General features: G+C 34.2%; 2 protein-coding genes and 1 long non-coding RNA gene across 3 annotated transcripts; 2 read left to right on the top strand and 1 right to left on the bottom strand.

Annotated features, from left to right (window-relative positions):
- Positions 1-3365: 3365 nt before the first annotated feature.
- Positions 3366-8967, bottom strand: LOC143247168 (peptidyl-prolyl cis-trans isomerase B-like). The gene is made up of 4 exons (XM_076494807.1): positions 8810-8967; positions 6290-6494; positions 4222-4353; positions 3366-3750 (listed from the first exon to the last, which is right to left on the bottom strand). The coding sequence occupies exons 1-4, from the start codon at positions 8861-8863 to the stop codon at positions 3536-3538; spliced, it is 606 nt and encodes a 201-aa protein (XP_076350922.1). The 5' UTR covers positions 8864-8967; the 3' UTR covers positions 3366-3535.
- A 908-nt stretch (positions 8968-9875) lies between these two features.
- Positions 9876-29319, top strand: LOC143247169 (uncharacterized). The gene is made up of 2 exons (XR_013026418.1): positions 9876-10253; positions 29172-29319. It is a non-coding gene; the product is annotated as an uncharacterized LOC143247169 (long non-coding RNA).
- An 844-nt stretch (positions 29320-30163) lies between these two features.
- LOC143247166 (PRELI domain containing protein 3A-like) lies at positions 30164-46806 on the top strand. Its single transcript, XM_076494805.1, has 6 exons — positions 30164-30366; positions 35953-36118; positions 39536-39622; positions 43028-43098; positions 44328-44430; positions 45045-46806. Exons 1-6 carry the CDS (start codon positions 30335-30337, stop codon positions 45213-45215), a joined length of 630 nt encoding a protein of 209 aa, XP_076350920.1. The 5' UTR covers positions 30164-30334; the 3' UTR covers positions 45216-46806.
- The last annotated feature ends 16604 nt before the right edge of the window (positions 46807-63410 follow it).

Below are 63410 nucleotides of genomic sequence, written 5' to 3'. Positions count from 1 at the left end.
GATAAAATGGTGTCTTGTCCCTGAAGGAGTTCTTCCCAGATAGGTAGTTGCAGAGATGCCAACCATTACAATTTGAGCACAATCATTACGATTTTGGTGTGTACATTACTATTATACGCTCATACAGACAAATATTATGACTTGTTGCAACTCCCAAATTATTTTATATTATTTATATTATATAGGTCTATACAATAAAGTGATAAATTGTTCCCCCAGGGCTTGAAAGGGGTGAAAAGAAAATTTCTAGTGAGATACAAATAAATTTTGATAATAGATAAAAGACAGTCCAAATGGCTACTTGCGATAATCCTGTTTGTGCTTGATATGATAAAAAATATTTGTATCTCCAACATCTACCAATAGTTTGAGTGCGGTGCTTCTCCATACTGGGTATGTGGGGGAATCCATAGTTACGTCATCAGTGCTTGTCAGCCAATCAGTGCTCACGTAGATGAGTATTTCTCGTTTTCTAAGCGGCATAGAAACACCAATGCGATCGTTCACAGGATGGAAAAAAAGAGGCCTCATACACCAGATTGTCTTGTTTCTGGCAAATCTAAAAGGACTAAAACTGTGAATCAAAAATTTAGGAAAGAGTATACTGCAAAATATCTGGTCATTGCATCAAAAGTCAGTGACAGTCATGTGTTTTGTACAGTTTGTCACATCAATTTTTTTGTGGTGCATGGCAGGATAAACGATTGTTCCAGACATACAAAAGGCTGAGGCGAAGACAAAAATGATGCAGATAACGACATTTATAAGTAAGAATTCAGAATATGAAAAATAATTTCAAAGGAATATTTTTAAATTTATTTATTAAATACACAAAACACAATTATAAATGAGCAATCTATAGCAGTAATAAATAATAATAGTTATAATAATAAACAGCTTAGAGACATTGGTCAGGCCTAGTAACCGCAAATGATAAAGGGCTCTGTCTAAAATTATTACGCTCAGTCATTTGAAATAGTTGGCATCTCTGTAGTTGAATGAATTCATTGGCAGCTCCAACCTCTAGTAGTAATTTCAACAAGAATTCTGAGCTCCTCCACAGGTTAAAGTTCTACTGACAAATTCTCTGAAGCCACCCAGTTGGCTGTTCTCCCACTGTCATATTTCCAAAGACGTCATAGTGGATGATTTTTGTTTTGTATCATCTGTAAAATACATGTCCTACTGAACACCTGTTTATCTTTGAAGTTTGTACTTTCTTGTGGTGGGAAGTATTCAGCCATAAAATTTCATTCTCATGAAATTTGGTTTTATGACAATTAACATAATAGTAACTTTGAATTTTGTCACAAACTAATTTAAGTCTTTCCTGAGTGAAGTCATGCATGACATCTTTATTCTTTAAAACTGCTAAAGTTCTAACCACCAGTCTCTCTAGTCATGCTGGACTGTCTGGTTTCTCTACACTAATAACTGATGAAATGAGTATTTAACTTTTTGGTGGTACACTGACAACCCTATCTGTTGTTACTGAGTTCATTTTATAGTGTAGCAATTACCTTATTTCATAAGGATTTCCTGTTCATAGAGTGAGATATTGTCTAAAGCTAGCCTAGCGTTGTATCAATTTTCATGAAATCTGCTCTCAGTATGCATTCTACCTTGGTATCAGTTTCCTTCATATTACGAGATGTAAGTAACTTCCAAGCTTCTTTTTGTTGGAACTTGTATGTCCACACATCAACCTCTTCTTTCTTCACTTCTGGAGGAAGCTTTCCATTTTTCATTGATAAATTGGGTCAAACACTTGTAGCTAGCAAACCAGTAGATCAGCATACAAGGTTGATCAGTGGATTCATGTAGGATTTTCTTAAATAATTAACTTATCTCATTTGGAGTAAGTGGAAAATGCCTAGTTGACTTTGCCCCATAAATCTACCTAGTTACTGTCTTTTTGAAGTGTGGTTAGTCTTGTATTTTCAACCTATTTGTACTCTGAGATTCTTCCTTAGTTTAGTGTCTCCTGGGCTTGATAACAGCTGTTGATTCTTTGGCCTTACTTCTCACTATTGTGTTTTCTTTTTCTGGTAATCTTTGGGAGGAGCTCTATATATTTTGTACAGGCTTTAACCTACAGTTACTCTTTTTGGTGGACTTCTCCATTCCATGTAACTAGCTCTCTGATTTTTTTTTTACTCTGCTTAGACTATTGTTAGAAGAAGTTGACATCTGAGTACTACATAATTTGATGATCTCATTTGGTAGTTATTTGCAACCATGCTTTGACTAATCTAAAAAACAAGATACTGTGATAAAAAGGTACCATGAGAAACATAGTGTTGAATTGACCAACCAAATTATCAATTTGTATTTCGTAGTCTCATGATTGGATTATCTAAGGAAGGTGCTGACATCGCAGATTGTACAGCATCAGTGGTAAAATGTGGAGACCAAATAAGTTTTCCAATTATATATTTTGTAGAAGATAGCATTTTAGGTTGGAACCCTTAAGCTGATGCAGAAAGAAGTGTATCTTGTTTGTTTTCCAGTATCTTATTCTGTCACTAAAATTTTTTTCTATCTCACTGATGTATTCTCTATTTTGTTTATTCAATGTTATTCTGCATTTATTCAAAGTTACTGTTGTAATCCACTGGTCTTTTCTTCAGTGAAATTTTTTTTGCTTTTTAAATATGTCTTTCCTTTAACATCTCTAATTTCCTGTCTCTTGTTATCATTCAATTTTCTATAAATTTCATCTCAGTCCTCAATGTTCTGTCTTATCCTTTTTGTCCCTCTTAATAAGTTCACCTCCAATAACTATTTGATCTTGCTTCTAGATAAGTTGCCATGTCAATTTGTTGAAATTGAACCAAGTTATATTTTGTTAACTTCATTTACCCTCTAGTTAACATAAGACTGTAAAACAATAAAAATAGAGCTTGCATAGTAAAAATAACTGTTGGGAACTCAGCCTACACTCTTTATAAATGAACATGGTATACTTATTAGAGTGTGAAAGTGACAAAAAATAATTGAAGATCCAGCTTACAATCTGAATCAGGAAGTCTGATAAACATGTCACTTCAGAAATAATTTGATATTGAAAAGGGATGTTCCAATTACTGTAACTCTAATGTATGCGAGTGATGGGATTTCAGCTTGCATTTCTTTCATGCTTTATAAATGATATCAATAAACAGGTATAGACAACTTTACAACGTACTGTATTAACTTCACTTAATTCATGGTTTAAAACTCCTTAGTGACTGATAAACAATGTATTGTCTGCAGTGTAACCTATTCTGAATTTTAGTTCAATATTACATGCTATGGGTTACAAGCAAATATACTTTACAATCTTTCCATACTGAAACAAAGTGTAATAATATTTAACACACAAATGTGTAAAAATCGCACTTTATTATAACTTTGCTCCAGGCTGAACTTTCTAAGTCTTACATTCAAACATAACGTATATTAATACAATTTTAGCTGCAAATTAAAATGAATGCATAGATCAATAAAATGTTTCAATTTTAATGAAAATATGTAAAATAATTTCAGACAAAATTTACAAAACCACATTAAGGTATAGTCCTTCTTCAACTGTTGATTTTGTTATGACAACATCGTGCAGTGGTTGATCTTCTTTGTTAGTCTTCAAGTTTTCTATTTTACGGAAAACGTCTAGCCCTTCAATAATCTTTCCAAAAACAACATGGTGACCATCTAGCCAGGGGGTGGGCACAGCAGTAATGAAGAACTGACATCCATTTGTGTTTTTGCCTAAACCATCAGAAAGGTATGTTACATATTTTAAAATAATGCAACAGTTACCAATTTATTCTTTAATAACAAACTTCAATTTGCTTATCCAGGCTGAAACAATGTTGAAGTATTTTTTTGTGTCTTATTACTGAACACTATTAACATGGATTAGTGGCCCATGCTCATCTTATTTAGTAAATTGTTTGTTAGTTAACACTAACGTTTAACTGCTATTTTGCTACAATCTTTTGGTATGTATCACTGAGAGGGATTATTAGTGAAGTATGTCATAGAAGTGATTTAGAGTAGAAACTAAAACGTACACCATTCGTACAGTTAATAAGAATTAAAAATTTAGTATAAAAAAAATAAACAGACATTCTATGAGTTTATTCAACTTGTATATATGGTGTGTGTGTGGCAAGATGCTTTGGAAAAAAAACATTACTCATAATATCGAAGAGCATTTACTGCTACAAGTCAGCTCACCTGCATTAGCCATACTTATTATTCCTGCTCCAGTGTGTTTAAGCTTGAAGCTCTCATCTGGAAAGTACTTTCCTCCATGCTCATTGTAAATGGAAATTGATCCAGAACCATTTGTGCTGACTATATCTCCTCCTAGAAGGTAGAGTAATGAACTTATATTACAATGATAGCAAAGGTATTTTAACATTACTTCAACTCTTACAAATTAAGTAAATGACAAATATCTTACTGGTCACTAACATTTAAAATGAAAGATGACTGGCATCAGACTCATAATGTTCCATTCTAAACTTTAGTTTAGACATTTTACTGCATTGTCATCCATGAAATGAGTCATAATATATTGATATAAAAGTTTATATTGATGGGTGAGTGTCCTAAAATCATTATACAATAGAGTCATATTTAAAGTTATTATAACAAAATGTTTTATTTCTTGGACTTCAACAAGTTAACTAACACTCACTGCACAAGTCACTGATAGTTTGCAGGAGAAGCTAATATAATAGTTTCCTTGTTTAACTGAAGTTTGAAAGTGGATTTAAGGGATAGTGAAAGAAACTATTACAAATGTACTTTGCAACAAGCTTATCATAAGGTACAAGCAGTTTACACAAACACAATAGGACAGATGATTAGAGAGTGCTAAACAGCTTAGTACAGGTATCTTTTAAAACCCTAGGTTTTTGATTTAGTGTAGGTTTGTCTTATTCTATGTTTAAAACGATGGTTTTTTGCATAAGTTTACTGTGTTGTTTTGTTACAAAGGTAGTAAATTGTAGGAGGGTTTTATCTTTTTTTATTATGTTCCATGAATCTGTTTTCCAATTTTCTTTTGGTTTCTCCAACATAAAATTCTGGTCAGATAAAATACATCGTTTACTAAACGATGGTATTGTGTTATTCTATGTAAATTTTATTTAGTAATGGCTTTAGGGCTAGGTTTTGGAGTGAATTTGAAGTCAACAGGAATCTTGTATTTAATGGCAAGTTTTCTCCAAGTATTGATTATTTTTAAGTTGATGACAGGGGCAAATAGAAAACTGTCGTGTGAGTGTGCTGTAGTCGAGTTTGAGGTTTTTATTGTGGTTGTTGTGTGAAAAACTTTTGATAATTGTGGAAAAATCATGGTGTGAATAAAGTATTGCTTTATAAACTTTTTTCACCTGCATAATCAGTCAAACAAGTTCCTGAAACTGTATTTATAATGTTTCTTAGTATATCAGTTTTTGTTGAAATTCATGGCCAGAATTACAGGAGACATACAGGCCTGAGGGATTGATGTTTTTGGTGAATTTTGGTTTTGAACTGGATTGAACCTAACAGTGTTGAGATGAAAAGACATCTACTTATTACTTGGCTGAATGGAGTTTAAGTTCAAAGAAAGTATGTGCTTGGGTGAAGTGAAATCAGAAGTGTCAATGGCATATATGTACCAGTGTAGAGAGAATAAAGTGTGGACTGTCTGTCAGTCTGGGTCATAAATATGTGGTACATTTACAAGTTTCCTTCACTGCATCCAAACCTTCTCTTCTAAAAAAAAAAAGTGGGTTCTCCATAATTAAATTTACCTGCTAATAGTCTAATACACAGAACTAGTACATCTAGCTTAATATAAACACAACTGAACTAATTCTTATTAACTGAATAATCAGCCCAGATTCAATAACAAATAGAACTTAGCTCAGTGGTTTTACATGTCTGCAATGCTGGTTTAGTGTAGAGAGCTGTTTTGTATTTTATTGGTAAAAGTGTTAATACATACAAGCTGTCCTGAGATACATTTTTACTTTAATTGGGCTTCTCGTCATCATGAATATTTTACAATTTAAATTAAAAGTACTCTAAAAAGTTATTGTAAGAAGCACTACAGCATGTAGATTAGTGAAACTGTGTTATTTACTGGCTTCTAGTAGACCAATAACTCACAAATTCTGACATACAATGGAACAAACAATTTACAAAACTATCGAACAAATTTATTCCAAACGTTAAGTTTAACGTTCAAAATATTTAACCTAGACAAAAAAAATACACGTTACATTGTAATAAGCCTCAAAAATTATACCTTGTATCATGAAGTCTTTGATAACTCTATGAAACTTAGAGCCTTCATATTTGTATCCTTTGTAGCCACTTCCAGCAAAAGTCTTAAAGTTTGCCACAGTTTTGGGTACAGTTTTTCCAAACAAGCCAATGACAATAGTACCAGCTGGGTTACCATCAATGGAAATTTCAAAGGAGACTTTATCAGTAATAATTTCTTCCTCTCCCTGCAAGTAAAAAAATATTTCGTCATTCTCTGGAAATAAGCTGCTCCGTCAGTTATCAACATGTACAACCAGTAATTTATTAAACCTAACGACAAGCCTGATGCCTTAAAATGTTTCGTACTAAAGCTTCGCTTAGCAATTTAGTTATTACCAAATTACTGGGTTTCACTTTGAGACTTCAAATTTTTGAATTATAAACCAAGCCTCGTTGAAATGTTTAATTTTGTGTTTACAAATTAGTTACTGTAAATTACTAAGAAGTTAAGCATATTTAATTTGAACTCTAGTACTTTTGTTAATCATAAATCACGAACACTGGAAATTACTCACCTGTACTTGTTTGATATATCGTACAACTATGTGATGTTCAAAAACTTCAGTTTTTAAATAATTTTATCCTGTAAACGATTTTTAATTTTAGAGTTTTTTTTTCGTTAAAATGGAGACTGTCAGTTAGTATCGGTTAGAAATATATATAAATATTATAAAACAACTGAATACCGGAAGTAAAACTCGCCCTCTGTGAATTGCTTTCTTCCGCCCAGCAATCGTGATACAGTACTAATTCTGGCCTCCGGAGCATTTAACTCAACCTGTATGAAAAATCAAACTATTGATTTATAAACAGATCTAAAGCATAACACCAATTCCCATCACCAGAAGATATGAAGATAATTTTCAAATAGATGTCCAACCTCTTTTCACAAATATTTTTTAGCCATTGTAATGCAAAAGTTTTTACCGTATATTTTATCATCCTTATTTTTTTATGTAATGTTGAATTGTTTCGTTGGAGTTTGTTTTTCTGTAAAGCAACTCTCATGTTCACCAACCCAAAAGTCAAAAACGAAAGCGGAGAATAAAAGGAAAATTGAGAAAAAAATAAAAGACTATATGCATTTGATGCACATATACAATTTATGAATAAACAACATTATATATACTTGCTCCAACACATGCAATATTATAAACAAGTTAAACCTTCATACACATGTGTAAACTTAGTTTTAACCGTTAAATTGACCTCTACATAAATGTTTTTCATTTTGTGTTTCTGTTCCCAAATTAAGGTCAACAACATACATTTGTTTGCTTGATTGTGCCGGTTAAAAGTTCACTTTAATTCTACAATTTGTTGGTAAAAAGGAGTACTTGAATAAATGACGGCGGGTGGTGTTCACTAATTTCCTTCCATCTAAACTATCACTTCAAAATTAGGTGGTCCTCCAGTAATTAAGCGCGAAATGCAACAAACAAACAAACCACAACGAATAAAATTTCGAATTATAAAGCATATAAAACCAAACCAACACACAGTACTGCGTCATTAAACCACTCAAACCAATCGCAAAAAATTTTTTTATTTCTACCATTAATTAGCTGGTGAATAGTTAATATAACTGTCCAAATTTTCAAACATTTTTTTCCTGTTTCAGCGTATAAAAAAAAGGTGGAGAGAGAAATGTCATATCAAGTTTGTTCATTGCTAACATCTGAAAATGAACAAAGTCAAATGAACCAATGTCGCTCTTTGATAAAATTGTTGTGGTTACGTCATAATGAGATTGAGGAATATGAGCCAGGAAAATGTAATCCATGAACTGCAAGCGTTTCATAACTGTGGAAAAGTTCCACTGTCTCTTTTGTTGCAGATGTAATGAGGTTGACGCATCTTTCGTTACTTGTATTCACGTGTTCTTAAAACTAGCCCCACTCACTCCCACACGAAATTTAACGGAGCCATTCTGCTATATCTGTATCTAGCTAAGCATCGAAAAGTCTAGACAATTCTGATATACGAAACTTGAGAATGCGCAGACGCCTGTACGGTACACCAACTTCACAAACATATCTACCCTTGTTTTTTGTCTACTAAAGGAGCTTCTTTTATAATTATTTTACACTATATTTACAACTTTCAAAAGATCGGGATGTATCGAATACATTAACTTCACTACTTTCAATAAAATAAAATATTTAACATTTTATATTAATAATAAAGTTGTTAACGCAGTAACAATTTACGATCTATACCAACAGTCTTCCTCAAATTTATTCGTATGTGATAACGACAAAATGTTATAGCTTAGGGTAATGCTTTTTTCCTCCCCAGCTGAGTTGTTAACTTTTCTTTGATACATACTTTAGAAATTTAAAGTGTGTAACTTTGACGCAGTAAAGATAAAGGAAATGTTCAAGGGAAAGAAAAAAAAAGAGTATTACCTTTTGTATTAGGCTAATAAAATAAACGATTAAGTCTTAAACTTTATCTGATGAATTAGAAAACGGTGTCTAGAAGATGTTTTAATACTTACAAAAACAAGTTGAACACAGCAACACACCACTAAACTTAGCACTATTCCCTTCATCTTTCGAGTTTCCTCCACGTCAGAGTAAGATTCGTGTAAGCTCGTGTTACGACCGTTAGATCGGAAGAGCCCATTTCAACTGAAGGGTCATTCACCAAATGTACTTGGATGCTTCAAACATCTTTTATCTTCGTTATCATGAAAAACGTACTTTTAGTCTGATAAGCGAACACAACAAAATTGCTTTGTAGATTAACAAAGCTGCTGGGATTTAGTTTACAAGTTCGATATACTTTAATAACTGTTTTGGTTTTTTTTAGAAATTATTTAATAAGGACTTAATATTCACACAATTATGTGAAAGTTAAATCCTTGAATCTGGCCTAGGACAATATAATGTTTAGTGTTACCGTTCTCTAACAGAAATATGCAAGTTACAGGTTTGTTAGGAACAACTCTTTATAAAAACAGGCTGATGTATTATTCTTTAAAGTAGTGGTATATCAGGGACGATTATTGAAAAGCAACCCGTCTTAAACAAATTTTAGAGAAACAATGAAACAGCATATAAACCAAAAAGAGTGCACCTTAAAAGAAAGTAACGCGTTAAAGGCGTGGAGAAATGTACCTTTTAAATAGGAAAAGTGCATGTAAAAATCGCTAATGAACAAGGCATCTGAATAAAAAGTACACATAAAACGCTAACGAACACACATTAAGCAAGAACAGAAGTGTAAAATGTGAACAAACATATATATTTAACATAACAAAACTGTATGTGTAACCACCAGTATGAAGAAGTCGCCATCAAAATGTTATGATCTTGAAGTTATAAAATCACAAAAACGGATAAATCAGATTTAAATAAAAACAAAAAGACAGAATAAGTGGATCCAAACAAAAGTGACTGTTTCTAGTTTTCCTTGTTCGCTACAATTTGAAGTAAGTCTAAAAAGAAAAAAAAAAGTTCTTAAAGAAACTTCCACATGTAAAGTGCATTGCACGTACATTATTAACCTATTTAAATTATCTGTATTTTGTTCCCTAATGTAAATAAAGGTCTTAACAGAAATTTCTTGGCACTGTTCCATATGAAAGTTTTTTTTGTTTGTTTTTTAAGTCTAGGATCTACTGTTTTACATTCTTCATTATTGTGTGAAAATGTCTTGGTTTTCAATGTTTATAAATAATATTCTACCATTGGTTAAACTTTTCGTAATATAAATCTCTTAGGAAGATTTTCGTCTACTCAATCAACGTTTATGAAGTGACAATAGGACTTTTCTCACGTGATAGTGAGAATCTTATTTTGTAACAAATACAGAATTTATCACACTTTATTTTATTTCAGTAATTCTTGTCATATGATAACTCAGAGGCGGGTCCATGAACGCCCAAAGAAATATTTTCAAGGGAGAGTGGGAGATGGAGGGAATGAGAGGCAAAACACGTAAGTAGGATATCTGCTTTAACACTGTAAGTCAACACACTAAAATAATATTGTGTATTTATACTCATAGATTTACAGTTTTTTTTTAATATTTATTTTAATTACGATATTAAGTTTCCATCATAATATGTGCAATTATTGTCAAATGTATGGGTGAGAATATATCCCCTCTTCCTGTGTGCGCCCGACAGCTCAGAGTTAAGTGTGAAAATTATAATGCTAAAACATCAGGTTTCGATACCCACTATGCACACAGCACATATAACCTATTTATGTATCTTTGCGCTTTACGTAAAACACAAAACAATTACATAATTGATTCACTTCGCGTTATTGTCCATTTAAACGCTAAACTTTTTATTCGACGTATATATATATATATATATCAAAAATCTCTCCAAAAACAAGTATTAAAGCAGCTAGATATTTAAATAACTTAGAACCTAAGAACATAAAATGTTGAAGATAGGAGCCTTCATTGTTTTTATGAAAGCAAAACCTGTATAGCAGAGTATTTAGTACAGCGTCAATTCTGAAAAGAGTCAGTTTTAGACAATGTTCTCATCCGCAAAGTGAAGGATGTAGTTATGAAAGAGGGTCTTCCGATCCAAAAGACTAGTGTGACAAAGTTTGACAGATACATTTGACAATATAATAAACAAGGATTTGCAGTTTCCAAAAGTTTTCAAAACCAAGATTCGTAAGCTCATGTCTCGAATACAACGGATGTTTTGTATACCTGCCAAGTCTCCCGATGCAAATCCAATGGACTTTAGTCGAAGACCAAGACTCTGAAAGTTTCGTCAAGATTTGTGGTTTAAGATTACCTTTACACTTTGTGATAAATGGTAATGATGTACTACAACGACCGTCAAACGAGTAACAACAAAGAAAGTAGTTACGGAGACGAGTTGTAGGGACCATATTTTTAATACAGCGCGAATAACCTCACTACAAACTTTCTTCCATAAATCTTCTATACAACCAGTTCCTGGAGAACATTTCTAAAGAAATTATTATCTCCAAGTAAATGTTTGTTCCCACAGTTTATTCATACAGCTTTACACGATCTTACATACTAGGCGATTGCCCAGGGCCATAAACATGGAATTTCCCCCCCTCCCCATGCTATGCCTTTTAAGCTACTGAGTTTTCCCATGATTATGTGCCCCATTGACTGATTTTTACCCGAGGCTTCAGATTGACTGAGCTAAGATCGCCCCTGACTACAGCTATTGTTACATTGCTCCTAAGAAACGGTCATAAGAAAACGTTTTCTTAAATACTCACGTGCGTACGAACTGTGAGATGACGAATCTATCAAATTTCATGTGCAATATCAGTACGAATACAAAGTTTGGTCAAATCCTTTCAGTATATTTCACCTAGATATGCTATGAAATTTCTCGTTGGTATAAGATACACCCTTATTGCGTAATATGGGTGGAATTTTAAGTACAGTCTATAACTGATTTAGCGTGATACATTTAGTTTAGTACCTACGTTTGTTTTCGTATACTTTTGTTTTTTGCATGTGACATTTATTGTTGACTATGTATTGCACAAGTCCCGGCTGTTCTTGACACTTGTAGAGAATTCGTGAGTAAGGATCAACAATGTATTATGTGTGTATATAATACTAGTGGTTGACAGTATTGTTGAAAGCGAACCTTGATGAAGGTACTAGAGTCTCGCATGGTTTTATAAAAAGCGGCCAGCCAAGAGACAGTGGAGGAGAATATTATTGGACAGCTACAGTCACTGTGCTATTTTGCTAGAAAGCTACAGTTGTGATTAACGTCTATTAATAGGAACACTATAGATTTTGACCAGGCACGTTATAGATTTCGAACATTACAAACCGTTCAACTTCAGACGTTATTATTTCAACGAGAACATTAAATATCTTTGCTGGAAGGAGTCAGCTTTAACCGGTATGAGGTTAACCGAACTAGCTAGCCAAACCGTTAAACTAAAGCCGTCATCAATTGACGCTGGTACCTACATTATTCCCGCTGTTTAAAGGTTAAGCGAAGTACAATATCAATTCAGAATTAATTTGCCCGTCGTGAAGTTGGATCGTTGATAAAATATTCAGTCCTAAACCGGATGTACGACTTAGTGTCGTCTGTAAACTTCCGGAACTGTTGTACATAAACCATCATTTGTAACAACTATTAGTAATAACCGTTACTGTAAATTGTATTATTTTTATGTATGTATATTAAAATGTATTTGTGTTAAAAAAGGAAATTGTGCGTGTCAATCTTGTTAGCAAGTAATATAAATTTAATATATATATTAACATTTAATTAACTATTATACTAAAATTCAAATTTTCGATTGTTTAAGATAATACGAATTGTACATAACGTAATAAATCGTGGAATTGTCCGAAATAAAAATTATACAACGTAACAAGCCTTTTAGAATTAGTACTTAATAAGCCAATATGCTTGTTCACTGAATATTGTTGTTTATTATTTACTTTTATTCCAAAATTTATGTAATGTTGTTGGCCAGAGGATTATTCGAAGTCATGATGAGTACGAGGCTTAACTTATGGAATTATATTAAAAGTTTTTAGAATAAAATGTACAATATGAAAGACGACAGGCTTAATATTATTACTGAGTTCAGTTAGTAAGTTAACAATGGGCTATCTGTAAAGTGTCCACTACTAGCATCGAAACACGGTTTTTAGCAGTGTTGAGCTCTTAATGTCTCTCTGAAGCCACTGTGCGGCTCAGTTTTATAAATTCTGAGTTCGTGTTTGCGACGAACTGAAAAAAATCTGAGAAAGTGCGATAGAGCATTATTAGCAAGTAAAGGAAATTGTTCTGTTAGCGACTCCCGAGTATTTCGATATATCGGTTGATCCTTACTTAAGTTAATTTTTAGAATTTGTTGTCAAATAATTAAAGAATGCTTGTTTTCTTTAACTGGACTGAACTTTGCATTATTATTTTATTTCGAAAAGTCACGAGAACTAGCTCAACAATAGAGGCTCTTACAACAGTATATACAAATAATTAAAGTTTAACGTTATATAAATGTAACTTTCCTAAAAGTAAGTTTGTTTAAGATTCACGTCTTTCAGGAAATATTGGTTTCTTTTTAATTTCGCGCAAAGCTGCAAGAGGGCTGTCTGCGCTACCCGTCCTTAATTTAGCAGTACAAAACTAGAGAGAAGGGAGCTAGTAATCACCCACCAACAGCTCTTGGATGCTCTTTTACCAAACGAATAGTGGGATTGTCTGTGACATTTTAATGCCCCCACGACTGAATGGGCGAGTATGTTTGGTATGACGGAGATTCGAACCCGCGACCCTCGGATTAGAGGAGTCGAGCGCCTTAACCATACAACCATGCCCGGTCTTATAGGAAATACAGTACACATCTTCTCGAAATCTCAACGTGTCATTTTATAGCTATTCTTGTCATTATAAGTCTTGCACTAACTCGATGCACTTCCCAAACAAGTGAGGAGAGTCAGTAGGGGGAGCACAACTATAACTATAATAGCATACAAGTTATATATTAAAATACAAATTTAAACGGCAAATAACACTACACTTCTGCCCAGCATAATGCCCGGAAAAACACAACCAAGATACTGCACTAATTGTCAGAGCTCCCACGCTGCCAGTTATAGAGTTTGCCCCAAGTGTAAAAGTTTTATTACCCATACCAGCTGTCCTGACATACATTTTTACTTCATGTGGGTTTCTCGTCACCACGAGATAACGAGTTCTATTCAGAACTAACAGCACACAACATACACAGTTTCCGCCCCCCGCTAGTACGGAGGTAAGTCTATGGATTTATAACGCTAAAATCAGGGGTTAGATTCCCCTCAGTAGGCTTAGCAAATAGCCCGATGTGGCTTTGCTATAAGAAAACACACACATACACAGTTTCTACCTCTATGCTAAGAATAATGCCTGTCATTTCTTGAAACACAAACGTGGAACATATTTCCACGGCCTGGCATGGCCAAGCGCGTAAGGCGTGCGACTCGTAATCTTAGGGTCGCGGGTTCGCGCCCGCGTCGCGCTAAACATGCTCGCCCTCCCAAACGTGGGGGTGTATAATGTGACGGTCAATCCCACTATTCGTTGGTAAAAGAGTAGCCCAAGAGTTGGCGGTGGGTGGTGATGACTAGCTGCCTTCCCTCTAGTCTTACACTACTAAATTAGGGACGGCTAGCACAGATAGCCCTCGAGTAGCTTTGTGCGAAATTCCAAAACAAACACTAAACACATCCACAGCAAAACAACTAAAGCCATATCAACACGCCCAGCTCTACAAAATATGCTGTCTTCACGGTTAACCTTCTGTCAGCGTTGGTAGAACTCATAGACTTTTCAACACGGTTAACTAAACTAAACTAACGTGGCAGGGGTTCAGTTTAGAGAGAGAAATCGGAAGAGTTCTCTCTCCAACTGGGGTGTTCAGGAACTTTATAGTTCCTCTTCGTCCCCTTACGTGAAAATGTTTTAAAATATCCATGGAGTTTTACTTTATTTTTAACATTTCAAAATATTTGTGAGTGAGAGGAAGGACGGGAGAACTGGACGAAAGCAGCGAAAGTGAAGTGAGCCAGACTTTAGCTCGAGGATGGAGAACCCTGGCGGCTGGCGAATGGTTTTAAAATTTACTGTAATTGATTAGATACCCTTGACTGGGTAAACGGCCCTTTTCAGAATGAGGCTGGGACCTACAGGTCCGATGCCATAGTTTTGCTGTGGAAACAGTGTTTAGTGAAGAAACTCACTTTCACGGCCTGGGCGCCGAATAGTCTACCCAGACCGTGCCCGGAAGTAGCTGGGAAAGAAAAAGAAAAAACAAAAAAAACACAAAATTAATAAAAAAACAAACAAAAAAACTGATGAACTACGTTGATGGTGTACGTGAAAACTGTTAGCTGCAGTCTTGTAGATCGGGTGGCAACTTCATCATGAACTTGTTTCCACACTTGAAGCCCATTGGTGCAACTGAGAAACGTGGCCTTGGTGGTGGAACTACTGGCTGTTCTTCCGTGAGTTGTTCTTCGCTGGTCTGTGATGCTTTGTTTCTTCTCGAGATTTTGGTTTGAGTTTTCTGCGTGGAGGTAGATTGTTTTTCAGTTTGTGCTGTCGCGTCGATGGTTATCTTCGTAATGGTTTGAGTCTGGCTGGTTGTTGAGTTCTGTGGAACTGGGATTGAAGTCTGGCAGGAACTGTCCTTTTCTTTCTTGAACTACTGCAACTTGGCGTGTTGCCAACAATGGGTGTTGTCTTCTTCTGAGTCGGGTTGTCTGAATCCGTCTTCGTGTTTCTTCTAATACGGTCTGGAATCGGCGGTATTTTGGTATTTTCCTGTTGGAAGATTTCCGTTGGTTGTTTACGATATCTGGGTGCTTGGTTTGAACCATTCTTGAGTGGTCGTCGATGTGGGCGTTCGGCTCTAAAATGAAATATATGATAATAGCAGCCATCTCGTAAAATACAGTCGGCACTGTACTTCGATGTTGTCACTATCTTCATGAAGTGTGTGGGATGATTACTGTTCTTAGAATAAATTCGATGAACTGCGTATACCTTGGCTTGTATTTGGGGTTCTATGGTTTGTCTAATATCTTCAGGTTGAATTGATGGGTCGACGCCCTGAGGAATACAGAATAAAGATTGACTGGACTTTTCGTTGGGGAACAACTTACTTTAAATTCAGTGTTCCATGGCTGGCACAGATAGGTTTGGTCTGCAATAGTGGCTGGTTGGATGAGGATTCCTCCCCGGCGTAAAATACGGGTCCTGGACGGTTCGATGGTTGCCCCAGGCTTGGCTCGGGCGATCAACGTGGCGACTTGGTACGGCGTGAGGTTCGGCGGTAAGCCGTCGACGATTACAGGCGGCACTAACGGCCTGACTGGCGAGGATGAACGTTTCGTTTTGAATAGCATATTGGCACGTCTGACTTGCTCGGTGGCTAGCTCAGGTCTCCCCAACTGCTCTGTCTCGTGCGGCTAAACGCCGCTTGTCCCTCTAAGAAGATCGACCGACACGTGTGATCAGTCGTCTATTTAATAGGCTAGAGTCTCGTTCGTTATCGGAATTAACCAGACAAATCGCTCCACCAACTACTCGTTCAAGGGGAAGGGGAATAATTACAAGCCCCTATCCCTATCACGAAGGAGGTTCAACGGGTTACCCAGTCCTACCGGACAGGGGCAATCACACGCTGATTCCTTCAGTGTAGCGGTTTGAGTGTAGCGCCATCTATTATTTCTCTTTAAAATAAATATTCCTGAAATTGATTTGTTGTTGTTTTTTAAATAATGTCGCTGATAAAGGATTCAAGACTTTGTTTGAAGTTAAGCACCAAACCACATAATGAGTTCTGCCCACTAAAAGTATCGAAACCCGGTTTCTAGCGTTGTAAGTCAACAAAGATACCATTGTATCTCTAGTGGATGGATTTAAAAGTGATATTGTTGATCGAATTTCTAATAATTTCTGAAACAAAAAAATTGTACAGTGTGCCAAACTACGGGTTGTTAAGGTTGGTAGTAAGAGCGTTTATCTGTTCAAAAGTATTCTCCCATAATTGGTAACGTGTTTCAAAAATATATTAACTGTTATGTAACGTTTTACATCAGATTTAACTCAATCATTTTATGACTAGTCTTAAAGTTCAAAATTAATTTAATAGAGAGGTGTGGCATTTACAAAATACCTAGTATAAAATTAATTATGGTAGTAATAAATATGAACTAAATACGACACGATAATTAGAAATCTTTAAGAATTTGATTTAACTTTAATATAGATATTGGTTTAGAGATTTTATTAGTTTATTTCTGGAAATCCTTTTTAACGAGAGATGCTATAATAAATAACAAAAAATCCTACTTTTCACACAATTTATCAATAACATAATACATTATTGCAGTATTCATTATTACTTCGCCAAAATTTTAGTATAAGCTTTAAGAACTCAATATGTATATACTTAACACATGGTATACACTCTCTCTGTATGGATATTTGGGTATTGATGTTTTTTTTTTTTTACCCAGGAGGGCCAGGTTTCGTTAACTTCTTCCTCCTTCCCTTGAAAGTTTGGTTTTACAGCTGTCAAGTGTATTTATATATGGTACAAGAAGGCTAGAGTAACCCGCACTTACTTAGGCCACTTTCAGAGCAATGTCCATGCACTATCTACACATACACTTGGTGCAAATAAACCATTTATCTAATAGTTCCATAAATTATTTGCACTTTTATCAGTTAGGTATTAACTATGAAACATTTACATAAAAAACCCTTTCAATATTTAATAATTAATCCCTAAACTAATGTGGAGTCTAGTTTATAAGTGGCTTTTTATTTATTTAGAAAATATATATTCACTGGGGAAAGGTGCTGAGGTCTTTCATCATCATGTAAACAATGCCTGTCAAGTTCGCTCACTAGTTCGTTTTTTCTCCAATTTTTGTTAAAATAGTTTTTGTACTATGTAGGAGTCTATCTGTTATTGTTTCTATGTGTGCGTATTTATGCATAAATTCAGATGATGTTGTTCTGGGTACTTTATAAGCTGTTGTGAGTAACGTATTTTGTATTGTTTGTGGTTTTGTTTGAAGTAGTTTTTTGCTTACATATATCCATGCAGGGGCTGCATAGTCAATGACTGGTCTATTGTATGTTTTATATATTTTTATGATGTTGTCTGCCGTAGCTCCACTGGTTTTGCCAGTTAGACTCCTAGTATAGTTTGTTCTTCGCCAAATTTTTGTTCTAATATTATTTATGTGGTTTACCCATGTTAGTTGTGAGTCGAATGTTAGTCCTAAACATTTTGCAGATGTAGCATTCTGAAGTAGTTCTCCATTCATATGGATCTGTGGTTGTGCTTTTTTATGTTTAGTTAACTTAGTGAATACTACTAGTTGTGTTTATTTTGATTCTATGTTTTTGACAATATTCACTTATTCCATTTAATTGTGGTTGTATGTTTGTGGCTGCTATTGCTGGTGTTGGTGCACTTTTCCAGATCGCTACATCGTCTGCGAAGTGTGAGTATCCATTATTTGAATTTTTTAGAGGCATATTTTTCGCGTGCATGATGAATAGGATAGGGCTGACCATCCCTCCTTGAGGAACACCAGCTTCTGAAGTGAAACTTTCAGAGAATGTTCCTTCAACGTTTACTCTGCATGATCTGTTCCCAAAAAGTTTGACAGCCAGCGAATAGTTCCTCGCGGTTACCCATTTCTAGCATTCGGAACCGAAGACCGTTATGCCATACAGTGTCAAATGCCTTCTCAATATCGAGAAAGCAAGCGACAGCGCACTCTCGTTTATTAAAACTATCAACAATTGCTTCGGTTAATCTGACGAAGTGGTCTGTTGTTTGTCTCAATTTTCTGAAACCATTTTGTTCTTCTGGTAATTTTGATGTTGTCTCCAGGAATGTGGAGAGTCTGTTACTGATTATTCTCTCAAGAATTTTGCCCACACAGTTGGTCAGGCTAATTGGTCGGTAGTTATATGGGTTATTGGCTGGCTTTTCTTTTTTGTGGAACATTAATACATTTGCATGCTTCCAAGAAACTGGGATATAACCAGAATATAATGATAAATTAAAAATTGCTGTAAAATGTTCAAATAATTTCGGAGTGCCTTTTTAAAGAAGAATGGCTTGTATACCATTTTCTCCTGGTGATTTATTTTTGGTGTTTTGTTATTGCCTCTATGAGTTATTATGCTGAAATTGTGTTTGTAAGCATTTTGTTTGTGTCGTTGATTTGACAGTTATTTAAGGCTACTGGGAAGAATGGTTTGAATAGTTCACTGTTGTTCATTATAAAGTTATTTGCTTTGTAATAGAAGTATGTGTTCATGTCTGGGTCGTTGTGTGTTTTAAATGTGCTTTGAATATTTCGGCTTTTTCTTTATATGTATATGCTGTGGTATTATTGTGTTCTAGTGGTGGGTATTTTCTTGTTGTTATGTCTCCATTTGTGAGTCTTTCTAGGTGTGTACAAAATTGTTTCGGATCTGTTTCTTCATTAAGTTTGGTGCAGAAATCATCCCATTTTTCTTGTTTTAATAATTTAACTTCTGCTCTGATTTGGTCTCTTATTTTATTTATTTGTGTTTTTAATTCACTGTCTCTTGTCTCCGTGTATTCTCTTTGTAATTGACGTCTGTGCTTGATTAGTGTTAACAGTTGTTTGTGTGGTTTCCATGTATTATTATTTATAGTTTTATGTTGTTGTTTTAATATTGTCTGATTTGCTGCAGTTTTTAGGCATTTCGTGATTAGTTGACAGTCGTTATCAATATCTATTTTATTTTTAGCTGTTATAATTTTGTTTGGCAGTCGATGGTTAATTGTTTTTGGTATTCTTTCCAATTTGCTTTTTTGCAATGATTTTTTCTTTTCTATATATAGTATTTTGATCGGGGGTGAGATCGAAGACACACTATATAGGTAGATGGTCGCTGTCTACATCTTTTCCCACATGAAATTTTATTAGTTTTTGGCTCATGTTATACGATCTTAGTATACGTTTAGTATGTCACCGGTATTAGTAGCATACGTGGTATGCGTAGGTGTATCGTCATTCAGGAAGGCTATGTTGTTTACATCTACGAATTGTAGGAGAAGTCTTGCATTAGCATTTGTTGAATTACATCCATAGTTAATATGTTTACTGTTTATATCTCCTATTAAAATGGTATTGTGATCGTGAGAAAAGATGTTGTTTATTAAGTTTAAATCTATTTGTTTTGTGGGTGAACAATAAATTCCTGCAATTGTGACTATTGAACGATTATTTAATAGGATATCGATAATTATATTTACGTTATGGCTGCTGATTTGTTCTGTATAGCAGAAGCATTCCTCTGATTTTATCCTGTTTATTTAATCTGTCTTTTCTAATAGTGGTATAATATGGTACTTTAAATCTGTTGGTTTTGTATAATAGGGTTTCGCTTAATATTACAATTTTTGGGTTAGTTTGTTAAATTATGTCTTCGGTCTCATGTTTCTTGGAAGCCAGTGCACCTTAGATGTTGATATATACAACAGTAAATTTAAGTTGAAAGCAGGTATTCCGTTAATATTGTTAATAATTGTGAGATGTAAGGTATGATGTGGTTTTTTGCTATGTTTATGAATAGATCAAAGCAATTTATTGTTTGTGTTGGTTTTGTGTATTCGGCTAAAAAGTTTGTTGTGAAATTTGTAATAATTTTTACAAATAAGTTTATTTTGTTATTAGTGTTTGTTTCCTTGGTAGAGTTATTATTATCTTGTGGTTTTGGAGTATGGGTCTTGTTTTGTTTTATCTCAGTGTTGTTGTTTATCGCTTCTGTTGGTTTTTGCTGTTTGTTTAGTTTTGGTATTTGTGTGATAGCTTTTTTAAGTGTTTGTGCGTATGTTATTTTGTCTTGTGTCAGTGTTGGTTTTGTTTGTTGTGTATTAGTATTTGTTGTTTCGTTGTTATTTGATGGTGTGTTTTTTATTTCGTACATTCGTTGTTTTATTTGTTTATACTTTTCGCAGTCTTTATAATTTGACATATCTTCTTGTCCACAGTTATTTCGGTTTCTCTTATTCTTTTTTGCATTGCAATATGTGATGTTCACCGCCACATCCACAACACTTCGGTGTTGCTTGACATACTTCTGAAACATGTCCATATCTCTGACAGTTGTAGCATTGTGTTACTACAATTGCTGGAGTTTTGATTTTCTCTACTTGGTATTTTTGATACCAAAGTATAATTCCATTATTGATTAAATTCAGTGTGTTGTAAGTGCGTTCAGTGTCAACTCGTACAAGGTTTGTTGATTTTTGCGTTACTTTAGATATCATGAATTTACCACCGAACTCTTAATGACTTTGCACAGTGTTTTACGTGATCAATTAATAGGCGGTCATTGGCTGTCTGAGTGTCTTACAGGTCGAAACTGAAAGATCACGTCTCAAAATAGGAAGTTTGTGTAACTCAAAACACGCCACTTCATATCAGCCTCATGATGGCTGTTGGAGTAGAAACTTCAACTGAGTTTATGTATTACTGCAATAGTAGCAGCTGTTTTTTTGTTACATTCTTCCATAGAAAGTGCTAGCATACTCTCTGAGATATATAAGACGTCTGTGTTCCATAGACCACACTGTTGTGTTACAGATAATGAGTAAGGATTTTGTTTCATTGTGAAGACGTAAAGCCATCCATGAATGTAATTAATTTTAATTTACGTTGAAAATAATAACAGCAAATTTGGGGTGAACACTTATCATCCCATAAAGTTTGGTTGAGATTGACCCAGAGACCTAGAAGTAGTTAGATAACAGACAGATTTTTGCGCTTTGTATATATAAAGATGGTCAAAGAACACGCAACTTCATTCTTAAGAGCACTTACACATCACATTTCATTATATTTTCAAAGCGAAACCCAAAACTCGAAAGCTTTCGAATAGTTGACTATTCTTCTTCAGGAAAATAATGAGTTATGTTTAATGAGTGTGGTGAAGTATATAATATAGGCTCAGATGTCGTGTCACGTAAACTTGATGCTCAGTATGAGTTGGCCATGAAAACTAGCCAATCATAACCTAGAGTTGTTTGTGTCAAAGGGTTGCGTAAAGTACATAATAGTTATAACAATTGTTAACTAATTTCTATAAAGATAAAATCAAAATAAACAATAGCCAGTGGAAAATAGGGAAAATAATAATGTAGCTCAGTATATAGGAAATCAAACCAATGTATATATATAGATTTTTTTAATAAAGAATAATACTAATAATGTAAAGTTTAATCATGAATTTAGTTTTGGAAATATTTTCAGAGACTTTGCGAAGGTCAACAACCACGGGATAGAGATTCACACCTTTTGGTGTTACAGTATTTAACAGTGCTATTCAATAAGTCTCTGTATTTCATCACAGTAATTTAAAAAACCCTTTATTCTCCTGAAGTAGAATTGTCAACTATTCGAAAACGCTCGAGTTTTGGGTCTCATTTTGAAAATATTACAACTTTTGTAGGTGATGCTGTGTTCTAACTATTTAACCTGAATTAAGAGTTAATTAATTATACAAGTTACGATACAAGATAAATCTCATTCATAATGATCTACTTGAAAGTAGAATAAAATTGCATTAATCTTTTAATATTGTTAAACTTAATCACACTATTAAAACCCACATTATTAATATATATCTTAATTACACCTTGATAATACGAAATAATATATCACACGCTGATAAAATACTATAACTTCAAGCTTTAAATGTTGTAGTAACATAAAATAAGAAATGTTCTTTATACTAAATAAACACTGCACAAGTATACACATACAACCACAAAGATTTAAACCAAAGAAAATAAATAAATAAATAAAGTGCAGGGATACCCTGTCCATGTTAAGAGTGGATAGTCTAACACAAAGAAACCTAATCACTAACGTAAAATGAAAAAAAATATAATCTCTTTACCAATGGTTACATATTAATTTTTACTTTAGATAAGATTCAGAGTTGCCTCCCCTTCTCGATGTAGGAACAGTTTAAATCGAATCAAACAGATACAAAAGAAAAAAGAAAATTCTTGAACAGCCCTAATCCTTGTGAGTTAATAGTAATGGTACAGCACGACTCCTTACACTTGTACCTGCTCATAAAAGTATCATTGGATACATACTTCCATGTTATGCTACTCCACCAGTGGTAGTCGGGCTTAACCTTTATTGGTGGCACATAATATCTATACTAGGTCATGGTTTATTAGGTCTTCATTCAATAACTTCTGCAGCATTAATTTTGGCATCCATTTTCCAAAGGAATCATTTACTTTGTGGGTAACTTTAGCTGTGGCTTAAACAGCCATAGTGCCTACTCCCACACAGTGTCCAGGGTCAGGACATTCCACAAACAGACAAATTCTCACTGTGCAACGAGATAGTCTGTCTGTATTTTCATGTTGTGACCCAAAACAGGGAACTACGAAGTACCATTTTCTTGCAATGTGCTTCATCCCTTCTAGATTTTTAAAGTATACTAACCACTTCAGCAAAGCACGATATATTCATATGGTGAACATCCTATCATAATAATAGTGATGACAGTATTTATTGAAGACAAGTGCTGTGAGTAGTTCTTTCTTCATTTTACAGTTTCTGTATTTGGAAACTATAATGTGATAACACTGCTACAACCCCATTATTTTAGTGTTAATGTCCAGATAAACTCATCTTGGTGTATACAAGCCAGCAGTGAAGCATATAGTAAAGCAAGTTTATGGATTGGAATAATTGATCAAATTTCTCGCTACATCTAAAGGGAGCCTCCATTTTTTAAGGACTGGTATTGGTGCTGCTCTCTTAAGAAGTTGCCAACAAACAGTCGGCAGTATGATGTGAAACCAAACCAACTGTGGTATTCTTGATTAATTACGGGATAAGGCTATTCTCTCACCACATCTCGTTTAGTTGGGTCTATCAAGGCTTCTTTGCCCACGTGGTGACCAAGAAGCTCAATTTATAATCACATGTGTGAAACATTCCTAGTTTTATTTCAAGCTCACCTTTCATATGTACTGAATCCCCACAGCGGTATGTCAGTGGACTTACAATACTATAAATCGGGTTTCGATATCCGTGGTAGGCATAACACAGATATCCTATTGCGTAGTTTTGTGCTTAACTTAAAACAAACAAACATATGTAGTGCAATACTACCTTCAAGTTTTCAGATGCAAATTCCCCAAACACCAAAACACTGATATAGATCAGGTAATTCTGTCATTACAGTCCTTTGAGTATAAGCTATATCAGATATTTGAAAGTAGCTGGTATGTGACTGTGACATGGAGCAAATAGCATAATTCACATGGTTTAAATTCATGCACAATCGTCAACCAATGATTATTTGTTGGTAGTTTCATTTTTGCTTTTGGCCATGGTGTAACAGAAGTAACCTCAGCATTAACTACTTCTACTTTGCTCATCATGCTTACAACCATGACAGATTAATGCTTGAACTAATACTACTTTTTCTCGAAAGGAAACATTTTATTTCGTGCATAGCCTTTCTGTCAGGGGTGGGCAACTTATTTTTCATAGTGGCCACTGCTGTGGCTAATGAAAACAACGTTGGCCACACTGTTAAAAAAATTGATGGTTTTCATCAACGAGTTTCGTGAAATTTGGCTTAATATCTACGCTCAATGAGTATCTTAGCTCTGCCTCTAAATTTATGTCAGTAAGACGAGATCTGTATCTAGACTTAAGAAATTCCAGCGTAGAAAATGTTGACTCGCACACCCATGTGGGTCCAAACATGGTAAATAATTTTGAAATTGCTATCTTTATATTTGAAAGACTCTCATTTATCAGAATAGTGAGCTATATCTCTCTGACAGGACATTTTTGTTTACCTTTTATGTGTTCTACACTTTGCAGGGTAAGCACCTCGTCTTCAAATCCACACTTATCCAAAGACAAAAAAATATATAACTTCCTTACTGAAATTTCCTAAGTCAGATTGAAATGGATGCAAAAATTCAAATATCAATTTCAAATTTTTAAATTCGGAGAAACGTGATTCAAATTTTTGAGATAGATTTTTGATACAGTTTACATAGAGATCATCTTTAGCATCAGAGAAATCATAGTCCGTAGTATTTTCTAGAAAAATATTCAACTTTGCAAAATGTGTCAAATCATTATTTTGTAATTGTTCCGCAAGAAAGTTTAGCTTTAATTGAAATTGATGAATAGACTGTGATTACTTGCTTATTACTTTACCTCTTCCCTGAACTTCGTATTCAAATTATTCAAATGAGCCATCATGTTACACAGGAAGTGCAAATCACACTGCAATGACAAAATTTCAATTTCAGGGAACTTTTCAATCTCACCTTTTTTCAACAAGATTCTAATTTATTTGAGGAAATAAGGAAGTAAATCGTTCCAAAGCTTTTCCTCTACTTAACTATCTTAATTTGCAGGACATTACCAAAGGTACAATCATTTCTTTTCTTCAAAGACTCAACAAAATGTCGATGGATGAGAGAGCTTCCATTTCTAATATAATTCACAATTCTTACAACAATATCTATCAATTTTTTCAATTCATCACTTTTAGACATCTGAGTACATAAATACTTTTGATGCAAAATGCGATGGAAAGATGGCAGCATGGACTTCACATTATTTTCAATTAAATGCTGCTTCAAAAGAGAAACAAATCCTAATTTCGCCTCAGTCATGGCGGGAGCGCCGTCTGTTGTGAGAAAAACCAGTTTTTAAAATCAACATTGATTTTTTTTGTCATGTCAAGAAATTTTTCAAAGATGCTTTTACCACATGTTCGATCTCGTAATCCACAAGGGCCAAACATTTCTTCCTTCACTTGAAAATCTAAAATTGCATATCGAACCTAAAATAACAACCGTACAGTGTCACTAACATCTGTTGACTCATTTAATGCTAAAGAAAAATACAAACAGTCTTTTAGTTGTTCAAGAAACTGATTTTATATGTCTTTCGCTAACTCTAGCATTCTGTGGACAATTGTTCTTCGACTTAATTGCAAATTATTTACCTTTTGAAGAATATCATCTTTTATTTATTAATCATAATTCTCCAACAGACTTTCAATTACCACAATCAATATTTCTTTTACTAGTTCAGCATCAGAAAATGATTTCTTTTTTTGAGCTCGAGTCAAAACTACTTTATAGCTAGCTAATGTAACTAGTTCTATCAATGATAAAAATCTTTTTTAGGCTTCCATTTTGTTCATAAAGTTATGCTTTCAGAAGGTTAATTTTATTCATAGGATTTTCGCTATCAACTGGAAATTTTACATTACATTCATTGTGAAAATTGTTAAAGTGTTGCTTAAGGTTGTATACTTTATTGTTTCTAAAACCTTTGTTATACAAAAGACACATTGGCTTATTATTTACTTCAATCACTGCAAATTTGAACTCCCAACTTTTATTAAATTCTCGTTTCACGTTTATCCAGTCACGCGCCATTCTCTGTTCGTCAGTAATGCCAGAATCAATTAAACTGTCTTTATTTTCTGAGTGTTTACCATCTGGATTCTTTCGTTTTTGAATTATCCACTTATCCATATTATGGTATTAAAAACAAAATATGTATAAACACTTGAAAGTTGCACAATAAAAATATGTTTGCAAGCGCATGCAAAACAATGCACACTCGATAATAAACATCTAAACCAGACTAACGTAACAAAATGGGCGGAATCTGTGGCAGTGATGAAGCGCGCGACATTAGCGATGACGTGAGGCAGTACAGTTGTTGATGAACAAATTTGCGATAAAAAATAAATTATGGAAAAATTGATTCCTAAATTCGAGCTGGCCACAATTGTGCTATCCATTGGCCACGTGTGGCCAGTGGCCATGGAGTTCCCAACCCCTGTTTTATGACCACAATAAGTATCAGCAATGCATTAGGCCTTGTCCAGATTAAGCCATGGAACACTACTTATGTACATGGAGGTACTTTCATTTCCCTTGCGATATAGACTTGTGTCTCTAAACAAAAAAGTGGTAAGTTTACATATTTACAATGTTAAAATCTGGGGTTCGATTCCTCACAGTGTACAAAGCTGACAGGCCATTGTTGTCTTGCTCTAAAAACAAACAAACAAAACATACACATATGCAGCCCTCTGTTTCTGGATGCAACCTGAGTGACATTGAATGACTTTGAATGGAACATAAGCTCACGAAATGCACAGGAAAATTGGTAAACTCTGCAATGTGTACATTCTAAGAGTGGTGATTCTTGATCCTAGATTGGAAATGACTTCTTTCATTCTGTAGAGGCCCGGCATGGCCAAGCGTGTTAAGGCGTGCGACTCGTAATCTGAGTGTCGCGGGTTCGCATTCCCGTCGCGCCAAACATGCTCGTCCTTTCAGCCGTGGGGGCATTACAATGTTAGGTCAATCCCACTATTCGTTGGTAAAAGAGTAGCCCAAGAGTTGGCGGTGGGTGGTGATAACTAGCTGCATTTCCTCTAGTCTTACACTTCTAAATTAGAGACGACTAGCACAGATAGCCCTCGAGTAGCTTTGTGCGAAATTCAAAAAACAAACAAACAAACATTCTGTAGATGACACATTTTAAACTGAGTCAGGGATCTACTTCTCCTCTAATATTTAGTCTATAATAATGTGCCTCAATGAATTTGATGTTTACTAACCACAATAGTGGTTTTACAAAGAGAACGTGGAATTTCGTGATTTCCCGCTGTGGTTCTTGCTACTCTTGTTAATATATATATATATACAAGTTTCTTGTAAAGTAGAAAGTGTTAACACCGAAATAGCACAGATTTTCTAAGTGCTTTTGTTGATTATTTATCGATACAGCATAAATGTTATTTTGAATATTGTATATATTTACACAAGTCAGGTAATAAAGTACATGTACAGTTGAATTATCTGTATCGTTTATTGTCATAAATTATAAGATATATACTTGTGTATATATCTACACAAGTTAGCTAATAAAGTACATGTACTGTTGAATTATCTGTAGCGTTTATCGTCATAAATTGTAAGATAATCAGTTGATAAACATTCCATATAATTAAAAATTTGATGAAACAGCACTATACATACTTTCGATGTTCAGATATTTTTATATTGCATACAACTTCAATATTGACTTAGAAATATTTTTCTTGCATTTTCACCTACATCTTTTGCAAATTGTCACTTAACACTCCTACGAAAAGTGGGGCCTAATAGGCCTGAAAGGTTATTAATATTAGGCTAATAATTTTGTATTTAAATGAAATTGCCATTTAAATCCATTAATGAATGGATTAACGAGATTCCCACTGTCCCTATCTACTATCTAGCGAAACCACAGCCAGGGGAACGGGCTTGGAGAAATCAGGACTAGAAACGTCTTTTCGTAGAAGTGTTAACATGGTAATGCACTCGTATGTTTACATAACACAAGTGAACGTTTTATCAAACTGTGAATGTTGTTTACCAAACCACCTCTATTCTTATTTATCGTACAATTGAAAAGTTGCTAGAATTTCGTCTTTCAAGGCTTCCATTCTAAACGACGTGTACAATATATTTTAAGCCATTTTGGCTACACAAGTAGTCGCGTATTCTGCGACGGCTTTTCTTATAAGGAGAAAGAGATGTACAGTTTTGTGTATCTTCACAACCACAGTCATTCTGTATAGGATCATACAGCTCTTGATAATACCTGCGTATAACAAACACCCATATCTAACACATCTGTAGTACCACTAGGAAGTTCCATGTGATCTTTCGTCATAAGTATAAATGATATTTTGTTCCTGATACTACACTCTCCTGCTAGTTTTATTTCATGCATCCGTAATCTCCCGAACAATAAGGATTTTAATACAAACACAAGAAGAGGTAATAGCAGGAAAAAAGAAAAACCAAACAATCCTGGCTTAATCGTTTGTTAAAATATACTTGTGTAAACCCTTGTGCCCATGAGTGCTTTAATACAACTTTAATACTTTAGTACTACCTTCGACAAATAGATGAATGTTCTGGAGCAACATTAAACATTCGTCTTACAAAAGTTTAGGTTCTGGTAGAATAAAACTATAGCGTCAGAATAGAAAACCGTAAAACGGATAATACGCTTTGTAAGTTGTTTTACTTGTAATGTTCTTTTAAGGATTGCTAAATGGGTATCAGAAAATACGTTGCTCAATGTATGAGAATCATTGGTGGATGTTAATTATTTCCTTTTCATAATTTACATGCATGTATAACAGTTGATTCGAACACAGTTTTTTTGTTGTGAAAAACTTTAATTTCTTTTTTCCTGGTTATGTTAAATTGGTAAACTCTTTTGTCCATTTCTAGGATTGTCACTCACATGACGGTTGTGATCCAGAAGCAGGTAATCTTTGACATTCCTCTTTACATATCATGTATAGAGTTAACTGGATCTGGAGCAACATTGTCAAGTGTGCTTGGATTGATGTAGTTTTGTACTAGTGTTGTCTTGTTTGGCAAACTGCAAATAAACGAAACATTTAAGTTAATCATTTGCATTTTAGTAAATATTTCTTCACATGGATTAAATGTTTTATCGCTTCACTATTGTAATTATTATCACATTTCTTTTAACTTCCACGGAAGTACTATAGTGTTACTCAAGAAGGAAATTTTACTCTGTATAGCTATACATACTAACATGCACCATTGTTTTGGTTTACCTACGGAAATTAATCTTAAAAATAGTAATGGTATCATAAATGCTTAGGAAATTTCAAATACATTATTATTTGTTTTATAGAGACGTTATGTTATTAATCAGATTCAGAAAGATTTACTATGAATGTTTGATTTCAAGTATACTAAATATATTGCGCTAATTAATTTATTAAATGCACTAATGCTGGATGTCTGTTGTGATATTAGTTTATTTCGTTTCCTTCGTTTCGTTTTAAACGTTTTAATTGATATAATGTTAAAAAACTAAAATTTGATCATAACGAATTGATTGGTTTGGTTTTTGGAAATTCGCACAAAGCTACTCGAGGGCTATCTGTGCTAGTCGTCTCTAATTTAGAAGTGTAAGACTAGAGGAAATGCAGCTAGGGTGGTGATGACTAGCTGCTTTCCCTCTATTCTTACACTGCTAAATTAGGGACGGCTAGCGCAGATAGCCCTCGAGTAGCTTTGCGCAAAATTCAAAACAAACAAGCTGTTAACTAAGTGGATAAAGATAAGTTAGTTAAAACGTGTGTGAAAAGTAAAATCGGCTCCAGAAATGAAGTAAATTCCACCGCCAATCAAATTGGTCAATTTGTATGACGTCAAAATACGTCATGCATGAGGCAAGTCAGTCATTTTGTCATTGAGAATTGACGCAATCTTTTCGTAAGTTCGTGGTTTGGAAAGTTGGTTAAAGGAGGAGGGCTCCAGTTCGTTAAGATCTAACGTTAGAAACACCAATACAATATTTAAAAAAAAAACTTATACATTTAAGCTCTTTTTTTCATAATTTAACGTTTTCTAATATGAAGATTTGGACTTCAGAACACATATACAGGTAAGCCTGTGCTAAAGTAATTCACGATAGCCTTGAAAGTTGAATTAAAGTGATATGAATTCAACGCGAAATTTTAGTGCGACTGAGGTTTTTAACTTTTAAAGTATTAGCCTAATGTGATTTTAGTCTTAAGTGGAAACATTTCTAATACATTACTATTGAAGTAAAAATTAAGTTTCCATTTTTTTTATCACAAAAACAGAGAAGAAGAAACTATAATTGAGTGATGTTTACTATACAATAATATTTCTGGTACTTAGATAAGTAATACTAATAAGTGAAAACTTCGAGCTCAGCCACGCTCGATAAAAGTAAAACCAAAAGCGAGTAAAAAGTTCAGAAACGTAATTAGGCGAAAAATGAATCAGATCCTATAATTATATTTATAATCGTTAATCCATGTAGATTTTAAGGTCTGATTGGACTGACTTATCTGATTGTTCTCACTGATGCACAATCTCTGACCAGTACTTTGAATTTGATTAATTCAAAAAGTAGTAGATTGCCATTGAGTTGTGCCTAAAACCAGTAATAGTAACACAATAGCACAGCAACTTTATGTATTAGTGAGTATTACTACTAGTACTACCGTAATAGTACTATTAGTATTGGTAGTACTGTTAAATGTATATAAAAGAAGTTGCATTTTGTCCTTTAGTTTAAGGCACACCCATCTATGAAAAAGTAAAAATTAGACCCATTTTCTGCCTTTTTCTTTGGGAAGTTACTGATTCCCATTTTATTAAGTTCTTGTGTAGTTCCAGTGTTTGCCATTGATAGTTCATTCCATTAGCCAGTCACCCTGTTAGAAAAATAGAATTGTCTTAACTGAAACCTTAAACTTGTATCTTCTCATATTTGTTTTAAGAATATAGCACAATAAAATAAGGTGCTTATATATATGCAAAAACGGCTCAAATATTTTCTCAACCCAAACGAGCCGTTTTTGCATGTATATTTCTCAACAAGTGGGTTTCTCGACATCACTGAAAATAAGGTGCTGTTATCATATCAGTTACCCAGATAATCTTGTAATAAGGTCACCCCATGTCCCTTTTTTCTAATGATAGAATAAATGCACTGACAAGATAATACACTTCCATCCCATAACCTTATCAGCATTCTCTTAATTCTCTACAGTATTCTTTAAGTAAGGAGACCACAACTGTGCAAAGTAGTCCAAATGTGGCTTAAGTAGTATTCTGCTCCAATTTTACTGGACTTCAGTTTTTAATAAATTTTTCTTTCATCTTTTAACTCCCCCCCCCTTTAGAAATATGGTTTTCATAGTTAATCTTTGTTGTTGCTTGTCATTAGTAGGTTTCTCAAAATCTAAATATTAGTAACATCTAGGCAATGGAAAGGGCATGGGTTAGGGGACAAAAAGAGGCCTATTTGTCTATCATAGCTGCTCATTCTCTTAACTATTATAAATTAAAAAAAACAAATATAAAGCCAGCCATTCTAATTTCATAGTTATGAAGCTTTCTCTTAATGTCATTTAAATTTTCTACTTCTACAACAACTGAAGTTAACGCATTTAAGAGGCCAGTGTCCCTTCTGGAAAAATAAAATTGTCTTACCTGAAAATGACTCCTACCATTACAAAACTTATATTATAGTCTCCTAGTCCTGCTATTCTTGCTGTTAAGTATGCAAAACTTAATGCATCAACACTGTCAATTTCCTTTACTATCTCGAATACCTAAGTCATATCCTGTCTAACTTCTTTCTCAACAGAAAACAATTTCAGAGATCTTAATCTTTTCTTGTATGACAACCTCTGCATCCCAGGCATCATTCTGGTAACATTTGTATGAGTCCATTCTGATAATCCCTTTATGTGGATTCCTGTACTCAGTGAGGGGACTTCCCAGAGAAGGTTCTGTACTTTTAGTTTACCTCCTCTGGGATCTAAATATTCACCTGTGTGTTTGCTGTGGGTGGTGACCTGTGGAGGGGAGGAGAGGATCCTGGTGGTTGAGGGGTCCAACTCCAACACACCACTTTGGCCTTGAATTCCTGTAGATGGGCAGTCTTGGGGTGGCCCCCTCCAAGATCAATCGGCTCTTGTCCAGTTTTTTTTTTTAATACCAGGTCATGTTGGTATTCGTGGGAATGAGCTACCCGACAGAGTGGCAAAGTCCATCTGCTCTGGCTCTATCACCACTGTACCTGTTCCATACATGGACTATGGTCCAGTTATCAAAACCCAACTGTACACCAGTTGGCAGTCGACCTGGAATGAGCAAAGCAATAATCTTTTTCAAATCAAGCCTTATTTAGCTCTTTACAGATATCTTGTTTCTGTAAAGAATGAAGGATGTTGTTTTGGCTAGGCTATGCATTGGTCACAGTTTTTTAATTCACCACTTCCTTTTATTTGTTACTGATGCACCAATGTGTGGTCTGTGTGGCATTCAGGTCACAATTATACATATTTTATTATGTCATTGTTACAACCAAGAACTACAATACCATTTTAAACATATTTTTAAGGTAGGCTTTCCCTTGACATTAGCCAATGTCATAGGTGATACTTAGATTTTTAAGAGCCATTGGTCTTTTTAACTTGAGAGTTTTATTGGACTATTTTGTGTTTTAGCATGATTTTTTTTACACATTTTTATTTTGACCTGAACCCAGGACTGGAAAAGCTAACTTCAGGTGACTGACAGCAAGTTTGAACTTAATGCTTCAGTCTTCCTGGCGGGTCTTAATTTTACGTATTTTACATATTTTTACCTTAGTTTCCATATACCATTATAGTATACTACATCTTGTTTGGCACTGATAGCCTTAGTAGCTTTGTGCCAGTAAACATGAAGTACCTATCTACCCACCATTCCAATAATTCAGTGTCCTTCCTAAGGTAAGAAGCCCAAGAAGGAACACAATACTTAATATTACTGCTAGAAATAAGCAACCTCACAATGGCAAAATGCTGTGTGACATTTAAAAGATTTTGGTGTTATAAGGTCAGTTATTTCTGGCATCAATGTTTTCTATATACCAATATGCACTACAGAAAGCAGAAAGTAAATAAGTTCAAATGTGGCCTACCAAGTGGACCTATAAATTGAAATTATAACCTCTTTAGACTTATTCAGTATTTCTGTATGTACACCTAAAATCATGTTTGCTTTACCACCAGCAATAGCAAATTGCGTGGATGGTTTAAGACTGACCAGCCATTGCACCAAAATCCCTTTATTTTTGATACCATTAAGGTTATTCCCATCAGTATTATACTTATTTCAAATTGTGATAACCCAGCTGCCAACTCACTAAATAATCTAAATTTAGCACCTCTTCACAGCAAACATCTAAGACCTTAATTTAAGTAATTTTGACCTTTACTTCATCTGTGTCACTGATGTAAATCAAAGAACAAACATCCTAATACTGAGCTCTGAAGTGCCCCACTTGTGTCATTAATTTACTTTGAGTTCAGTTTGTAACAGTCCCCTGCTTTCTTTCATCCAGCTATTCTTATACCCATTTTCTTAGCCTATCCTACACACCTATAGAATTTTTTTATTTTTTTTTTTACAAGCCTTTAATGTGTTGCCTTTTCTAGTATTTTCTGAAAATCCAGATACAACAAATCCTACACCCATATCCTCATCTACATAAGTACTGACCTTTTCAAATAATATCAAAATATTTGTAATGCAATATTTTTCTGTAGTAAACCAATGTTAACTATTTAATAAAACCTCAAGCTTTGTTAAATGACTTTGAAAAATATCTTTTATTACACTCTCCAAAACTTTTCCCACAACTAATGTAAGGCTAATAGGCCTATAATTACTGGAGTAATTTTGATTGCCTCTGCTGAAAAAAGGAGTTACATTAGCTAACTTTCAATCTTTTAGCACCTGCCTGCTATTCAAGTTCTTACAATAAATAATAGCATGTGGTTTACATATCCAGTCCTTAACCTCCTTCAAAATCTTTGGAGAAATATCTGGCCCAAGAGTCATATACTTTAAATTTCCAATACTTTTTTTCTTAAGTTTATAATTAAATTAGTCATTTTGTTTGACCTTGTTTCCATTTACCAACTATTCAAGGTGAGAAATACTGCTGAATGCCTGTTGGCTGTCATTTATAGTGTAATAAATTACTTAAAGCTTCTTTTGTCATACTTTGTTGTACACTAACTTATTAAATCAGCAGTGTAAGGTAATGTGAATAGTTGATAATTCTGACATCTTGTATTTAACACTGTCGAAAGGCAGTCTGTAGAAGGTGTGTTGAAAGGCAGTATGCAGAAGGTCATGACACTCTGACCTATACCCATTTAAAAATATCTAGTTGTTTTGATACTTCTTGAAACTAGTGCATTTAGATTTGCTGACATAAACTATAACATTTTTGTCAGTCCATTTTATGTATTGAGTGATGAAAACTTAACTAACATTATCAGCCCTCATACATATGTGGTACAGAATGATTTAAAATCAAAGCGATAGGTAAAATTTTACTTGAGTATTAAATTATAAATTGAAGACTGGTGAGGGTGATGTAGAAGCTGAGTGAATAGAGGATTTTAATGATTAAATAATTGATTCTTTAATTGATAATTTGATTAATTAAAGAAAGGTAATATTTGGAAATAAAAATTTTGATTAATTTATAATTTTCTTGTAGTATCATTAATCTGTTAAGTTTAACAACTTTACATTGATAGAAAATAATAGTAAAAATCATAATAGTTATATTTCTATTTCAGTAATTGGAAACATAAATTTTGATTAGTTGATTATTTTCATGACATTAATTGATTTAATCATAATTTTGATTTATTGAGTTAGTCACTGCTAGGGCTTCATTATTGTGACTTGAATATTGATGATAATGGGTATAATCTATAGATGCCAAGATTAATATCAGTTATGAAGCAGAATTTTGCCTGAAATTACTGCTACCAGGGTAAGTGTACAGATGTGGACTAAAAACTGGGTGTTAGTGCCTGTGATGGGCAGGGCACAGATGGTCCATTGTGTAGCTTTTTGGTTAACAAACAAATGTGGAATTACTACTTTGTAAAATGTGTTTGACATGATAAATACAAATAATTAAAGGTGTGGAACATTTTAGTAACTGCAAAATAGGTGTTAATGGACAATCATAAGATTGTTTGAAGAAGTATATCATGTGCCCTTTGTTAATCATGATATATTTGTATGTAAATCAAAATGTGTTGATGGTACTTGAATTAGTGTGATATTGATAGTTAAGTGATTCTGTAATTTGAAGATCCTGAATATGGCTGTTATTAAATGTAAAGGTGTAAATAAACTCAATAATGACTGAAGACAAATGTTATACTATGAAGCCTTATTCTCTAGTTTATTGTGTTAAACTAAATTTCTTATTTACACTGTTTCTATTCTTTTAAGAACAAGAATTGAGAGGAGGGGTGAAGCTTGTGATGTGGTTTTTATGGTGTGCAGATGCTTTCTCTTAACATCTTGTTTATTCTTGGGAAAAGGTTGGAAAAAATCAACTTAATCATAGTTATTTTTATGGCTTTTATTATTTGTTATGAAAAATTTGATAGACATTTTTTTTGTTTAGTCATCCATGGGAGACTGTTGTACAAGCAGCATGGAGAAAGTATCCAAACCCTATGAATCCTGCAGTAGTAGGTATTGATGTTGTTGACAGGAGAGTAACAGAAGGAGTATTAAAGACCCATCGACTGATCAGTACGAAGTGGGGCCTCCCATCCTGGGCCACCAGAGTAAGTTTGGTTTTTCTGATGCTCAAACGTGTTTAAAAATGAAACAAAGCATTTGGAACAAATTTATTTTTGTTTCTATAATATATTTTCACTACCATCAAATTTTGCATCCATCTTGTATGAGTTTTCTTTATGTTGATCTTGTACATGAGTAGTTTTGGTTATTGCAATGTTCAGAGTTTCCTAATGTATGTAAACAACCTCTTGAGTTTTTCTTTTGGTTCCAAGTCTCTTGATTTTTGGTAAACTTTGTGTGGCTTTCCTTTGTTGAAAGTCCACTTATGATTGTAACATTACTATTTCTATATTTGTTCTGTGTCTGTTTGTGAGAGGTGACTCTGGGTTCATTGCTTACAAAATTGCTGATATTGGCTCAGGGAAGAATTTTTACAAAACAGATAAAACTTTATAATTTGCAGATTCTGTATTCTCCATGAAGTTTTACATGCCTGGTAAATAAAAGTACTTAGAGTTGTCAAGTGTATGATAGTTTTAATAGTTTATTAGATTTCAAGTCTTGAAAAATGAATTTTCATTTTATCATAAATTATATGAATGAAAGAGACAATTAAGTTTTGTAAGTAAGAGCAAAACAAAGACATATGGAAGATTTTAGGCATGTTGTACACATTGGGTTTTCCCCAAATTATTTATTGAATATCTTGTGAAGACTTTGGCTTCCTTGACTGTGTGTAACATTTCTTGTTCCATACTTGTTCATGGTAATAAAGTATGTTAGCTCTGCTTGAAATTTGCTGGTGATGACAGTCATGAGTTCTTGTGATTTGTTGTGTGATCTTGTGTAGGCTCCTTTAGCATATGTATGTTTTAAAAATTAATAATTTTATTTTTCAGATTCTCATCCCTTGCTACAGTTATTTTACCTTAGAAATTGTGTAAATATAATTTACTGCTTTGACTGGTTTCTTTTTGAAATTAAAGTATACCTAGAAAAGTTTTTAATTGTTTCTTGATTACATGAATTATAATGAGAATATCTACCTTTGGTTATGTCAAACAAGAACTCTTGTGTGTACCTATTTTATGGGAGTAGAATCCCATCTTCTAACACAAGACAGTTGTAATCTTTTTTATTACAATTTAAAGAAAAAAAGTTTTATACAGTTTGGCTATTGTTCAGATCTTCTGCAGACATCTCAAAAGTTATTAAATATTAGTCATAAATGTTTAAAATACATATAAATTTTTCTGAAACACGTTTACCATTCTCTGACACTATTTCTCAATCTCCCGTTTTCATTGTCCTAAGTATTGAAAATATTTCCTCATCTTTTATACCCCACTGAAAAGCCTTAAGCAAATTCTAATTTGCAAATTTTCCAACTTCAATTTGCCTTTTATCTAGGTATATATAATTATATACCTTATACAATACCTGTATGTAAGCAGCTTATCACAAAAGTGTAATGTAATCACTTTTTCTTGACAAAGTATTCAGCATGGGTTTCTTTTAACAGGAATGTTGAGATCAGTTGTTATTTATATCGTGATTTTGAATGAGGTTAATGTTTCTACAGTTATCTTTTCATTTATAATTATACATTAATTAACAAAAAAAAAAACTTACTGACAGGTTTGAAATCCTCAGTTCATGTTCCTACTACAGAAGTCAACTAGACCTTTTCTTTTCCACCTCTGCTAACTGGTGTTTATCAGCAGCCAGGGGAGAGGTCACTCTTAGTCGAAGCTATGATATGATCCATTACAAGATGGAGATGTAAACAAAGGATATCTCTCTGGAGGTGTTCTGAGGCAGCTTTTGGTAATAACCTGGGAATAACTGGTGAGAATTTAACTAGCACTTTCCAACTAGGTCAACCTCAACAGAAGGTAATTTTGGTCAGCCACCTCCAGCCTTCCTTTAGTTGGTTACTTAGGTTTCTGAGGTTTTGGAGGTCTCTCCTATTGCATTTGGCTCTATTTTTTCCTTGGTAAAAGAGAAGATGGCAAGTGACTACTTGGTTATTCTTCCTTCTCTTGGTATTGCTGTTCTTTTATTAGATTTGCCACTCATTTACATGTTGAGATAGTTATGTCTTGTCTCCCACTTCTGTTGGATCTGCATTTTTTGGCCTATCACTGCCAGGAGGAGGCCTATGTCGATTTTCAATGGATGAATCCACTTTTGGGCCTGTGGGGATCTAGATTGGAACCTGCAATCACTTTAAACAAATCAGTTTTCTTGTATTTGTATTACTCTCATGACTGTCCTGAGGTATTTATCCTCAATTCATCCTTTTTCTGACACTTTTCAGTGTTCCCCTCAACATTTTGAGGACAAGTTGGTAATTTTACTAATGTCTATCTCTGTCAGACTGTTTTCTTCCATTCTTTCTTTGGTTTTCTGACTGGTTTGTTGTTGAGAATGAGGATGAATGTTCATAATTCCAGAACAGATGATTTCTGTTCATTTGATTAATTATGGCATTCACAATCCCTGAGGTGTTGTCTTTTGGAGTTCTTCAGGTGTAGGAGAAAGTTTGTCCACTTAGGTATTGTTTACTCTCTCATCATGATTGATGGTGTGAAATGCATTATCTCTGGCTGCAGATGTGGATCCAGTCAAAGTGTGTGTGTGTGTGTGTGAAAAGCTTGTCTATACTGAAGTTTATTCTGTTTCATCTTCAATATGGGAACTAAGTTCCAGGTGAAGAACATACCTGTTCTGAATGTTGTGCAGTTCCCCCACTTGTGTACCATTTTTTCTTTTGAGACACTCCTGATCTATGCAGATGATTTCTGTATGGATCATGCCTGCACTGGTCCCTCCACCTTCTCAGTGTGGAATTCTAGCTATGTTATCGGTGGATAGTAAGTATGTTTTGGAAGTTAAGGTTTTGCTAAATTGAAAATGTATTTACAGTAATACTTACTTTTGTTGACACTCTCTCAGCCTACTTCCTCACTAAAAGCTGGTTCATGTCTTAAAAAAGTGATTACATTATTGGGATGAGGTGTATATATACAATACCTAGATAGAATGTATCCTAGAGTTGGTGAAGAAATTTAAATTATAATTTGCCTGAGGCATTCAAGAGGTATAAAAACTGGAGCAACTGTTCTTAGTGCTTAGATGGGCAAAGAGTGTGATAACCCTGGAGATTGAGAAATATAGTGTCAGCAGAAGTAAGTATTAATGGAAAAAAACATTTTCAATTTGGGAAAATATTAACTTGCATCAAAGAAGTGTTTTTCCTTATCATATTATTTTGTAAGTAAGTTATTTCACAGTTTGTGTAAGTATTTGTTTGGTTGTTTTTACTTTTCCCAATAGTGTTTGTTTAGTATGTTTGTTAATTAAGTAAATTTACATTTTTATGTTTGATCTACTAAGTGAAATGAATAGATACTGGGTAGTGAAAACTACTATTCATCTGATTTTCATTCCTTTTGCAGATACTTGGAGCAGATAGAACATGTTATGCAAGTGAACACTCAGAAGTAGATCCAGCTAACAAATCAATGGTTCTAATGTCCAAAAATGTAATTATTCTTTTTCATGTAATGATTATAGTCATATATATTGATGAATGTTTCTTGGTATGTTAATATCATTGAATATAACTGGCATTTATACTTATACTAAAATATCTGTCTAAAACATGTTCAAGTTTGGTTAATTGCCAGATAAAGACCAATGTATAATGCATATAGTTTTACAAGAACAATTACAGGAATAAGACTTACACTGACCTGATTATTGAACCTTAGTTTGGTGGTATTTCTTCAAACGGACTGATTCCAGTCATCCTTGGTCCTAGTTAAGAACTAACAACAATATTGTACTCATTAAGATGGGTTATAATGCACTTTATTTGGTTCTAGTTTAATTCATTCTGGACCCATTAGTGTTAGAAATACAGATTTTGCAAACAGTAATGAGTAAAGGCTTCTCCCAGTGCCATTCACTCATTTTCTTTATATGCTCGGTCAGTGTTGTTCTGTGAGTTTTTTTCCTACCCCATGGCCATTTTAAACAAAATCTGTTGGATTATAAGGAGGAGGGATACTTTTGTCACAATCTTGTTTCTCTTTTCTGAGCTCTGTTACCTCCTGCTTTCATTGGATCCCACTTTGTGGTGAGTGTTGCCCAGAGAAGTGTGCTTCTCTCAGTTAAGTTCCACACTATCAATCAATCTGGTTATTTTTATTACTAGTTGCAACAGGCTTTGTAGAAATGAGGTATTCGATAAGACTATCTATGCACTTATCAGGTAGTATTATCATGGACCACCACCAGTGGATTATTGCGAGTAAAGCTAAAGGAGCTTCTACCTGGCTGTACTAATCATAGAATTGAATAAATAGGGTCAGCTTGATTTTTAAAATTTAGGAATTATGGTTCACATATTGCACTCTTTCCAGATCACTGTTCTTCAGAACTCCTCAGCACATGTTATTCCACCCTCTTATTGTGCTATTGGATTCCTTACTGCACTCAGTTTCCAGTGCTTGGGACAGTGGACAGACTTCCTTCAGAGTGTTATTAGAGTGTGTTCCTCTATTCCTGGAAAAGAGGGTGAAGTTGTGAGCTCTCCTACTCCTGGATGTTTTACTCTGTTAATAGGAGTGGTACTACATTACTCAGGAGCCTTCTCATAATTCCAATTCAGATTTTACATGAAGCTATCCAGCTGGAACTTATGTGGCCATTTTTTTTTAATCAGTGTTGATTTTGTATGTTGTTCATGAAAGGAGTTCCATTACCTCCTCATCTTTCTGAATGCAAAATGGTGCCATCCTATATCTTTGGTTGAGCATAGGTTTCATGTCCTCTCCATAATTCTAGGGGCAAGTGGAATACTTGTTGTTCACTTTGTTGGGAGTGAGAATGAGTGTCCATACTTCCAGACTGGATGAGTTCTGTTCCTTTGGTTGACTACAGCATGCACAATCCTGTTGATCCAAAACTGGAGTATTGCATTTTGTACTTCTTCAAGTGGATGGAAAGTTTGTCTGCTTCAGTGCTGCTTACTTTTTCATCATGATTCCGTTGGTGTGAAATGCATCAACCTATGGTTACAGGTTGGGTCCAAATCAAAAGGTTATCTCTCTGTAACATTGCAGTTTAATAGCCCTAGCCACCATCATGGGATTTAGAGACCAATACCACTTAATTCCAGCCCTGAATTATGGAACCTCCCCTGTCTGGTTGGATCTGGCCTATAATGATTAGTCATGTACTGTTCCTTCCTTGATATAGAAACTAAGTTGTAGGGGAAGAATATACCTGTTCTGGATATAATATGAATTCCCCCAATAGTGTACCAATTTCATCTTGGTCTACTCCTGTTCTATACAGATGCTTTCTGTATATATCATGCCCTCACTGGCTCTTCCTTCTTTTCAGTGTGGGATTCTAGCTATATTGGCAGCAGACGGTAATTATGTCTTGGAATTTAGCATTTTCCTTAACAGAGAATGTATTTCCAATGAACACGTACCTCTACTGACACTCCTGCATTGCCTCTACACTAAGAGCCAGTGTAAGTCTTAAAATTATATTATCTAAGTGAGGTATTTATATACAGCACTAGGATAGAGAGGGCACACTGACAAGGGTGGAGAAGTTTGCATGTTAGATGTTGCCAAGGGTATTTAAATACTTAATTTTCAGTTTTGTTCTCACATTATGCATGAGATTCCATAAATCTGAACTTTCAAGACATCTTACTTGAATCCTATAACTGTAGTATCTATAGGTTATGGCTAGATGAAACTACATAAACTACACAATTTATATGTATGTTCCAAAGTTCTTTTGCTATAATAGTTGAAACTAGGGATAATTTTCTCCAATTCCTTACAGGTCTTGCTCTGCCTTCTATACATAGCATTGAGATTTACAATCCACATGTACTTATTGATTAATGTACTTATAACCATCAGAAAGCTTTTTTTATGCTTGGAATTAACCTTGGAATAATTATTTCAAAATTGGTGCACTGTTGTGGCCACTGGGTAAATGTAACTATTATTGTAAACTGCTGTCCATTATAGCATTTGTGGTTGTTTCTTTATAGTTGGAAATATAGTTAATTTATATTTATTTTTTATATTGTAGTTAATAATTGTTTCCAATGCATAATTAAAAGGTTTAAATATTTTTTAATATTTCAAACTTTGCATTGTTTCTAAAGGCTTAACATAGTAAAGGAGTGCAAGAAAACTTTGCCAAGGATACTATAATATGTCTCAAGGGCACCATTGACTTGTGTCAAGATAAGTAATAAACAGTAAAGGACAGGAAGGAAAAGAAAACATAAAAATTAATTGTATTTGAAAAGAAAAAGACCTGAAATTACAAATATAACCAAAAAAATCTTAAGATATTCTCTGAAAGATGTATACATTTTTCTATTTCTTTATTTTATAACATTTCATGATACTATTTGATGTGCACTGTCACTGATATGGTAAAGAAAATAAAAAATAAAATTTACCTATAAAAACATTGATATTCATTTAGGAGGTTATACAAATAAAACTAAAACTATGAGATGAAGGAAAATTTTTATATTTAAAATGAAAATCATGTTGTACTTAAACTATTCAGAATTTGAGTACGAATCATCACAACAGATAAATAACTTGAATAGAAAGACTGATTAAAATAATATATAAGACGACAATCTTTAACAAACGTTTATCAGTTTGTTAGAGAATACATTGAGAAACCTCAAAGGCACTATATGAATGATTCCACATGTATCCTTCCCCCTGAAAGACCCGTGTGTTTTATACAATCCTGTTATGAAGAAAATCATACCAACAATTTGGTGTTATAAGGAAAACTTACATTTATCTACTCCAGAGTTTGAACAAGTGCATAATTATAAAGTTCAGATTAAAAGTTACTAAACTTTTGCCTTATCCACATATTTTCAGATCACTTTTTGTAATGAAGTGTCCATAGTAGAAAAAATGACATATTCCGCCCATCCTTCATCAGACGAATGGTAAGTTGTTATTCCAGTTTCATACTAGTACTAGTGTGATCACTTTCACAGAAACTAGATGCTAGTATAATAGATTGGATTTGTGTTTTAGGTTCTAATAGATTCCATGAATTTTTTGTTAAGTAAGAACTATCCATTGGGTTATGAGAAAATGCAAAAAGTAAGCTAAATATATGGAGACCTTTCCATAATTAATAAGGATTCTTTCAACAGAAGTTTAATACTGAAATTACCTGACACTAGTAGCAGAAGAACAAAATACTTTGGATTTGTTTTCCTGCATTACTAGAACAAACCATTCATTGACTCGAACAACTGTAGAATTGGAAAAATAGATTAATAAGTTATTGTCAAGTAAACTAATTGATTAATACAAATTTTGTTGTATCAATGGTAAGGAAAATAATAATTTAGTTGAAATAACTGTTAAATCAATTGTCACAAAAATAAAACTTGGGTTTCTGGATTATTCCAACTATCCAAGTGATTAAAATGTTGATCATCTGTTATAGCAGAGCTGATAAAGCTGTTTGCCAATGTCAATAATTTTGAACTGCCAATAAGAAGGAAAACGATTAGCAGTACTTGTCATCAGTATTTCTTCATAGAGTTTGAAAAATACTACTAATTAATTAATGAGATTATCAGTTAATTGATTAGCAAGTACAACTAATTGTTCAGCTCTAAACAATATACATTTTCAATATCTATAAATATTCATGTAGTTCCTGTTAGATCTTTTTCATGCTTTCTATGGTATAATAGAGCATTAGCTGCTGATAAGTCTATATATATTCTTATAGTAGTATATACTGTTAATTGTTAATAACAATACACATTGTTTGTAAATTTTCCTTAATGACAACTCAGCATTTTGTTATAGATGTTTTGTGACAAGAGGTTCCTATTGTTTACCTTAGTGCCATTTCTGTGATTAACATTATTATGTAAATGTGTAATTGGATAAGACTTCATGTGCTGAGTTCAAATTGTCCAGTACAAGTTTTCATTTAGTTAACTGATTTGAATGAATACACTTATTTAATGCCATTAGCAAATGTTTTAAAGATCATTCTTTGTTTTCTTAAAGTGGAATATGATTAACATTTGTGACTTTATTGTACTTGAAATAATGATTATTTACTGAAACATAAATTCTTAGTTTTTAATTTTCAAAACTTATCAGCCTTTGTAAACATGTATTTTTAAGATTTTTTTTTTCCTTATAGCACACTTGTAAAACAAGAAGCAGTTGTCACAATCCATGGTGTTCCTCTGAGTAGTTATCTTGAAGACTTTATTGCTAGAACAATATCAGTTAATTCTAGCAAGGTACAGTCATGTTAAGAGATGTATGAAATGACTTACATGTGCTATCATTGTCTTAACATCAGTTCATTCTTTGTATAAAAATTACTTGCTAGGATTATGTGACTAAATCATACATTAATATAATCAGTTATTTCAATATCTCAAATATAAAATATAAAGTTCTGATACATTGTTTGCATTTGTTAATTTATCTACCAAAATATACCAATGTACATATTGACTATAAACTAGATCAGTGGCAATTTGATGTTTAAACAGCACTCATTGTTTCATTACAAACTGAGGTAGTTTTCTACACTTGAAGTCTAGGTTTAAAGAGGTTGAAGACATTTAAGTTAATGGTTTGTCTTTTTTTTTTAGAGAAAAATGAAAAACTTTCAGTGAACTAAGTTAAAAATAAAAATAAAGCATTACAGTGAATCTTTGTTGTTATGCACTTTCTGAATACAGTAATAATGAAATATTTTGAAAGTAGAGATTACTTGTATAGGTTGAAGATTCTACACATGTGTACTCCATTTCAAAATGATTGGACCAGTTAAATTATTGCAAATTGCAAGCATGTGAACCTTAGATAGCCACATTATAATGAGATTTTCCTTTAATTTCAACAGGGCAAGCAAGCCATGGAATGGGTTATTAGTAAAATTAATACAGAAGTCAGTGAACTAACTAGTAAAACAGTGAAGAGTATGGATGAAATAACACTATCTGCCAAGAAGAGCATGGATGACTTTACTCATATGGCAGCAGAACCCTTGCCAAAACTACACTTCAGAAAATGACAATGGGTTTAGTTAAGAACATTAATTGGACTGATTATTTTCTGAATCAGAAATTAAACATAAAGAAAGCTCATGTTACTTTTGTTGATGGGTGCTGTGACTGTTACAGACAAACCCCGTGTAGCGAAGGTTCATAAATTATTTTTTTAATCAAAGTAATTTATCTTTGAATGCAAACAAAGAAGGCATAAATGTAGTAGAAGAAACTAGGGACCAGTTCTGAGTGTTAAGATATTCTCTCTAGAATACTGACAAGTTGTAGCTGATAATATAAAAAGCAAAAAACTTAGATTATAAAACCCCAAGTTTTAACTTTAATATTAATTTATAAAGTATGTGTAAACCTTCAGCTACTGTAAGCTTCTCTTAATTCAAACATTTAACAGCATAATAATTATAATTCATAGTATTTATTTATACATACAATTTAATATCTAAATTTGAGATGTAAATTTTTAAATGCCAAAAAGCAGTTTTTGCTAACTTATTGGATAGCTATTAATTTGTATATTTATAGTTGGTAGTTTCCATGTTCTTAATTCACATGGTTACTTTGAGGAGTTTCAGTAAGATTCACCACTGTTGCCAACTTACTTTGTGAAATATTCATTCAGTGTTTTTGACATAGTACATGTAACTGTTTGAAAGTTTTGATTTCTTGTTACACATATTCTGAAAGTTAAACCTCAAATTGTAAGCTAGTTAAGACCAATACATTTAGTAGAATATTTCAATTTTATGTATGTTGAATGATTGTTTACAAAGAGGCTAATAAACAGCATTTCTGTTGTAACAATGTATTCTCATATCTCGGATAGTAACATCTTGTTCATATTTTAACCTATGGTAGCCTTCAGGTATATGAAGGTGAAAATACTCATGCCTTGATCTTCACACAGTTACATTAATACACCAAACATCACAGTGTAGTTGATATTAGAAATTTTTATAAAATCCAAGTTTTCATTTGTTAATTTCAAAAGGAACTAAAATCAATGCTTGGTGTGACTTTATGGTGCTCTGATTTCTTATCTGTATATTTATTTTATTTTATTACAATAAGATCAGATTTTAAAACCAGTAAAAAATGCATGTTTGTTAATATTGATATGAACATAAAATGTAATCCTTTTTCGATACTGACATACCACTCTTTGTTCGATCCACTTTGACATCTGTATCTTTTGCTTTGTAAAAAAATTGAAAATTCTCTAATTGCTGTTGGATGTTTGTAATTATAATGTTTGAGAAAGCTCGATGGTTTTAGTTTAGAAAGTATACTACTGCTTTAATTATTTTAACTTATTCACAGGTCAGTTAGCCAGACAGCTATATTATACCAGTTTTGGTACATTTTTATATTGTGTTAAGTTTTTCTTTTAAAATGCATATTTGAAAGTTACATGCATTGTGTTTGGACATTCAGTATATAAAAAAGTATGCTTAATAAACCATGCAATCAAGTGCAGAAGGCTTGGTGTTAAATTTCTTGTTTTTAATGTATGCATCATCATTTGTTAACAAAAAATAACTACAATGTAAAAATAAAACATGTTAGGTTAAATAAAATTTTGCTCTGAAGTATGCACAACAACTGTCATCTTATGATGTAACTCGATACTTTTTATCCTAACTTTGACCAAGATATTCCTGTATATTTTAACTTTGTTAAACATTTACCTTAAACTGGATCAGCTAATAAACACCTTATCAGTGCACTGGTCTTTAGATTTACAGAAATTTCCAATACTTGCATGTAATTTAATATTTCTTCCAGAGAAGGAAAAAAACGTTATTAATTTCCTTGACACAGAAGAACACTGCCCGACTAGACTGCAAAATGATGCTGACTATAAGATAACTGATTACTTCTCTGAGAGGTACCACTAGGTTGAACATACCAGCTACATTAAAATTTTATCCTATGTATTACAGTGCATTTATTTGATTATTTAAGCAATTGTGTGCCATTTGTTTCATTCTGTGCTTCATGCCTACAATATTTTTTTTTATAGAGAAGTTAATACAGTTAGAGTTCTATCATTTGCACATGATCAGACAATTTATATCCCAACTCCAGTGAAACAATAGTAAGATTAATTAACTGTTATTGAACTTATTTTATTTCTGATGGAAAAAAAAGATACTGAAAATATAATGGGATAATGTAAGAGCTACGACTACAATATTGGCCTGCAAGTATAAAATTATCATTTTAGTTACTACATATTATGCTAGAATTACTCAGTTTAAACAAACTCTGTAGTCAAGTATGAAATGCTTAGTGCAGAACCTCTCAACAGGTGCTTACCTTTACATAGACTCAATTATTTCTTCTGCATAAAAAAACAAAATGCACTCATGTTCATTCTAACCATCTTGCTTTCTGAACTCTCCACAGCAGTAAGAGATCTTAAAAAATATTCAGTTTTATTAACATTGTTTATGTCTGGAAGTCTTATGATTATTTTTATCCTTTCATTCATTTGGCTGCATTAAAGAAACCTGTTTAATTATTTACATAATTTACATGTGATGTTTGCTCAGTCATCCCAGAACTTTTTTTAAAAGTTATGACTGAGCTTAAGGTTTGCCTTACCTCACTACTATCTATTTTTTGATATTACAGTACAAACACACACTTCTGCTAACCTTCGGTACTTCCCTAATCAAGAAAATATTAATTTGGTAAAAGAGAAGATGAGTAGTTGAATTTATGCCAAGTATTATATATGTTTATTGGAAGAGAGTAAAAAATATATTGTTTAAAATAATTTTCACTGTTTTGGTGTGTTCATAGACTGGAATAACAACAATTATGACAATATAAAAGTTTTCAGGAGGAGAAGTTTCAGTTTCTAGAGCTGATAGCAGCAGTAATACTTTTATTACAAAACAATGCATAACTCGATTTTACACAAGACTACACAAATGTAGTATGTGGTTATTTCATACATTGCTATTTGTTAGTGGTATTATAAAATTTAATATGAATTAATTCTTTGTTTTGAATATGTTCTAAATAACACATGGTCAAGTAAACCGTTATGTTGATTTGATTTGAAGTTACTTATGTTTTTTTGTTGTTCAAAGTAAATAATCCTCATTACTGCCCACGGAAAGCACTGAATAACGAACTACTAAGTGGTTATTAAGGCAACAAGTCATGTTTTTGCACTAAGTTACCATTCAATAATTGTTATTCCACCCCTTCCCCGTATGTTTTCTGATTAATCAATGGTTACATAGTATATTTAGCCTTCATTCTTGGGTATACATCTAAATTAACATTTTCCTTATCTGAAAATAGACACTAATCTCTATACATGTATGAGATTTGTATGCTATTAGCCTTGAGTTACTTCCCACACATGCCTAACGTGAGGGCCTGGCATGGCCAAACGCGTAAGGCGTGCGACTCGTAATCCGAGGGTCGCGGGTTCGCGCCCGCGTCGCGCTAAACATGCTCGCCCTCCCAGCCGTGGGGGTGTATAATGTGACGGTCAATCCCACTATTCGTTGGTAAAAGAGTAGCCCAAGAGTTGGCGGTGGGTGGTGATGACTAGCTGCCTTCCCTCTAGTCTTACACTGCTAAATTAGGGACAGCTAGCACAGATAGCCCTCGAGTAGCTTTGTGCGAAATTCCAAAACAAACAAACAAACAAGTAAGCCTAACGTGAATTGTACTAAGGCAAGATGTTGTATATTTAAAAACGCTTGTTATGGGTAGAGAAAGCACTAATAGAGGAGCGAACAATCAGCCATTTTTAAATATATAATTTTCTCTACAAGTAGGTTTTCTCTCTATCACAGATTAAGGCAAGATGTCATCATCATGTAATAATAGCCCTCTCTAATAGGAGGATGGCACAACATCCTTTCTTTACTAAATAATTCCTCCCAAGCATTTGAATTCAAAATAACTTCATTCTTAGACATTGTCAGATAAGGAAAATGTTAACTTTCAAGATTATACCTTACTTTTACACAAAGTATAAGAGATGTATAAGCTAGAACTCCAATCTGAAATGATGGAGGGGATGGTGCAAACATTGTACTTCGATGAACTCCCTTGAGAAAGCACTTGAAGGGAGAGTTCATAGAGTTTGACATCTGGTGATACGGACAATAGACAAGTTCCGCGCATAAAGATGATGAGATTATACCACTGGAGAAAAACAAGTAAGGTTGGACAATGAAAGAGAGTGAATGGGGTGGATGCCGATTGACGAAACGGAGAAAAACTAAGGTTTTGTAGGCCAAAGAGTTGCCATTCATGACAAGGAGTGCCATGTGTCAAGGCATACAGAAAAAGGTGAGATCAGAGCTGAAGGAGGAGGAACCAGCGGACCAGAAGTTCGGTGTTGAGAGATTTCATGAAGGCATCGAGGAGGGGTGTACCCAACTGAAAGTAAACCCAACAAAACGTTTAAGGAAACAGAAACTACTCAGTAGATAGAATTTAGTCCATCAACTAAAAATGATCCGTTACCAGGTTCGGACCACGTATGAGATGTAATCTATGAAAATAAGTCAAAAATAGCAAGTTCAATGCATGAAATGGGTACCCCTTACCTGGTAGAACCTGAAGTTGGCTAAACGTTTTCCTGGGGTGGTTGTAGTGCTGAAGAACTCCAAGAGTCGGGTATTTGCTTTACTGTCAAGCATCGTCAATCAACTGAAAAGTTTACTTCATGATGTAAATGCCTGCCTCATGATCCTGAGAATGCCTCTTGCTGGTAAATGTCATGCTACTATCATCAGTGCTTATGCTACAACTATGACCAACCCAAATAAAGTCAAAGACAAATTCTATGAGGGCTTAGATAATATTAAACTTTTCCTTCTTAGTGATTTTAATGTTTGGGTTGGGTAAAATCACCAGACCTAGCTGGGCATCAAAGGCAGGTCAAGCATCGATAAATGCAACAGCAGTGGTTTACTTCTATGGAGGAAATTCCTGAGCAAAACCTAATCATTAACAACAGAATGTTTTACACACCAAATAAAAACAATACTTTGTAGATATATCATCTTTATAAATTCAACAAATATCGTTACATTTTGTTTTGACAAGTAATATGTCTTACTTCTTTCTCTTCCAGATGTTACACGGATATAGTTTGCGCTTTATGAAACAGTAACTTATATATCTAGATATTCTGTACACAGAAACTAATAACTTTTGTCAATTTGTAAGTCCTGCTATGCAACTATATTTATTTTATTTTCTATGTTTAAAAACCTTAACTGTTTTTCATACAAAATGTTAGTGTTTTTAATTAATATATGATGTCTATTTAGTAAATGTATTTTCTAAGATTAGCATTTTTGTTGACTTGATTAAAACCCAAACACACCTCATGACTCTATTCATTTTGGCTTTGGTATTAGAGAAGCTTAAAAAGACAAACAGTGAAAATAGAAATACTTTTTACCACTCTTTGATTGTTTGTTTGTTTTTTGAATTTCGCACAAAGCTACTCGAGGGCTATCTGTGCTAGCCGTCCCGAATTTAGCAGTGTAAGACTAGAGGAAAGGCAGCTAGTCATCACCACCCACCGCCAACTCTTGGGCTACTCTTTTACCAACGAATAGTGGGATTTGACCGTCACATAAACGCCCCCACGGCTGAAAGGGCGAGCATGTTTGGCGCGACGGGAATGCGATCCGCGACCCTCAGATTACGAGTCGCACGCCTTAACACGCTTGGCCATGCCGGGCCACCACTCTTTGAACAATTAATTCTTACAACGTACAAAAGATTTTAATGTGGTGTATTATTTGACATTTGATTTAAAGTAATATCTCAGTCGAAGTGAGATTGTAATCCCAGTTGCCAAAGAAAGCTGATAACATAAATGCAGCATCTTAGGTTTTTATGCTTTATCTTCGAGGTAAGTTTCTTCACTTCCTCTAGGAACTCAAGTTTTTGTTTGTGGAATTTCGCTGAACGATACTCAACACTTTTTTAGTTTTGAAGTGATAGACTAGTTGGAATCAATGATGTAGAAAGACGTTTTGAAGTGTTACTCTTATTAATATTTAATATGTTGCCTTGGCTCTAAATAAAACACATATTTCAGAAATAGTATCTGTAAATTGTCATTGAATCTACATTTGAAAATTTTACAATATAAAAAAAAATAATTTTGTCTCACCTTCAACTTTTGAATTCTGGATAACTTGTAAATAGAGCTTTCAAACTTGGAGTTCTTTGGGATTGTTTTCTCGTTCTTATGTATCTGTTGCTGAATGATAACATCTAAGCCATTTTTGCACATAGACATTTGGTTTCCACTTTTGAATTGGTGGTCTTAAAGCTAATAAGCATAAGATTTGATGACGGTTCAGTAATAGCCTCACCTTTATTTCCATAATGATAAGTTTCATGCTTATAAAGCTTCGTTGACATTCAAAAGAACTGCATTGGATGACTTTTGTTCAAACACTTGATCAAAAGGTCAAAATACGATGCAACATGGCGCCCTCAGTTGTCTGGAAAGTCTGTGTATGCTGTGATTGTTTTTGAAAATAGCAATCTAAAAAGATTACAAAGGATTCCATTTCCTTTTTTACAAAGTCTGTATTTGTCTGATGAGGTACAGAGCTCACAAACTATATTTGGAAAGGAATTAGAAGTGCTCGGCTATGACCCAGTTGGTTCACGAGAATAAGTTGGTGTAAATACCTGTTGTTTAATATTATTTATGATACTGGTTAAAATTGACCATGACTGACTGAAGCAATCTTATCATCTGTCAGTGTTATTGATGCACATTTCATTTCCTTAATAGCATTCTTTTCTTCTAAGTCCTTTTTACCATCGTGTTTATTCCTTGTTTCTTAAAACTTTATGATGCAACAAATTAACGTAGCTGAATAAATTGTTTTTCTTGTTACACCTTTTCTGTAAGACTTGTAATTAATTAAAGAAAGCTAATTAAAAAATATTAGGTGAGTCCGAAATGGGATGAAAATATATTACTAGAAATTAAGCATTTATTGGTTACTGTTTAAGCATGGTTAAATGGGAAACAGGATCTTCATAAGCTCTCATACACATTTCTACCCATACTGCTAAATCCCAACCATCCAGGACGTTATCTAACATTCAAATACCTAACAAGTTTATTGGATTGGATCAATTTTGTACAGAACCATATCGTAAATATTTTCTCTCACTTTTGAATAATGCTTCAGACAATGCTAGCTGCATTCACTGTACTGCAAACAAATCGAATTTAGTGAACGATCTCAGGGTAGCCTTGGGAGTGTCCTAATATGGTCTCCCTGCTAAAAGGGCTAAAACCCGCTCCGAAAGTCACTCAGGCATGACTGCGGTATAAGAGTAGTTTTACGAGATTGTTGGATCATCATATTTTGTGTTTCTGATCTCTAGAAATGCCAGTGGCGCCATATTTAACTTTGTATCTATCTTGGTCCAGCTAATTCTTCTCACAGTTTAAGATGTGGCAGAACCAAACTTAAAAGGCGCACTTCGGGTGGTCCCGAGGGTATCCTTACTAAGAACAAAGAGGGTAGTTGGTGGGATGGAGGAGTTACAGCTCGCCAGAAAAGTCACCTAGGGGTGATGAGAGTCTAAAACTATGTATTCATGACCGCAAAATTCGAATATAGAACCGGATTTTGTGTTTTTCACCTCCCCGCTGAGTCACGATAGTATTATGTTTGAGACAGCGCTCATGTTGCCACAAGCTAACGGAACCAACTTTGCCACACATGTTTAGGTATCACTGATGGACTCCTACATATTGGAGTAATATTAAAGCAACTGAGGATAACACAGAAATTTGTTCCATAGGTCTTTTATGAATTATGAGATGGCCCTTGAATCCCGCAACTAATTATAGTTCAACGCTTATAACATGTAAAGATCTCGTAACTTCTAAAGGTTCATCAATAGCCCTTTTCGCGCATGGTTTGAAAGTTAAATACAATAGCGCTGTTAAATACAATAACGCTAGATGGCATCAGTCTCGATTTTGAAAATCAAGTTCATAATTAAACTTACTTTATTAGTAATACTCATTCTTTAATTCCCTGTAGTGGTATTATTTTCTATGTATTGCGTCACATTTCTTACTCTATTTGTCATCACCTTTTGTTATTAGTTCATTTTTATTTCTTTGTTTGTACAATTTGATTAACATTTCTTCTAACTATTATTACACTTGGTCTTTTATGTACTGTGTACACTTCTTTGGTGAAAACTAAGCCTGACACTAGCAACTCCAGGTTATGATTGGCTAATTCTCGACGTTAACTCATGTTTAACATCTGGTTTACGTGACGTCAACGCCCGTGCCGATATATTTCACACATTTGATTTACGTGATGTCAACATCCGTGCCTATATATTTCATTACATTAATTAAATATATCTCTATTCTTCTAAAGAAAAATATTAGAAAGCGCTCGTGTTTTGGATCTCTTTTTAAACAATTACAACTTTTGTATGTGATTTTGTGTGCTAACTTCTTGATCAAACAAAATAATAGATATGGATATATTTTCATTATAATACACCTATAACTTATTCAATGTATATATTTATAATGGATGTTTGGACTATTTTGGTTATCAAATACTGAATACTGTATATTATGTCAGTTGGTCACGTTATATCCCTGTTTCATGTTCTTGCATTTGTATTTGTGATGGATGCTTGTAGACGAGAATTGGTTAGGATTAATGTATCTCAGGACGACTTGTATGGGCATTAACACTTTACCAAAATAAAGCAGGTTAAGTCAGGCTTTGTCAACTTGTAAATGACTTAAGAAGGTCGAAACGTTGTTCTCTGCTTTATTTTGGTAAAAGTGTTATTCCTCATACTCGCCGTCCTGAGATACATTTTACTTCAAGTGGTTAGGATTAAATAATTTTTTTTAAATTAATATATCAACTGATTGTTCCAGTAATCTATAGTTGTTCATAATTTTAAGGATTCATAAAATATCGTTATGATATATCATGATGTATAACATGGTGATATATCATAACTTGTATATTCTATTAGGTTGTCCAGAAATTAATGTCATTTTCGAACTGCGAAGTTTGTAAAAGTGTAAACCAGTTTTATAAAACATGATTTAATACAAGTAAGCACCATATGTTTCAACACACTTTTGCCAACATGTAGCAATAGTGTTTATGCCCCTGCTGTAGAAATCAGAGATGTTATGGTCAACGAACTTCCTAAAAGCTTCTGCAGCTGCCTGGTTTGAAAGTGTTTATTGTTCAAAAGTTGTCAAAGTGCCTGGAAAAAAAATTTGTAGGGAAAGTTCTGAAGATTACGGTGGATGAGGCAGAACCTCGATTCACAATTTGTTCAATTTTTGGAGCGTCATCCATGACAGGTCTCATAACGCCGATTTTGTTGGTCTTCAGTCAGCTCATGAGGAACTCACTTATCCAACTTTTTCGTCTTTCCAATCGCACTCAGGTGGTTGGCAATGCTTGATTTGCTTGTGCTTAGCTTTTCTGCGAGTTCACATACTGTTGTGCGAAGGTCTGTCTCAACTGCTTCTCTTAATGTGTTTTCATTTAAGGATGGGTTCCTTCCTCAACCTTTGTAGTCTTTAAGACTTTCATCTCCATGTCAAAACCTTTGGAACTAATACTGGACTGTACGTTGAGTAACAGATCCATGGCCGAATGGCTGGTTGATGTTCCATGTAGTTTCGGTAGCTTTTCATCCAAGTTTGAAGTTGTAGAGGAAAATCAGACGAAAGTCCTTCTTGTCCATACTGCTTTGGAAATTACGAAACTTTCTCTTGGTAGAGTTGAAACAGCAGGCAGTTTAGACACCTTGTTAGGGACAATCTCTGGATTAAACCACCCAACCAATGATAACTTACTCAATAGACAGCTTCTAAATGCCATCGTGAGAATTCCGAAATTTGTTTCTGGACAACGTAATAGCTCTGTGTATTGAAAACAATTTTTTTGTTTACATTTTCTGCTCTCAAACGAACATACCTGTAAGTTAACCAAATGTGCACTAGATGACGCTAGTCATTAAACGAAAATTCTTTCTACGTCATGAAATATTTTATGAATGCGTTGCCATTTTTCATAAATGAATGTTTATAAAATCAGCGTTAAATTAACAGGATAAACCAACTTAGTTAATTTCCACCTCAACCTGTGCTTGAGGAACATTATATATATGTATATACTTTGGTCAATTCATCATTTGGCCCTTCCTTAGTTCATCAAATAGTTTGAGGGGACATCTACGTCACACCTGTCTAAGTCAGACAAGTGCACTCTATTCAGTGTTTGTTAAACTTCCATGTTTTTTCACACTAGTTAATAATGTTTTTTAAGTAGACCAATGTAGCTTCGCTAAAGGCATGGGAAAGTAAATTTATAAACTACTTTGGAGGGCGAGTTTTAATGCAGCAATACGATCCTTAAATTTAACAAAACAATTTGTTTTGTTTGGAATTTCGCACAAAGCTACTCGAGGGCTATCTGTGCTAGCCGTCCCTAATTTAGCAGTGTAAGATTAGAGGGAAAGCAGCTAGTCATCACCACCCACCGCCAACTCTTAGGCTACTCTTTTTACCAACGAATAGTGTGATTGACTGTCACATTATAATGCCCCCACGGCTGGGAGGGCGAGCATGTTTGGCGCGACTCGGGCGCGAATCCGCGACCTTCAGATTACGAAGCGCACGCCTTAACGCGCTAGGCCATGCCAGACCTTAACATAACAAGAATAAATATAAGTGGAAGATAAATTTATCTGTATTTGAAGATATTCTACTAGAACATTTCTTCACTGAGTTTTAATAACTGAAGAACATTTAGCCAGGTACGAAAAGCTAATAATAACATGATATTTCGGATCTTCATAAATATATATATTGATAGGACAACCAGGCTTCGCTTATTTAGATGACGACGAAATATTATGTCAATAATACAAATAAGTTTGTTTAATTTTTGAATTTCGTGCAAAGCTACCCGAGAGCTATCTTCGCTAGTCGTTCCTGATTTAGCAATGTAAGATTGTAGGGAAGTCAGCTAGTTACCACCACCCTCCGACAACTCTTGGGTTACTCTTTTGTCAACGAATACTGCGACTGACCATTACATTAGAGCACTCGCACGGCTTAAAGGACGAGCATATTCGATGATGGAGACTCGAACCCACGACCAACAGATTGCCAGTGGAGCGTCCTAGCCACCAGGCTATCATGTAGTTTATTTGGTTTCTACAGGTTCATCTTACTTCTGGTTGTGAGATCCAGGTTACACATGAGTAGTTGTAATCTTTCAGGGTTTGAACCTGAATGAAAATTCCGCCTCTGCGAAGTCTTCCGGATTTTTCGATAAGATTTTCAGATCTGTCTTGAACTCCCTAAATTGAACTGACAAACTTGACGAACTATATCTGTTTGCTTTTGAATTTCGCTATTTGCTCTAGCCATCCCTAAATTAGCAGTAAGACTAGAGAAAAGGGAGCTAGTGATTACCACCCACTACCAATTCTTTGGCTACTCTTGTACCAACGAATAGTGGGGTGACCGTATTATTATAACGCCCTCACGGCTGAAAGGATGAGCTTGTTTGATACGACGAGAAATCGAACCCACGGCCCTCAGATTATGAGTCAAGCGCCCTATCCACTGGGCCATGCTCGATCTTGACGAACTATAAACGTCCCTGAAAATCATTTGATGACCTGTCGTAGTTGGTTTGTCTCTTGATATTAATTCTTCTGCCTTGTTCCCTGCTTGTACAGCAATAAGTCTACGGACTTACAACGCTAAAATCAGGGGTTCGATTCCCCTCGGTGGTCTCAGTAGATAGCCTGATGTGGCTTTGCTGTAAGGAAAATACACACTCTTCTGCCTTAATATAAATCAGTTAAAAGAGCACCCAGTTAAAGAAATGCCTATTTATATATATATATATATATTACAGGTTTGACCAAACATATAAAAGTACAAGATATATATCTCCAAGTAACTAAATGTCAGACATTTGACTTGTTTGTTTGTTTTGAATTTCGCGCAAAGCTACATGAAGGCTGCTGTATCAGCCATCCCTAATTTAGCACTGAAAGACTAGAGAGAAGGCAGCTAGTCATCAATACCCACCATCGGCCTTAGGGTACTCTTTACCAATGACTAGTAGGATTAATTGTCACAAAATAACGCTCCCACTGCTGAAAGGGCGAAGATTGCTAGTCAAACACCCTAACCACCGGGCCATGCCGAACCAACAGTTGACTAAATAATAATATAAACCATGTGTTTGCCCAAATGAATTAACATTCCAAGCATTCTATCGTATAAATAATTACACAAGACCTTTGATTATGTAGATAACTATTATAAATTTATACAAATGACTAAAATATACATTATTAGTCAAAAAGATTAAATATAAGAAATTATATTTAAATTATTAAGAAAGTACTAAACAATACACAATATATATAGAAGATAAAGAACAAATGTTACTAACTTTGAAGAAGTGACTAAAGGAAGTAAACATTTGCCCAAGTGAGCAAATATATTAAAAGTTGAATAAAAGTGAATAAGTGAATAAATATCTCACGAGGTTTCCGCTGTTCAACTTTATAAAATAAATTGGTTACAAGGTTCCTGTAGTACAATCTGATATTACAAATGAAATCCATCATACAGTTTCCATTTTACAATTCTATCTTATCCATATTATCATTGTTAGAGTAGTAGTCTAATTATTAATTACTGTTTCCTTTTCCATTAGTTACTAAGTGCTGACAAGTTTTATCCTACGTTTTGGCGCTAGCCTGCTGACATCTTGAGGGAAGTTCCGAGAAGTATTGTATAGATGATGTCAGTGGCCATTATCCCATCATCTGTTTTTTGTTTAACACACTGAGCCGTGTCGGAGGTCTCCTTGATTACGTTTGTTTGTTTGTTTTTGAATTTCGCACAAAGCTACTCTAGGGCTATCTGTGCTAGCCGTCCCTAATTTAGCAGTGTAAGACTAGAGTGAAGGCAGCTAGTCATCACCACCTACCGCCAACTCTTGGGCTACTCTTTTTACCAACGAATAGTGGAATTGACCGTCACATTATAACGCCCCCACGGCTGAAAGGGCGAGCATGTTTGGCGCGGCGGAGATGCGAACCCGCGACCCTCAGATTACGAGTCGCACGCCTTAACACGCTTGGCCATGCCGGGCCCCTTGAGTACGACCTGAAACAGTTATTTAAACGCTTTTAAGGGAGGTGTCTAAGTCTTACTTATTTCTGTGCTATGAAATTACTTAGTTGAATATAAAAAAGGCTTCTTTTAAGCCACTTGGAAGCCTCAGCTATGCAAAAGCTGAAATAAGTAATGAAAATGAAATGGTGGGACGAGCAGGTCTAACAGAGGGTGCTCTGTACTATGAATACAACTTTGAGTTGTTTGGCAATAATTATAATTAATGGACCGCATTCATAAAAGGAAATGTGGATGGTATCATTACAGGGCTACAATAGCTGAACAAAATAAACAAACATGGAGATGAATTTAAGAAACCTTGGGGTAGATCTATTTGAATTTTGTTAGAGGATAGCGCAATGAACATAGAAGTACTAAGTAACATCTAATTAACTAGGGATTTGTGTTTAAACAGGATTGTAATCCTACGCACATAACTAATATGGTTAAAGATTACTAGGAGAGGAAACAAGCAATTGGAGCACTATAAATCTTGTCATGACCTAACCCGTGTAATGATCTGAACACCATTGGTGGAATAAGGATCTGCAGGGAAGAAGAGAAGATAAAAAGTCCTGATGTTGTCGTTATGGTTCAACCTATTTTATTTTTGTGACCTTCCTGAACTTTCATGATTAAATGAAACGAAATATTCTCCTGTAATACAGCATACTTTATCAGTGTTTCCATGAGTACCTATATTATTGTATACTTAACCCTAGTGGCTCAACAGTAAGTCTGAGGGTTTACAAGACTTTAAACCTTGTTTTGATACTCGCGGTAGGCAAGTAAAGATATCCCACTTAATGTATTTGTATTTATTATTCTTGTAAACAGATGACACGTTGTTTTTAGTGTGTCTGTATTTGTTACTCCTGTAAACTCTTGTTACTCCTGGTCATATGTTGTTTTTAGTGTATTTGTATTTTTTATTCCCGTAAACTGGTCATATGTTGTTTTAGTGTATGTGTATTTTTATTTCTGTAAACTCGTCTTATGTCGTTTTAGTGTATCTGTATGTGTTAGTCCTGTAAACAGATAATACGTTGTTTTAGTGTATATGTATTTATTATTCATGTAAAAAGATGACATAGTTCAGTGTATCTTTATTTTTGAATACTGTGAGTCGACAAAGCATTATCTAAATTTATCTATATTTAAAATTTATATGCTTTCTTAAAATGAATTAATTTATGTTTACTTTTATTTCCTTTGCATTAACTAAATATTTCGTTATGTCAAGATTCAATGTATCTCCACGCTATGGCAGATAACATTACTGTATCGCCATCTCGCGGGAGTATGCTTAAGTCTAAGTAAGCAGATGTCGCTATTGTCGAAAAGCCTCCACCTGTCGTGGTTGGACTGGTCTACATCACCTGCAGAGTCCAGTTATTCTTCATAGGTTAATAAGCATCTTTTAAAATAAATTAACGAAAATAACTAGACTTTGGTTAGCAGTGCTACGATTAACTCAACCTCAAGGTGGTAATTACGGTGTAGGCTCTGATCCGTCGTCATGTTGTCAATTCCGAGGCATTTCTCTGTAGAAACCGGCAGATGGCCTTAGCATAGCGAGCCAAATAGCCCTGAAGCCGTGCTCAAATTAACGGTCCTGAGTTACGTTTTGTTGTATGTGCAGCGGCCATTGTAAAATTACCTTGTTGATAGTATTACCAATGGGTCTTATTACAAATGACAACGGAGTACAGAAAAAAAGTAGATTAAAAAAGGAGAGAAAACACCCAACTCACTAACTGTAACGTAATGAACAGGTTTCACAGCAGTAAACGTCAACCGCCTTACTAATTATTGGGAATTTGGAATTCAAGGCCATACAATTGCGTCTCTCTCTAAATACGTGTGTATTTGATTGCGTGCTCAGAGTCCGACAAAGGGCTTGAAAAATTGTCGTTTTATAAGAATCTTTTTCTTTAAGAAGAAATTAAGTTAACGTAACTTATAAACAAAGTTCTACTGAATGGAATGTAATAAATAAAACAGACTGTTTGATGAACGCTTTTTACTGTTATTATAGAAAAATAAATTCTGAATGTTGACAGAAAGAACAATTATTACACATAATTAGGGTAAGAAATCTGTTCCAATTTCTTGCTATAAATTGTTTTTTTTTAATCTTGAAAGTTTTTTGTGTTTAATAAGCAGTCATCAACCATCTTAGGAGCCAATATGTTGCTGTTAAGATAAATGCCTTGATAAATTTCTGGGTCACAGAATTTATGTTTAACTTCAGTTTTTTTTTTATAAAATAGAAGACCATAATAATAGCTTTGTCACCTGGTGAAGAACGTTTAGCCCTTCAAAGACTTTTGTAGATTGTCTTCACAAATCTAAGTAATTTGTTGAGCTCGAAAGTTTTACAGTTTTACAAGTATAATAGTATATCCGATCACACTGTAAAGATTTGAAGTTGATATATCACACAAATTTTTGGATTAATTTCACTTTTCAAACACCTGAGTTAAAATTTAAAAAAGAAAGAAGTTTGATCTGCTTTTGGAATAATGAAACTAAGGAAATTTGCTGGTTAAATCTGAAAAAGTTTCTAATCACGGAAAGGGTCAGAATAACAGCTATTACAATAAAAAAATACCGAACTGCTCATCAGATATAATGAACGCGAGTTATTTGTTTACTATAACAATAACTACATATTACCACTTTTAATAATAAAATATATCCGAACTGCTGATCAGATCTGTATGTCACATTTGTCTTCTGATATATTGAACGTAAGTTTTGTGTCTAATATAAAATAATTTCCTATTATCACTTTTACAATAAACCCCCCTAGTGGCACAGCGGCAGTTCTGTGAACTTAAACCACCGCTAAAAACTGGGTTTCGATACACGTGGTGGGCAGAGGACAGATACCCTCATTGTGTAGCTTTGTTCTTAATTCTAAAGAAACAAAATCTCAACAATAAATAATAACCGAATCGCTTATCAGGTCTGTATTGTGATCTGAAATAATTAATATTACTGTTTATTGTAACAATAACTATATAGCGCATTAACATTTTCAACAATAAAAAAAAGTTAGCTAATGCATGTGCTAAGTGAAATATTAACTTTACTTTAATGTTTATTATCACAATACTTATATATTAGCACTCCCACAGGTATGTATATCCAGCACTTGAGCTACATACAATTAAGTATTTTATTTTGCACAATATCCCAGCTTCCTATGCTTACGTAATACTACTAGATTTAAGGTGGAAAACCAAAATCTTCTCAGAAGCAGAGTATTATATTTTGTACAAAGGAACATATCAAATGAATGACACATCTTTCTAACAGAAGTGCTTTATTATAACGCATTGAATTATTTTTACTTGTTTATTCAACCACCCTGAGACAACAAGGAGGCCAAAAGTTCAAGGTTTGTCTAAGTACTGCCGTTTTAATAATAACATGTTCATATAATTTTGACAACGTTTGTTTGTTTTGAATTTCGCACAAAGCTACTCGAGGGCTATCTGTGCTAACCGTCCCTAATTTAGCAGTGTAAGACCAGAGGGAAGGCAGCTAGTCATCACCACCCACCGCCAACTCTTGGGCTACTCTTTTACCAACGAAAAGTGGGATTGACCGTCACATTATAACGCCCCCACGGCTGGGAGGGCGAGCATGTTTGGCGCGACGCGGGCGCGAACCCGCGACACTCGGATTACGAGTCGCACGCCTTACGCGCTAAGCCATGCCAGGCCAGTTTTGACAACAATGAAGATAAGTTGTTTAGTGAACTAGGTGTATATTTAAACCTAAACAACACCTTTACTCTGAAAACAATTCTGATTTCAAAGTATCCTTACAAAGTTTCACTTTAGGCTTTTATCAATACTTTGTGACCTCAAAATAAACTATAATGAAAGTTAAAACAAAAAGAGTCCCAGGGCGAAAGAAACCAAAACCACAATTACATTTATTCAGGTCTAAATAGCCTAAAGTTTAGCGAAGTGGTTCTTATATATTTTCCGCTGACGACATCCTAACCCACTTATCGTGATTTTCACGACACCCTTGCCACACATGCAATGTTTTTTACATACTTTTTTATATTCTTATTTATTCTTCGTTTGGTTAAACTCTTGCGACACCCACAATGACTCGCCGTGAAAGCAATTTGGAAACTTACGTGTTGGGGCTGAGAAACGGAACACTCAAGGTTCGAGATGCGATAAGTCGCTGCACACTCTTCACATTTTAAATTTTAGGAGCATCTAAACTGTAACAATCAATTCCAATATTTGATTACGTGTAATCTTATAACTGGCAGGTGTTGCTGACTGGCTACTTTTCCTCTTATCAGTTCTTCTAAATTAAGAATAGCTGTACACTTGAACCGTATTGGTGTCTGACATTACCGGAAAAATTATATTATTGAATCCCATGGATGTCTGACCATTTAGACAACTATTAGTTTTTGAACGCTATGGGTGTCTGACCTTAGCAGATGGCTATGTTTTTAAAACTATTCGTGAACCCTTATCTTGCCGGACGGATATATACGCGATATTCCCATCGGCCTTTGATTTTGCCAGATGGCTATGTACATAAACCTTCTCGATGTCTGACCATATCGGATAGCTACATATTTGGACCTTAGCGACTATATATTTGAAACTTATGGATGTCTAATCTAGTGATCTAAATCATGCGTTACGTAAGATATTATTCAGGTTGAAAATACCAATTATATTCATTTAGAGTTAAAGCAACATGAAACACGTTCACTGACAGTTAATAGAACTCTAAATAAATCCATTCAAGATTAAAGAATATATATTATGTATATTTACTCATGGTTTAAATAAACCAAAGTTGGACCACCGTGTCTTAGTGGTTAGCGTATTTAGAGTCTGAATCTAAAGGTACGTGATTCACGAGCTGTTGTTACAAAATATAGCTTCACACATTAGGCTAAGAGTAA

This window comes from Tachypleus tridentatus, chromosome 3 (assembly GCF_004210375.1).
Source record: "Tachypleus tridentatus isolate NWPU-2018 chromosome 3, ASM421037v1, whole genome shotgun sequence".
NCBI classification, from domain to species: domain Eukaryota; kingdom Metazoa; phylum Arthropoda; class Merostomata; order Xiphosura; family Limulidae; genus Tachypleus; species Tachypleus tridentatus.
The sequence above is the reverse complement of the archived record's forward strand: the minus strand, read 5'-3'. Positions and strand labels throughout refer to the sequence as shown.

Excerpts from the sequence above, each read along its gene's own strand:
- LOC143247168 (XM_076494807.1), bottom strand. The coding sequence starts at position 8,863 with ATGAAGGGAATAGTGCTAAGTTTAGTGGTGTGTTGCTGTGTTCAACTT. Across the intron at positions 6,495-8,809 it reads GCTGTGTTCAACTTGTTTTT|GGAGAGGAAGAAATTATTAC; the intron begins GTAAGTATTAAA and ends TTTTACTTGCAG. Across the intron at positions 4,354-6,289 it reads CAAAGACTTCATGATACAAG|GAGGAGATATAGTCAGCACA; the intron begins GTATAATTTTTG and ends TCTACCTTCTAG.
- LOC143247166 (XM_076494805.1), top strand. The coding sequence starts at position 30,335 with ATGAAGATTTGGACTTCAGAACACATATACAG. Across the intron at positions 36,119-39,535 it reads TCCCATCCTGGGCCACCAGA|ATACTTGGAGCAGATAGAAC; the intron begins GTAAGTTTGGTT and ends TTCCTTTTGCAG. Across the intron at positions 39,623-43,027 it reads TGGTTCTAATGTCCAAAAAT|ATCACTTTTTGTAATGAAGT; the intron begins GTAATTATTCTT and ends ACATATTTTCAG.